We start from the raw sequence: 72,089 nt of genomic DNA, 5'->3' as shown, positions 1-72,089 counted from the left end.
TAGATTTTTTTATTATATTTATTTTATATTTGACTCAATATTTAGTCACTTCTTTCTTTACTTATTAGGAGTGTTGACTCTATTATTTTTCGAGTAATAATTAATAAACACCACTGCACCACACATATATCAAAATTGTAGTGAAACCACTTATTTTAAAAATTTAAACAGATAGGAGAAGATAATTTTTATAGATATCAAACTCTGGTATCATCTCATGAAATCATTCGTCTAAAAAACTTAAGCCAATAAAAAAGATAACATTTATTATATACTGTGAGAGCACATAAAGAAAAGAGAAGAGATAAACCTGCTACATTGCTGACAGAAGCGTTGTCTAATGCCAGAAACAAGAACCACCTGAGCCTTGGCATGGTACTCACACACCTTGTGCCTCCTATGGTACTGCCTTGCCTCCTCAAGATCCGCCTTGCACTTCTCAGCTTGACAACACCGCATGCCGCCACCGGAACCTTTCTTCCCGCTAACACATGTCACCGGCACTTCTTTCTTCTTCTTCTTCTTCTTATTATTATTATGATCTTCATCCGGCTTAGGCTCCCTCTTCGCCTCTAGCGGCGCGTCTTCACCACCACCCCGGTCCATCAACAAAGGGTTGTGATTGTGATGAGTGAGCTTGAAGCTAGGTGGTGAATGAAGTACTTAAATGGATGACTTCAGTAATGATGAGTGAGGACCACAAAAACTAGTTCATTTTTTCTCGGCCTTTGTTTTTGTATTTTTGTGTTGTGTTGTGTAATGATTTATGGTACTACTTGAAACTGAATTGCAAGGACGCTCTGTCCATCCAAATTCAATCAACCAACTGATCATGTCCTTTGTTACTATTACGATCCTCATAAATTCTACATATATGGTTAAGAGTCAAGACTCACTCATGTATAATTATTTTTATGTGAAATTAATAATACTTTATATAAAACTTAGAGTAAATATCATTTTTGTCTCTAACGTTTGGGGTAAGTTTTATTTTTGTCCTTAACATTTAAATCATCCTATTTGTATCCTTAACGTTTATAAAAGTGATTCAATGTTATCCTACTATCAATTATACTAACAAATCAGATTATATTTTTCAATTATTCTCACTTGGATGTGTTCGATTTAAATATTATACCCACTATTTGTGTTTAGATTCAATTATATACCTAGAAAAGTAAATTATGTAAATATTGTAAGAATTAGTTTCAACATTTGATGAGCTATTTTTTGGAGTAGATTATCGATTATATCCCAAACATTTGTATTCTAACTTCAAGAAGAGATTTTTAAAACTCAAACTAAAGCGCTCATGATGTGTAATTGACGGCAGGATAACATTGAATCACTTTTACAAACGTTAGTGATACAAATAGGACGATTTAAACGTTAGGAACACAAATAGGATTTACCCCAAACGTTGGGGACAAAAATGATACTTTACTCTAAAACTTAAACTTAATAGTTAAAAATTATTTAATTTCACATAAAAATATTAGAACATGAGTTATCATCTTAGCTAATGTTTTAATTTTTGTAAGTCTATAATTTTCGGTTGAATAGTAACCGTTGGATGAAATCTTTGGATGGAATAATGGGGGAATTTGGAGTTGTGAGATGCTGGAAAAGTGGTAGGACCTTGGAAAGGAAAAGGTGAATTGGGAGAGTTGGGAAGGGGGGGACAGGGAAAGAAGTGAAGGAAAGCAAATGAATGCTATTCTATGAATTATTTATTTTGTTTTATTAAGCAATGTAGTTTGAAGTTAATTTTTGTTTTGTTAATTTTTTTTATTAATAAAAGTGAACGGATTAGTGTGTATTGTTTAAAAAATGATAAAATTTTGTTCTAAGTAGTTTGAACATGCCATGAGAAGACTGACACAATATTCAATTAGAAAAATAAATTACATGAAAGATAGGCCTTTTGATTAAAGATAAAAGAAGATTTAAAAAGACCCTATACAAAGTGGTGAAAAAAAATTTATATGTGCAAAATGTCTTATTATATGCAAGAAACATGATAAAACAAGATTTATATATGTGTAAAATATGTCACTATAGACATAATACTTTATAGAATTTAATAAGTTACTTTGATCCATATAATTAATTTTATTTAATATAATATTTGGAAATAATAATTTTAAATATCTTATTTAACTTAATATTTATAATTTTATGCATGTAATATTAATAATTTATAATTATTACGTCTAATATTATTTAATTATTTTAACAATAATTAACTAATACAAAATAAAAAAATTAAATTATTTTAAGTTAATTTTTATCATCATCTCTTAAATATTTTTGTTATTTAATGGGACAAAGTATTGTTATTATTGTTGTTGTTGCTTTTTAGTAATAAGCAAAACAAAAATGTTATTTGTACACTAAAATCAGCCACTAATATATGTATATAAATACATATATAATTTAATTTATTTTTAATATATATTTATATTTTAATATATATTTTATATTGGTAACTAATTTTGATATACACTTAACATAGCCATAAACAAAAATAAATAAATAACCACTCAAAATATATTTAGAGAACAATTTGAATTGAATCCCACTAGAGAGCCAATGGAGTAAGTATACAATGTGTATAATGGGCTAATTCTTTGGCCCAATATAAATAAAAAATCAAAATTAACCATCCGTTATCGTACAGAACTACAGATTCGAACATATAAAATAAAATATTACTAATTTATCAAATACAATACACGTATACTATCCAGAATAATCATTCGAATATTAAGGATAATAAACATCTGATATTCTATTGAATCGAACATTCAATTTAAAATACTTGAAACTGATTACACAAATATACCTTTATTATTCTAAAATAAGTATATGCGAATAACTTTAAATAATCATTCAATACTTTAATTTTAATTTAAAATTAACACCATTATATACATTATACGACGCATGTACTTACTCCTCATTTGAATTTTACCCTTTATATACACTAAAGGTCCTCCCGTGTATACTCAAGCATTGCAGATAGTATTTGTCGTGTACAGAAATGTTTGAAAAATAAGATAGTTTGTAACCATATGATACGATATAATGCATTCATAAAGTTTTGGCGTTACTTGGAGCTAGGCTACTTGGGTGCACGTACTAGGGACCCTCCCTACTCCTGAACCAACAGTTTACTTTCTTTGGGATCTTTCTTACCCTTAGATTGTGTATAATAACATCATCTAAGGGTGGCCTTTTATTGTGGAAGGACATATTAAAACTCTTGCTCCAATAGCATGTTGCAACGTCTGGGATAGTAGATTGATTTTGTCATTTCATTTGGTCCCAACAACAACGACCTGCCTTTGTCCTATCACCACGTCGCGTAACTACTATTATAATGGAGTATTATATTTTTTGTGTTAATTAAACTTTCTATAAATAAAATTTAAATGAAAGACTAGTTCGATCATATCAACTGGAAAAGAAAAAATATTGGTTGTTGATATAATAAATTGTTTATTGTATTCTAGAGTGAATCCTTCTGAGATATATCGGGAGTAAGAGCATCCTTGTAAAAGTGCCAACGGATCACAGAAGGAAATTGACTAAATTTTCGTAATGGTCTCTTAAATTCAGTCTGTGGATCAATTTAGCTTCTGAAATTTCAATTGCACTATTTATGTTCTTCAGATTACACTCCAAACAACATAATAGTCCTTTGGTAAATTTTCGGCGCGACTTAACGACGGCGTTGTTTATGTGACATAGCCACTGCCACATTGAACGTTAGAGTATACAGATGACGTGAATTGTATTGTAAAATTTTTCAATGTAGTCCCAATCTTTATTTTTAAACCTTCAAACTTCGTTGGCCTCTCCTCAATCTGGTTTTCTCCATCAACGTCTCCTTTTGCATCAACGTCTTCATTGAATTGATTTTTTTATTCTAAAAATCATTTCAAACATGAATTATTATCATAAAAACAGGAATGAGTAGTCAAAAAGAAGTATTAGCTCTAATCAAAACCAGTGAGCTGGTTCATAGCAAAAACATACATAGTTATTCCCAATCTCAGAGAAAAAATGAACATGCATAATTGAGAAATGAGTCTTACTGTTAGGTGCAAGTGTTAAATGTTGATGGAATTTTAATCCTGCAACTGAGGGTTACAGCTTCTTACTCATTCATTAATGCATTTGTGATGTGGAAGAAGAGGGTCATGGGGATTTTTGTGTTTTCTTTCAAATAATCTCTTGTAAAAGTGTAGTTAGATTCTTAGTAATAAAATTCAAATATCAATGCTTGGATTGGAATTAGGGATGAAAAAATTATTTAAATTAGTGATTTTGAATCCCTCGTTTATTATAAGGGCCAAGGAGATAATTCTTGAAGGAAAGCTTAACCCAACTTTAAGATTACAAGATATATCTGCGGTTTTATTTTATTTAAATAATATATAAAATTATTTTAGAAAATACCTTTCAAATTAACTAAGAAAAAGAAAAAAGAAAAGCACCTTTATCTTGTATCTTTTTATCTACTCTAGCCTCTAGGTTTTATGCCTAAAATAAAAAACTCAGCCCAATACAAACAAAAGTGTAGTTGAACTTGAAAGTTGAAACCATAAGAAACTGATGGCAAGATTTAGCTAACAAAAAAAATCTACCTCCATGATCCATTACCATAGCTAAAGGTACAAGAAGACTAGTTTGCATGGCAAAGATATAAAATCTAATCCTTAATCTCTAACTATTAGAACCATTTCTACTGTTCTTGAATAAGGGATAATAGAATGACTATGTCCTAAATTAAACTCTAAACTCAACACAAACTAAAGGGTAATTGGTGCAGTTCCTAAATTCTATGCTAATGTTCATGTTGTTGCTGTGGTGGTTGTGGCTGCTGAAACTGCTGCAGATGCTGAGGTTGATGGTTCTGGAATAGCTGCTGTTGATGCTGTTGCTTCCGTGAGCGAATTTGGAGTTGTTGTAACTGCTGGGCAGCTAAAATGGTGTGCATCGACTGATTTTTGGATTGGAATTGTTGTTCTCCTCCAACTGATGAAGCAAAGTTCATAGGTGCTCCTCCATTTGGCAAAGCTTGTCCGGTAAGGACTCTCAAATGCTGAATTTCCTCTTTTAATGCATCGTTAAGCGCTACACACGAAAATATAAATGACCTGATTCTTATAGCAACTGAGATATAAGATCAGATTCAAGATCAACTACCTTGGCACATTCAAAATTCAAATTTGACTTTCATGGAATGGTTTCTAAAGTGAAGGCAATAGTATAACAAGTGTATCAACTTCAACAAAATTTCAATTTCCAAGTAGTAATACACAATACATCAAAATGTGCCATAATAAGTTAAGAAACATTATAAGGTTGTTTTCAGCATGAGCTTACCATCTTGCAAGTGAACTTGTTGCTCCATCGATTGCACCCGCACTTTTAGCTCATTGTTTTCGGCATTCAATCCATCTGTATCCCTCTGCTCATAAGATACCAAAATGAATTGATTATTTTTCCTCCAAAAGAGCTTTTCAAACAGAAAGCGACATAGTAAATAATGACAATACACACCATTGAGAAGATAGAAGTTTAAACATATATAAATCACAGTCGCGAGTTGATACAAGTGGAGTAAAGTAGAAAATACTGTAAAATCAGATACAGATGATTAGCTAATACACACCTGCAAGATAATTAATTGTGCAGATAAGGATGTTGCTTCTGTTTGCAATGTTTGTACCCTTTTTTCAAGCTCAGCGATGTAGCACATCTTCCTTTCTTTTGACCTAGCAGCAGACTGTCTATTTGCCCATAACTTCTTTCTGACTACTCATTCCTATTTTTATGATAATGATTCATGTTTGAAAAGATTTTAGAATAAAAAACATCAATTCAATGAAGACGTTGATGCAGAAGGAGACGTTGATGGAGAAAACCAGATTGAGGGGAGGCCAACGGAGTTTTAGGGTTTAAAAATGAAGACAGGGACTACATTAGAAAATTTTACAATACAATCCACGTCATCTGTACACTCTGACGTCCAACGTGGCAGTGGCTATGCCACATAAGCAACGCCGTCGCTGAGTCACGCCGAAAATTCACTAAAAGACCATTATGTTGCCCGGAGCGCAATCTGGAGGACATAAATAGTGCAATTAGAATCTCAGGGGCTAAATTGGTGCACAGACTGAATCTGGGGGACCATTATGGAAATTTAGTCGAAGGAAATTGCTAATCTTGGAACAGCAGGCCGTGGAAGGAAATGGGCTAAAATTGCCAATAATAACAACATATATAACAAAATATGTAAAGAGGGATGGTAGATGTGTGTTAGTGATAGAAAAAATACGAGATTTTAAAGGGATAAATGATTAGAAGGACTGACATTCGAAAAGAAGTTTCTAAAGTAGTTTAAAGTATCAAATTAGAAGGATAAACTAATAAAGAGAAATATTATTAATCAAAGGGATGGAGCTTGTTGTCACGGTTTTGGACACACTCCAACGCTACCGTGCCGGCACTTGGATTTACTCAAACTCTTGAGTTAAGACCAAGTCAGTCTAACCCTCAATACTTAGCAAGAAAGTTAAGAATACAAGAGAACACAAGAGAAAGGAAGTTTTGGTGGAAGAACAATTTATTATTCAAGTATTTATTATAAGTGACTCACCCATAACTCACACTAACTCTCACCTCCTATTTATAGCCATCCATCTCTTTAATGGATGGTTAGGATTAAATCTAATCAACGGTCCAGATTAATTATCTAGAACCTTCATTACAAATATCTATCCTATTACAACTTTCTAAATACTTCTATATTCTTTCATACTACTCTTCATACTCCTATATACATCCACACTCTTCTAGAATACTCTATGACCTTCCAGAGTCTTTTAGAACCTTTTAGGGTATTCCGGGACCTTCTAGAATATTCTAGAACATTCCGGAACCATCTAGAGTATTCTCAAATACTCCAGAAAACTATACAAACACTGTTAAATCTAACCTTCTAAAATTTACTGTGACATTCTTCCCCACCTAATGCGCAGACGTCCTCATCGCGTTTTGTTCATGATAGCGCTCTATGTGTTCTTGGAATTGCCACAGATCTTCACGAGCTTCCCAGCTAGCTTCGATTATCGGGATTCATTTCCACTTGATCAAGTATTGGATACTTGGTGGTACTCCTCTTCGTCGCACGATGCAATTAGCTAAGATCTCTTCGATTTCTTTATCAAAGGATCTAATCACCACAGGTGGAGCACAACTCGAGTCACCTCTACTCGGTTCATCTTGATCTTCATGATATGGTTTAAGCATACTCACATGGAAGACTGGGTGGATCTTCATAGAGGGAGGGAGTTGTACTTTGTAAGCAACCTCCCCAACACGTCCAATGATCTCAAATGGCCCTTCGTATTTGCGGATTAAGCCCTTATGAACCTTGCAAAAGGCTTTGAATTGTTGTGGAAGAAGTTTAATCATTACCTTGCCTCCCACTTTATAGCTTGCATGCATCCTCTTCTTATCTGCCCATTTCTTCATCCTCTTTGCAGCTTTGTCGAGGTAAGAATGAGCGACATTTGCTTGTTCTTCCCATAACCTGATCATATGATAAGCTCCAGGGCTCTTCCCTGAGTAAGAGGAAGAAAGAGGGTGAGGTGTAAGTGGTTGTTGTCCAGTCACAATCTTGAACGGACTCTTCCCTGTAGACTCACTCCTTTGCAGATTGTATGAGAATTGAGCAATGTCTAGGAGTTTTATCCAATCCTTCTGATTAGCGCTTACGAAATGCCTCAAGTAACACTCGAGTAAGGCATTCACTCTCTCAGTCTGCCCATCGGTTTGAGGATGGAAGCTTGTTGAAAAATGAAGCTCCGATCGAAGGAGTTTGAACAGCTCTATCCATAGTCGTCCTATGAAGCGTGGATCTCGATCACTAATGATGCTCTTAGGCAATCTTCAGTACTTCACCACATTCTTGAAGAATAGTCGTGCTGCTTCCTCTGCAGTGCAGTTAGTAGGGGCAGGTATAAAGGTAGCGTACTTCGAAAATCGATCCACCACCACAAGAATAGATCCAAACCCTCAGACTTCGGTAAGGCAGAGATGAAATCTAGAGAGACACTTTTCCACGATGGCTCTGATGGAGGCAGAGGTTCCAACAACCCACTTGGTGTCTTGTTTTCAATCTTATCTTATTGGCACATAAGACAAGTCTTCACATAGCTCTCCACTTCATCTCTCATTTGAGGCCAATAATAAGAAGATTCAATGAGTTCCAAGGTCCTTCGCTGACCTTGGTGACCAGCCCGCTTGGTGTCGTGGCATTCTCTCACTAATTTTCTTCTTAGATTTTCTCATTTAGGGACGTATAGTCTTTGTGTAGAGAAGGTCGTTTTCTAGCCAAAATCTTTTGGTCTTACCTTCTCTAGCTAACTCTACCAACTTCTTGGCTAATGGATCGTGATGCAACCCTTCCTTGATGGTATGCACAATATCTCCTTCAACCATAGAAATGGCTGCCAACTCAGCCTTGCGACTCAGCGCATCTGCTACTACATTAGTCTTGCCTGACTTGTATTCAAATTCGAAATCAAAATCAGCTAAGAAATTTTGCCACCTAGCTTGTTTGGGGCTTAACTTCTTCTGAGTTTGGAAGTAACTTGTAGCTACATTGTCTGTCTTGACAATGAAGTGTTAACCAAGCAAGTAGTGACGCTAAATTCTCAGACAATGAACCACTGCGGTCATCTCTTTTTCTTGGACAATGTATCGCCTCTCTGTATCATTCAACTTACGACTCTCAAAGGTAATCGGATGTCCTTCTTGCATCAGAACCCCTCCAATAGTGTAGTTAGAAGCATCAATGTGGACTTCAAACACCTTTGAGTAGTTGGGTAGTGCTAGTACTGATCTTTCTATGATAGCAGCCTTCAACTCATCAAAGGCCTTTTGACACTCGTTTGACCATTCCCAAGAGTGATTTTTCTTGAGAAGATCAGTTAATGGTGTAACTTTGGTGGAGTATCCCTTGATAAACCTCCGATAGTAATTAGCCAACCCAAGGAATGACCTCAATTCAGATACCTTATTTGGCTGCTCCCATTCTTTGATAGCCTTCACCTTTCCTTGATCCATACAGAGAGTTCCATCTTTAATGATGTGTCCCAAGAAGTGAACTTCGTCCCTTGCAAAGGAACACTTTTCCTTCTTCACATATAGGTTATTCTCTCGCAAGATCTTAAACACGGTTCGTAAGTGTTCTATATGTTCCTCCAAGGTATTGCTATAGACAACAATGTCATCCAAGTAGACCACTACAAACCGATCAAGGTAAGGTCGAAAGATCTCGTTCATCAAGGTACAGAAGGTCGCAGGAGCATTGGTCAAGCCAAAAGGCATCACCAACTACTCATACGATCCATACCTCGTGACACACGTGGTCTTAGGCTCATCACCATCAGTAATTCTCACTTGGTGATATCCTGATCTCAAATCCAGTTTTGAGAACCACTTGGCTCTACCAAGTTGATAAAAAAAATCGGCTATCAAAGAAATAAGGTATTTGTTCTTAATGGTTACCTTGTTAAGTGCTCGATAGTCGAAGCATAGTCTTAACAAACCATCATGCTTCTTTTGGAACAAGACTGATGCGCCATAAGGTACCTTCGATAGACGGATGAATCCAGCATCTAGCAAATCCTTGAGTTGCTTCTTTAACTCCTCAAGTTCTAGTGGTGCCATCCTATAAGGTGTTGAAGCAGGCGGCTTTACTCTGACTCCAATTCAATCTTGTGGTCCACCTTCCTCCTAGGTGGAGTTGTTTTGGCAACTCGGGAGGCATCACATCCTTATTTTCTTCAAGGACTTCCTTGATTTCGGGAGGAATGTCTTCTCTTTTAGGTGTTGACTCCTCTTGTAATAGAGCCAAATATGTAATCTCTCCCTTCTTGAATCCTTTCTTGAGTTGCATAGCAGAGAGCATCGGTGATCTTCTAACTTTAGAGACTGTAGGGACCATACATGGAGACCCTTTCTCCATGACGCATACTATGACATAGGTATTATATTTGTGTTCCTTTGCAAATCAAGCCCGATGACTATTTTAAAATCATCCATGGGTGCTACTGAGAAATCCACAAGGCCCTTCCAAGAACCAAGCGTCATCTCAACCCCTTTTGCTACTCCCTTAAGGGGTTCACCCTTGGTATTCACGGGTTTAAACCAACCATTCTTTTCGGTGATCTTCAACCCAAGCCTCTTTACTTCATCAGGCGTGATGAAGTTGTGTGTAGCACCAGTGTCGATCATAGCCATGACAGGTTTTTCATTGATAAAGGCTTTGACATACATCAAGCCTTTCTTTTCTGCAGTGCTTGCCTCTTTGCACTTCACAGCATTTATGTGTTGGATAGATCCAACACATTCAGTTACTTGAGTTTGAGCTTCTCGTTCCTCGACAATAGATTCCAGAGTCCCTAGCTTGGGACAATCCTTCATTTGGTGTGGTCTCTTACACACGAAGCATCCTCCTTTGGGCACGAAAGCCTTCTTCTTTTCTTCGTACTCTTTCTTTGAAGAGTATTTTCCTTTCTTCTTGGTTGAGAAACTCTTCCCCTTGTCTCTCTCACCTTTGGTAGAACTAGGCTTGGAGGAAGACTTGGGTTTAAAGTCTCCCCTATGATACTCAGTAAGTGATTCGACCACCACGATGGCCTTGTAAAATCTGCGTAATTAATGACTAATTAACCCATAAATTAAAATATATTCTAGAAAATAAGAAATGAGTTTTTTATGGTTTAATATGATAGAGAAAATTAAAACGAGAATTTTGACACCAATTTTAAAGTAATCGGCTCAAGATCGGGTCGAACGGGCCAAACCGGGCCAACCGGACCCATATTGGGCCAAGGCCCAGCCAAGCCCCACTAAACTAGAGAGCTCAGCATTCTCTCTCCCCTCTCAAACACACACACGCTGAAACACAGCAAGGGGAAAGGGGGAAAGATTGAAACCCTTCTTCCAAATTTACTTCCAACTTCCTTTGATCATAACTTTTGATCCAGAGCTCCGATTGACGCACCATTTGCGGTCACGCGACCGTGGTGTCGAGCTCTACAAAACTCATACAATTGTTTTTGAGGTAAGATACGATTTCAATTCGGTTTCCTCAGCCCTTAATTTCGGAAATTTAGTGGGTAAAGTGTTGAGATTTTCAATTTTGATGTTATAGGATCCAATTAGCTTGAAGAAAAAGCGTCTTCTTGCCTCTTTTGATCATTGGGCTTGGTAAGTATCTCAACCCTAAGTCAAATGCTTGGGTTGTTGTGATTAGATAGTGAGTTTGTATAGATGGATGTATATTATGTGTGTTAGGCAAGGTATATATGTGAATGGATTGAAGTTTGATGGAGATTTTGAGAACTTGAGGTGATATACAAGCTGGAAATCTGATCTTGGAAGCTTTGAAACTTTGAAAGTTGAATTTTAGAGTGTTTCGGGTTGAACGGGAATTGGCCAAGGTATGGTTTCGGTTTCTTGTATCTAAAATGTAATGTATTTGTGAAAACTTAGGCTAGTGACCCTAGGATAGGATTTTGAAATGTTGATGTAGTTGTTGGATGATATGAATTGAGTTGAATATATGTATAATGGTAGGATGATTGTGAATGGTAATAATTATTGGTAAAGAATGTAAAGTTGTATGTGATATGGATTGATATGCTCAAGTGTTGGTAAGATCGATGCTCTTGTTGGTAAGCATGCTTTGGTGTGTGATATTGATATGTATATTCTTAGTGATTGATGAAATTGAATAATTGTTTGAAAAATTGAGATGTGGAATGTTGATTATGAATTGAATTTATTGAATTGAGATTAGTTAAAAGTGGAGAATTGGTGGGTTGAGGATTGAATGAGAGGTTGGAAATGCTTGATGTGGAATGGTTGAGTTTTGGTTAGTTTAAATGGAATTTGAAAGTGTATGTTTGGAAATTGGAAGTTTATGGACTTTGGTAAAAACAAAATTTTGATGAACTTCAACGGATCATATCTTGAGATACTGTTTTTGAAATTTAATGCTTTTTATATCAAATGAAAGATAATTTTATAAGCTTTAAAACGGTTTAAGTTTAATGGAAATCTAATTTTGTGGAAATAGATATGATCGTTGAAAGTTGGGGCTTGAAATATGAATTCTGTAAATTCTGCAGAATTAGTGATCTCTAATTTGTGTGCGCACGCACACCCCCGTGACTTTTTAACCTGTGCGTACACACAGCCTTGTGTGTACGCACACAAAGGGGTGTGGTTACTGCTGGGAGTGTTAGCACGCTCTATGCGCACATACAACCAACAAAGTTTGGCAAGCTGTGCGCGCGAACAGCCTTGTGCGCACGCACACGTTGGGAAGGGCATTCTGTTGATGGCGTTCACACGTCCTGTGCGTGCACTCAACAATTGGAAATTTGGCTTTCTGTGCGTATGCACACCCCTGTGTGTACGCACACTGCCTTGTCTTCTATAAAAACCTTGTTTTTACATGTTTCACCTTTCCAACAAGCTTGTAACCTTTCGAGACGTTGTTTCAAGCTTATAAACCCCCATTTTCATCCTTTAAATCTTAAATCAATATAAAATGCCTAGTGATTGAGAGGAAGCTAGGGAAGGGGGGTAACTTGAGGATGAAGAAAGGGGGTATAATGAGAAATTATGACTAGTGATGATGTTATGAGTTGTTGAGGAGGATGGTGGAGTGCTGTGTATGATATGAGCCGAATTGCTGTGTGTGAAGATGGTTTATGGCTGATTATGAATTATGAATTTAAGCCAGATGGTTGAGATGAATGTTGATTTATGGTTGAGAATAAATGCATATATGCTGAGATATTGATATTGTGATTGTAGCACTCCACCTATCTGAGATACGAGTTTCCCTGGGTGAAAGCAGTGGCTAGCCACCACGTGCTCTAGGTGGAGACTTGATACTCTGCTGACCCTATGTCGTAAGTGTGGCCGAACACTGTGAAAGTTCCGGATGAGCTCGCTCCCGTGAATATACACCAATGAGGGTGTTGGATGTGAATTATGATTATGTTGTGGATAACTCGAGTTGAGGATGCGCGACAGAGGAACAATCCAATGGTTAGCTACCAGGACTTGTCGGGTTGGCTTTATAACTGACAGATGAGACTCATCAGCCACTAGGACAGGCATACATCATATGAATTATATGTGATTTGTTTGGAATACCTAATTGACTGCATATTTACTTGCTAATTGTCTAACTACCGTATCTGCCTCCTACTTGTGCATTTCTTTGTTTGATATAATTGTGTTTGCATATCAAATTACTAGTGGCGGTTGGGAGGTTCGAAGGATTTGGAAATGGGATATTTAGTTAGACTGAAGAACCATAGTTAGTCGCCTATTTTCATTTCTCATGGTTTAGTATAATTATATGCTTTGATTATGAATTGGGAGTTCTAGGATTGCCTTCGGCTTTCCTAGGACATTACATGTTAGATATTTGGGCACTGTTACCTTGCTGAGAATGCCCGGTTCTCACCCATGCGGATTTTGTGGTTTTCAGATGTAGGACGTGAGGCTCCTCGCTAAGGCATGCTGGAGACTTCTGCTTTAGCGGAAATTTTTAGCTCTCGGAACTTTATTTTGGTTTTATAGACTTGCTTAGATACTTATTATCTCCACTGTATATATATATATATATATATATATATATATATATATATATATATATATATATATATATATATATATATTGTATTAACTCCTTTTAGAGGTTATTTTGGAGACTCAGGCTTTGTAACTCTGTATTTTGGGCTTTATTTTGGGTAGTTCCTCTATATATGTATGTATACTTCTATGCTCGGACCAGTTATCTTCGCAAACCGAGTCTTGAGCTTTGTTATCTATATTTTGGCACTCTTATATATATATATATATATATACTCGTGTTAGCTTATCCTTTGTCTGCTTCGTTACGTTATCGATCGAAGTGTTGCGCTTTTCAATTTAACGGTTTTGATTTACCCCTTTTCTTCAAAGGCTCCTGGTTATAAACATTTTTCACACTACTATATATACTAAAATTTATTTTTAGAGGTCGTAATACCTCGCCACCTCTGTTTTATGACATAAGCATAAGACTCTGTATGGTAGGGTGTTACATTATGGTATCAGAGCAGTTCGTTCCTGTAGAGCCTGAGGGACGGACTGACTATGCTTCTGTGCATTCTCTGTGTATGTGTTTATGTGCTATTAGGATATCTAATTGATATAACTGGCATAAATGTTCATGAGCATACATTTGGGACTTTGAGAACTAGACTTCCGATATTGAGACTAATCAACTTGATATCGATTGTTTGGTGTATATAGGAACCAGATGGCACCTCGTGGACGCGGTCAAGGCTTTGGGAGAGATCGTACCGGTACTCAAGGGCCGGAAACCAACCCGGATGACCCAGTAAACTTTATGGAGGCATTGCAAAACATGGCTGTTGCTATGTAGGCCACTGTTGAGGCACTCGGGCAGCAGATGAACAATAATAATAATGGGAGAAATGGCGGGAATGGACCTCAGGGCCCGATGATGCTGGCAACCTTTTTAAAGGTTAATCCACCAAAGTTTAAGGGAACCATCAATCTGATTGAAGCCGATACCTGGTTTCAGGCTATGGAGCGAGCACTGCAAATGCAGTTGGTATCTGAAGAGCAGTGTGTTAAATTTGCTACCTATCTGCTCACTGGGGAAGCATTGCATTGGTGGCAGGGAGCCCGACGTCTCCTGCAGCAGGGTGATGACCCTATCACCTGGGATGCCTTCCAGGTGGAATTCTATAAGAAGTACTTTCCAAATTCCGCCCGGACGGCAAAGGAACTTGAGTTACTGCAGCTGAAGCAGGGTGCTATGTCCGTATCTGAGTATACAGACAAGTTTGAGGAGCTATTCAGGTTTTTCCACATGTGTCAGGGAGCTCCGGGAGACTTTGAAGAGTGGAAGCGCATCAAGTATGAAGGAGGGCTCCGAAGCGACATCTTCAGTCCAATAGGGCCTATGGAGATCAGGACTTTCTCATAGTTGGTAAATAAGAGCAGGGTTGCTGAAGAGTGTGTGAAAAAGGCAACTGCAAAGAGAGGAAGCCATAGGGGACCATTCCCACAGAACCGAGGGAAGATCTTTTCTCCTATAGGTTTGCCTTTCAAGCGGGGAGGCTTTGTACCACAGCGGAATCAGGGTCAGAATAACTTCAGAAGGCCCAACAACAATAATGCCCCAGGAAGAAAATTTGGGAAGCAGCCTCTGAATGAGCAAGCTTGTGCTAGATGTGGGAGTCACCATCCCGATGTTTTGGGACCTTCTAGGATATTCTAGAACGTTCTAGAACCATCTAAAGCATTCTCAAATACTCCAGAAAACTATACAAATACTATTAAATCTAACCTTCTAAAATTTACCATGACATTGTGTATTGGGCAATGAGACACCGAAAAGTAAACCATTTGTTATTAGATTGTAATTTTAATTTTACATTTAAGTTATGGTGGTCAGTCTTATGTTATGATAATGTATGTTGGATTAGATAAAGGGATGTTAGAATTTGGTTTGAAACTTGGAGAAACAGGACGCTTATAATATGCTAAGGAAAAAATGGATAATCCTTTTCTTTGCCATAGTTTGATCTATTTAGAGATGTAGGAGTGTTAGAATTTTTAAAAACAAGGTTATCGCATGGGAAAGAGTGTGGGAACAAGTGAAAGTTCAAGCTAATCAATTGTATAAGGATAAGAAAAAAACAGAATACAGGATGCAATAGAGTAATTTATGGTGTAGAAGTTAGTAAATAAAGGTGGTGACTATATACCTTATATAGGGCTGACTAACTAACTTAAGTATGTATATAGTGGGAGAATACTTGGTAAGAACAGGAGGAGAAGCGTGGTGCTACAAGGGTGAAGTGATTAGAAAAGGTTCAAACGGTGAGACATTATTGAGTGGAATGCAAATTGTCATTCAATGGATGCTTGAGGAGGCAAGCATTAAGGTGGAAGATATTGTGGTAATAGTGGATAACAAGAACATAGTAGATTGACTAAAAGGGAAGGAGGTGGTGTGTTGGGAACAAAATTTTGTTTTGAAAAATAAAATCATGAACTTAAAGCTCATCATACAAAATTTGAGTATGAAATTGCAAGCCTAAAAGAGTTCATATATAGAAAAGAGTGGAAAGAAAAGACAAATATTAAAGGTAGAAGTTGGACAAAGTGAATTCACAATTGAGACAGATTAGTTGAAGAAAAGTTTATGAAACCAAATGCATAAGGAAGATATCAATAAGCTGATTTTGATATTAGCATACTTACTACGTTTACTGGAAGACATGGTGTTAGGAGAAAATGTTAAGAGATGGTAGATAATAATGTATATCATGAAAATAGAGTGACATGGATGTTGGAAGACCAATCCAAAAAGAAGCAGCATGAAAATTGGTGGTGCATCATCTAGAGAAAATATAAGAAATACATTAATAAAAGAAAGGATCATAGATTTTAATTGTTATTCATGTTTGTTATTTTGCTTTGTTTTAGTTGTTGAAACATTTACATTCTTTTGTTGTATTTCTGTAATTTGATTTGTGCTCAATTTTAATGACAATACCAAAATAATTGATTCGTAAATAAAAAAATACTTCTCCTTAATTTTAGATCGAGTAAATAACATCGATGTAAAAAAAACACAGCATTATGTTCAAACAACTTCTTGTCTTTTTTCTCGTTAGATATTTCTCTTGATCAAATAGTCATAAAGCAAAATGCTATAGTTCTTTTTTTGGTCGATTGCTACAGATCATAAATTCATATTTTATACACACTAGGTTGATAAAAAAATAAAACGAAAAGAGAAATAAAGATAGGTGCAAATGGACGATAAACCCAATATGCCTACAGAGTAGTTTTATCTTTTTTGGGTTTCATTATTTTGGGTTATCAGCCTCTCCTTAGAATAAGAAAAAAAACTATAGTTCTAGAAGCTTTTTCTCATCGTTCCAGGATGTAGATTTGTAATTTCTCTCAAGATGGAGAGTGTTTTCTTTCGTTAGGAGAGTATCTCAGGACACTGGGTTCTGTTTTCTGAATCGTTGCTCTCTTTAAATTTATATAACCCAAACTGTCTCAACGATTACCATCTATATAACCAATTCAAATCACCTTTTCAGATATTCACCTCCACCAAAAACTCACCTCCAACCCAAAACTTGTATTTGTCAATAACCATCTTACTTATCATGGCTACCTGACCTTCAAACATCACAAGACTTTTCTCATGTTGATTTTACTTGTCGTATATAAACAATGGTCCAGCATTATATTATTGTCTGAAACAGATGTCAATCTAACAACATTAAACACATAATATCTCAACCCCAAACACCAAGAATAACCGTCACTCTTAGCAAAATTCTCTTCTAATCTACATAACCTTTCATCATGGCCAGACCAAACATGGGTACTGAACCCATAGAAGGCACCACCATTACCCTGAACACACAACCAAGTCCCGGTTTTAAGCAAAATTGTTTCAATCTGATTGGCAGAATTATCACAGACAGAGACCTCAAGTTTAGAGCCATCAAAAACTCTATTTTGGGTATGTGGGGTAGCCCCAGAGATGTCTCAATCTCCGAAGTGGGGAGAAACAAAGTTCTTATAAGCTTTAAGAACAACAGACTCGAAAAAAGATTTCTCAACAACGGTCCGTGGAACGTAAGAAGTAATCTAATGAATCTTTAACAATGGTTGTATAGAGAATCTATTCTTAATGTGAGCCATGACCACATGGAGTTCTGGATTCAAGCCCATGGCTTTCCGATTAAGCATCTAAATAAAGAAACTGCAAAGACAATCAGAAATCTCATAGGAATAGTGGGAGAGGTGGAGGATCCCATGAAGAATAGAACCCTAAAAAGATATTTTCTATGCTTCAGAGATGCCATCAACATAACACAGCCACTCCAGGCAGGATTTTGGCTCAACAAGGACAACAAAGCCAAGATATGGATCAATTTCAAATACGAGAGGCTCCAAGATTGCTTTTGCCTCAAATGCGGAATCATCGGACATGAAAAGAAAAGTTACAGCAAGCCAACAACCATGGCATGCTGGGATTCAACAAAACCCAGATACAACAATGAGTTAGCAACTGAAAGGATGAGATTGCTAAATACAGAAGAAGATAAAGAAAAATGAGAACAGAAGCTCAAGGAACAAGAAGAGGCGCGTGAACACCACAGGAGAGATGAAAAAGGTGGAGAAAGTCAAAGCTCAGAAGACAAACCTAAGGACCAACAGATATTATACATCCCAGACATAGAGGTTTCATCGTGAAAAGAAAGAATACGAGAAGGGCAAAAGATTGGCGGTGAAAAGATGAAAGAAGACAAGGAAGTAAATCCACTGGTACAAGGAAGTGGCTCAGAAGTTCGAGAAATGTTCCTTCTCAATGTCCTCGGAGAAACTCTATAAAACCTAAAAGAGGCAAAATGAAAGAATGTAGAAAGGACAAAAGAAGTCACACAAAAAGAGAAAATGGGTGGTGCTGAAGAAGAAAATATAAAAGGAGCTAATTCTAATATTGGGCGATCTAATTGGGTTAAGCCCAAAGACGATCTAACTAAAGGAGAGAATACAATAAAAAAGAAAGCTCAACAAGAATTTATCAACCTTTAGGAGGCAAATGAAATGGGCTCAATTAAAATACCCCCAAGTGGACTACAAGCAAAACCAACCAACTTAGGGGGCCGCAACACACGGTTTCTTCCTCAAGAAAACGGTAACCAAGATGAACTGTTCAAAAATCAACAACAAGACTCATGGAGACAATATTCAAAAGATGAAGAAAAGAAAATTGAATTTGGCCTAAAATGGGCCATGAGAGAAGAAGCGGAGAAATGGATCGAAGCTGAAAAATGCAAAGAGAAACAATCTTACAAGAATGAAAAAGGGTAGATTTATTATGTTGAACTGGCTTCAGATGAAGAAGAAGGAGAAGAAGAAGAATCAAAAGAAAGCAATCAACTCAATAATAACTTGAAGATATGGGAAGAAGTCTTGAGCATAGGGATGCAGTATAATCTGAAAATCAAAAGGAAGCGAGATGAAAGTGGAGGAAGGAACATGACAGAGTTCAGCTGGGAAGAAGATCAGGAATCAAGAATCAGCAAAAGAAGCAAGAACCATGTTGTTCAGGAAGGAAGCAGCAGACCCAAGGTAGAGCAAGGAATAGCAACTACGGCTGAGGATGCAGGCCTAATCATGCCCCCTCCTCAGCCATGATTATTCTAAGTTGAAACTGTCACGGTGTGGCAATGGCCGCGACAGGTTCCGAATTGAAAAACCTGTGCAATAAGCACAAGCCCACCATAGTATACCTTATGGAAACTAAAGCTAAGGAGGAAAAATTAAGAAAAATAGCAAGAAAGTTTCAATTTAAAAATGTCTTTTGTGTAGAATCTCAGGGCATGTCTGAAGGTCTATGTTTGTTATGGAATGAAAAAGTTAATATTTCAGTCTACTCATGGTGTTAAAATTTCATCTTTGCAGATATAAAGAGTAATAATTATCCTGATTGGAAGTGTTGTTTTGTTTACAACAATCCAATTTTCAAGCATAGAAGAAGAACTTGGCAAGTATTAGGTAAATCAAAATTCATGGTAGATGAGCCAAGTTGTTTCATTGGGAACTTCAATGACATTCTCAATCAAGATGAAAAAGTTGGAAAACACCCGAAGCCGTCAATCCAAATAGAGAAATTCAGAGACTTGGTGAACAAAAAGAATCTCATGCATTTGGAGCTAAAAGGGAGCAAATTCACTTGGTTCAGTAACCCAAGAGACGATGTCATAACAAGAGAAAGGATAGACAGGGTATTGGTTAATTAGAAGTAGAGACAAATGTTTAATTATGTCAGACTCACAGATCTACCGGCCATTTCATCGGATCACTGCCCCCTTATTCTTGACATGAGGCCGAACCAAAAAATTCCAAGACTGCTCAGATATGAAGCCTATTAGGATAACAAAGAAGATTGCAAGGAAGTAATCAAGAAATGATGGATTGGAGGAAACAGAAATTGAGATGATTGGAAAATTTTGATAAAAAAAAATAAAGAATTGCATCAAGGTCCTTAAGGAGTGGAATAGGACTAGTTTCAGAAGGGCAGATAAGGAGATCGCATGGTGGCAATCTAAGATTCAGTCACTTCAAAATTCTCCTCACAATCCACATCAGCAAATTTTCATCAAGGAGGCAAAGAAAAAAATCAAGAAGCTATAGAGTCAAGAAGAAAAATATTGGGCTCAAAGGGCTAGAATCAAATGGCTCAACGGGGTGATCAGAATACGACATTGTTTTATGCTTCTATCTTACAAAGAAGGGATAGGAATCGAATTGATAGGCTGCGAAACAATGAAGGAAATTGGGTTCACAAACAAGAAGATATTTTGAGGTTAATAGAAGAGTATTACATGAGGTTATTCACATCAAAAGGAAGTACCAATCTGCAGGATTGTATCAAGAATATTTCCAAGAGAGTGACTGAGTCTATGAACAATGATCTCTTGAAGGAAGTAACAGAAGAGGAAATAAAACAAGCAGTCTTTGGTATGGATGGTACAAGAGCTCCTGGACCTGATGGTCTTAATGGCCAGTTCTACCAGAAGCACTGGAGTACTATTCAAAAAGATATTTATGCAGTGGTTAAAATTTTCTTTGAAAAGGATCACATTTCCAAGGAGGTAAATGAGACGCAAGTTGTACTTATCCCAAAAATTAAGCAAGAGGAAACACTTAATCATTTGAGACCCATGAGCTATTGCAACTATATCTACAAAATTATCTCTAAAGTTATGGTGGCAAGGCTCCGAGACATCATGGACAAAGTCGTTTCTCCCATTCAGAGCGCTTTTGTTAGTGGAAGAATGATTCAAGATAACATTATCATCGTTCAAGAAGCTTACCACAGGATCACAAGTACAGGAAAAGAATCCTCACAAGATTTAGCCATCTAGTTGGATATGAACAAAGCTTATGATAAGATGGAATGGACGTTTATTGAAGAAGTGCTCAAGACATTAGGATTCCACCAAAAATGGGTTAAGCTTACCATGGAGTGCATCAAAAGTGTGACGTACAGGTTCAAAATTAATGAAATTCTAACTAGACAGATAATCCTGCAGAGAGGTCTTAGACAGGGAGATCCCCCTTTCACCTTATCTCTTTATCATTGCTGTAGAAGTTTTTACTATTCTTATAGATAAAGTGCTTAATAGTAACCTGATATCTGGGGTCAAATTAGCCTCTAATGCTCCTATCATTACACATTTATTATTTGCTGATGATTGCCTCATTTTTTCAAGAGCTAAAGAGGAGGAAGTGTATTAGCTAGTCCAAATACTCAATGTGTACACCTCAGCTTCTGGTTAGGTGATTGAAGAGAGAACTTTTGCGTGGTCTAGAATTCAGAATAAATTTCCGTTGCAAGTATAGCTTCTAAACCAACAAAAGTCCTTTCTTACAAATATTTTGGTTGTCACAAGTAACAAACCCCTTTTAAAATTGATAACCGAAGTATTTAAACCTCGGGTCGTCTTCTCAAGAAACTGCAGGGAGGTATGTTCTTATTATTGGTTATGAGTTTTGTAAATTGGGTTTTTGAAAGTAAGGAACAAGTAATTTAAATGACAAATAAAATAAATAAATAATTGTAAAATAAACTCTTGGCAAGGTATGGGAATTTGAAAGTTCTATCCTAGTTATCCTTATCAATGGTGATGAGAATTGAGTTTTAATCCCACTTAGTTAGCCTTTACTAAAGCAAAGGAAGGTCAAGTGGACCAATTAGTTTGATCCTCAGGTCCTGGTCAATTCCTAAGAAAGGACTGGAGTTATTGAAGTTCATTCAATTAGCAAAGACAACAATTATCAATCACGTTGAGTTTGATAACTCATGAGTTACCAATTACTTAACCAAGGCCAAAAGGGGAAAAGTAAACTTACTCGAATAAAAATGTCTTCAGATTGGAAGCAACAGTAACATAAATAAAAGAAAGCAATCATAAACTGAAATACCTCAAATTATATTAAATAGAAATTTGAATCTAAACATGAATGGTTCATAAGCCAAATTGGCAACAAAAGTAATTAAAAGAAAGCTTTAAAAGATATGAAAGCAAAAGAGAAATATAAAGCAAAAGGAATATTGAACCTGATAAAGAGTCAGAATACTAAATTGAAATAACAAGAAATCCTAATCCTAAAACCTAAGAGAGAGGAGAGAACCTCTCTCTCTAAAAACTACATCTAAACTATGAAAAGTGAATAATTGGAGATCTCTCATGAATGGATGCATTCTCCCACTTCATAACCTCTAATCTGTGCCTTCTGGACTTGGATCTGGGCCAAAAAGGGTTTCAGAAATCGCTGGGAGCATTTTCTGTAATTTCTGGTGGGTGGCGCCTGTCACGCATTCGCGTGAGTCACGCGGTCGCGTCATCTGGAGTTTTCCTTGTCACGCGTTCGCTTCGGTCATGCGTACGCTTCATCTGTGTTCTGCTCATGGCGCACGTCCACGTCAGTCACGCGTTTGCGTCGCTGCCTTTTCGCACTGGCCATGCGGCCGCGTCGTCCATGCGTTCGCGTCGCTGCCAATTTCTTCAAAAACTCCATTTTGTGCTTTCCTTCCATTTTTGTATGTTTCCTTTCCATCCTTTAAGTCATTCCTGCCTTAGAAGATCTGAAACTTCTCAACACACAAATCACGGCATCGAATGGTAATAAAGGGTAATTAGAAATAAATAATTTCAAAGCATAAGAAACATGTATTTCACATATATCACATAATAAGGAAGGGAAAGTAAAACCATGCAATTTACATGAATAAGTGGGTGAAGGATTGAATAAATCTCTTGGATTGAGCACAATATATATCATAAAATATGGGTTTATCAACCTCCCCACACTTAAACAATAGCATGTCCTCATGCTAAGTCCAAGATAAAGAATAAAGTGGTGGAATCTCATGCAATGCAATCTATTCTAAATGCAACTACCTAAATGAATCATGCAATTCTAATTGTTATACACTTGTATATAAAACTTACATGTAGTTAAATTAATTCACATTCTCAAGGAATCATATATGCGTAGCCAAACCCTAGATAATGTTAAAGCACTTTTACAATTGAGATGGGTAAAAATATTTTTCAAACTTGCAAGACAATTAACAATTCAAGCAGAGATATATGGTGTGAGCTATTGAACCCTCACTGGATTTTGTGTTTACTCTCTAGTCACTCAGTGTTTATTGGGTTAATCACTCTATTCTTCTTTTTATCCTTACTTTCTATAACTTTGTTCTTCACCTAACCAATCAACAATTATAGAATACAGACATACAAAAATCATGAGGTCTTTTTCAAGGTTGTAATGGGGCTAAGGTAAGGGTAAGAGTATATGTATAAGGCTAAGTGAGCTAATAAGTGAATCCTTGATTAGTCTAAGATCTCACCTAACATACATATTTTGTAATTCAAAGTTTCTTAACCTATTTGCCCAACTTTTCTCACTTTGTACTGCAAACTCATGCATTAACTTAAATTTTATCCCATGTACATTGATTCTTTTTATTTTGCAATTGGGGAATTTTTTGTATCCCTTTAATTAAATACCGAAATTTTTTTTAATGCACATGGTAATTCAATTGTTTTGATTTCACATGAGCATGCTTCCCAAATTTTTATTTTGAAACAGCTTTATTCTTTTTTAACTTTCCACCTTTGTTTCTATCATCCATGTTCCCATAAAGTTCCTCACACTTAAACAATACATAATTTCTATCTTAAGCTAACCAAGGATTCAACTTGGGATTTTTATTTTGTTTTTCTGCTTAAGGCTAGTAATGTGGTTTATAGAACAAGAAGGGATTAAAAAGCTCAAGGGGGCTAACAAGGGTGATGTAAAAGGTAGGCTAATTTGGGATAAGTGAGCAAATATTTCAAGCAATGGCCTCAATCATCTCTTAGTATGTATCTATATTCTATATTGGACATATAGATTAAAACAAAGCAAAGAACATCAGAATAAAAAAGAAGGGCAAAACACAGGAATAAAATTATGGTTTGAATGTAACCATACAATTAAGCTCAAAACTCACAGGCTGTGTGTTCTCTAGCTCAAACATCATAGTTATACATGTCATGCAAGTAGAAATTAAGAGTTCCCATTATTCTCAATGTAAATTTTTTTTTGGGTGGCTTTAAAGTTTTAGTGTTCCTCCTTGATGAAATGTTGTTAACTAACTAACATGTTATGCTGTATATACAAGGTGTGGATTATTTTTTATTATGTTAAAGTCTCTAGTTTACTTCCTTTTTATTTTCAATTTAAACTAAACTATCATATGCTAAAAGGGTAAACTATACTAATTAATCCACATATTCTATAACTAATAAGTTAGAATTGCAACTAAACTAAATGGCTAAAATATGAACTAAAGTGCAAAATGCAGAAAATAGAGTAAAAACACATGAAAAGAACAATGTATAAGTACTGAAAGATAAAAATAAAAATAAAGATAAAAATACAGAAAAATAACCAAAATAAAATAAAAGAGTTTGTAGTAGTTCACCAAAAAGATATGCCAGAGATGGCGACCTCCCCACACTTAAAATAAAGCATCGTCCTCGATGGTCACTCAAGTCGGGTATGAAGGAGTGTCATCACTGGAAGGATGGGCTGCTGGAGTCTCGGTGGTGGCCTGAGGATCTACAGACTGGATGAGGGTAGGAGGATCTGTCTGCTGTAGTGGAGGCTCTGACTGGATAGGAATCTCTGCCTCTGTGGTCTGTATCTGGTGTGGCTCCTCCTGCTGTGGCGCAGCCTGCTCCGGTCCTGCCTATGCAGCCTGGGTGGGTGTCTCCTCCTCGTGATCGTCCTCTGCCACCTCAGATGTATCGGAAGGGGTGTCAGGCTCGGAGGAGATGTCGCCACCGGATCGGATCATCAACTTGAGGTGCTCATAGCGTCGCTTGTTGCGACGCTCCATACGGTCCAAGCAGGCGAAGAGTCGATGCACCAAATGATAAATAGGCTCAGGGGCAGGTGGAGGTGCAGTGGGTGGGGCTGGTGCAGCAGTGGAAGAAGAGGGGGCAGCTGAAGGCGTGGCTGTCTCAGCAGAAGCGGTGAGGAATGGAGGTATATAGCCTAAATCCCGAAACTTCCTGCTGTGAGGGATAATCTTCTTGCAGTCCACAGTAGGTGGCTTCTCATCAGCATCCTCCCAAGGCACGTCAGCTCGACAGCCTAGCTGGATGACCAGGTAAGGGAAAGGAAGGGTGCCTCTGACATGGACCCTGGCCATAAAGTGCCGGATGAATCGTGGTAAATACAGATCCTTACCCTCCAGCACACACCATAGAAGGGTGATCATAGTAGCAGGTAGCTCCGTCTCGTGAGTACTCGGCATAACAAAGTTGCTCAGGATCTGGTGCCAGAGCCGAGCCTCATCATTCAGATACATAAGCTTGATTCCTTTAGGCATTGTGGTATTCTTACCCATGACCCATGGGACAGTAGGATCAAGGGCTATCCTCTCCTTGACAGCATTCCAGTCGAATCGCAGAAACCTCATATCCTCTTCAACCTTTTGGTAACCATCAGGCTGATCTGACTTAGGCTGAAGCTTCAGAATATCCTCAACGGCCTCTTCGGTGACCAGTATCTGTTTCCCTCTGAGGTGCACTGCATCCAGGGAAGTCTTGAAATAATTGCAGTAAAACTCTCTTACCCAGGAAGCATTGACCTCTGTCAAATTTCTCTCCAAGAAGAACCAGCCTCTTTGTTTGATCTGATCAGAGGTGTACTGCTGTAGTTCTTCTGGAATCTTCAGAGTCCTCTCCAGGTATAGATTTCTGGAGGTAGCAAACACTGGATACTTCAGCTCACAGTATCAGTTTGCAAACTTGATTGGATCATTGGCAGGGAGGAGCTGGTCAGCCTTTTTCTGCGGGGTAAAGTGCTTTTCCCGCCAGGAGTCATCATGCATAATCTCCAGGATAGACATAGAGGGTTCACCTCTTTTTCTTTTGCCAGTGGTAGCCTTGCCTTTTCCTTTTCTTTGAGGGTCAGACATCCTGAACAAACAGAAATCGAGGATATAATAAAAATAGGAAAACAAGTAGGCAGATAACAAGATAAGCACAAAGTGGCAAAGGAGCAGTATAATTATGAAATGAGTTAAAGAAATGTATATTTTGGATTATTTCGGAGGTAAAAATCTGAGATGAGAAATCACAAGCCAAAATATTTTATGAGTGGAATACTTGTTAAGTAGGAGCAACAATAATCATGCCATGAGTTAAAAAGTTGAAAGAGTCAGTCAGGAAGCAGAGGGGGAAGTTAGGAAAGTAAAAGTGGGTAAAATTGAAAAAGAGGTTAGAAAGCGAAAATCAGTGAGTTAGTAAAAAGAAAGTCAGAGTAAGTGGCATGATGATTGGTTTCTAAGTAACAAGAATTTCACAATTTTAAGCAACAGACAACTCATATTCAAGCAAGAAAATCAAGTTGTTGATGATTCATATAGATATAGAAATAGCGAAAAAGTGAAATCTAATCAACAATAATGTGATTTATTAACCGGAAAAACAGAGGAATAAGAATGCTGGCCCGTGCATTCATGAATTGGTTTGGAAAGAGCTAAGGAATGCAAAATTGAAAATGCCAAAACCATTATATGAATGAGAATCAAAATGATTTACAGAAAATTGGGCAGTATTCCGGCTAAAATTGGATGTTCTCGGGTAATAAACAGCAAGCAAAATAGTTCATAAAAATTAAAACAAATCTGTAAATAGACATAAATAATATGAACATGAAAGAGCAGTCGCAATAGTAGCATGAACAGTGAGAACATCATATGAACAATACTAACATCACAGCAACAGCAAAATTGCGAAAATTATAAAACAAGTAGCAAGAACAGTGTAATTAATCAGGCCTAAATCCACTAACCACATCCTAGCTACCTAACCACCTAGAATCCACTACAACATACATCTCTAACTATCCTAAATTTAAACATAAACTGAGAAATATGCAACTAATGACGTATGAAAGAAAAGCGGCGTTCGGTGGAACCTGGTGGTTAGAGGCACAAGTATGGAACGAAGAGAGGTGGTGGGAGTGGGGTGGTGTTGGCGGCAGTGCAGCGGCGGCGTAGGGTGGCACGGCGGCGAACCTTGGTGGCGGCAGGGATGGTTTTGTGGTGTTGGGTGAGGGCTGGGGTGCAGGGAGGGGAGGTTAAGGGGGAAGGAAGGGAGGGGGGTGGGCGTTGGTGGTGGGAGGCGCGGCGGTGAGGGCGCGGTGGGGGGTGGCTGGCCGCAGTGGGGGCAGCGGTGGTGGAGGGAGGAAGAGAAAGAGAAGAAAGAGAGGGAAGGAAGAAGGGGGGGTGGCGTCGCGGTCGTGGCTGGGTGGTCGAGGGTGGTGCGGCGGTTGGAGGTGGTTAGGGTGGTTGTGGTGGTTGTGGGTAGTGGGAAACAGAGAGGGAGCAGTGGGGGGTTTGGGGGGAAGAATGGGGCGCGATGGGGTAGGGTTTCGCGTCACTGGGGGTTAGTGAAATTGTATCCACGCAAACGCGTGGGGCACGCGGTCGCGTGGCTAGGGTGGAAAGGGGTTGACGCGATCGCATGGAATGGGTAAAAGGATGAATGACGCGGTCGCGTGAGGCATGCGATTGTGTCGCTGGAAATTGTGCTAAACGCACAATTCCAGCGTCGTTTCAGCGCAACTCTCTGTCTCCTTTGGGGTGTTGTGCAATCCACACGACGCGAATGCGTCGCTCACGCTTTCGCCTGGGATGGGTGTTTTGCAAGTGTCGCGTTCGCGTCAGGGACGCGAATGCGTGGGCCGTTTTGTGCTAAACGCACAACAGCCGTACGATTCCAGCCCAGATTTCTGGGCGTTGGATTTTTACGCCGATTTCCAGATCACGCGTTTGCGTGATTGATGCGGACGCGTGGGAGGAGTTTTTCGCAACTGACGCGAACGCTTTAGCGATGCGATCGCGTCGCACGCCTTCCTCTTTTTTTTTATATATGCAAGTATGCAATTATGCAGTATGCAATGCTAATGCAAATGCTATGAATAACATCCAGGTTCAATAAAAATAATATAACATAAAATCAAATAGTATGAAATAAAAAATTGAAAAAGAAACGACCATACCATGGTGGGTTGTCTCCCACCTAGCACTTTTAGTTAAAGTCCTTAAGTTGGACATTGGATGAGCTTTCTGTTATGGTGGCTTATGCTTAAATTCATCCAGAAATCTCCACCAATGTTTGGAATGCCAACAGCCTCTGGGGTCCCAAACTAGGCATGTAAAGCTTCTGAGCAGCTTCAAACAGATGTTCAGGCTTCCGGGGTGACGAATATCAGAATATTTTCCAGGATCCCAAACTTTGCTTTTAAATCCACCTTCGTCTTGATCTATATTTTTCCATCCGGGCGGTTTAGAAATTAGATTCTCACCAAGATGACCAAACATTTTCCGAGATCCGTTCGATTGAACATGATACCAATCCGTGCACTTCGAATTGAGGCGTGGAACCTTATTGAACCTTGTGCACCAGCTCTGAGTACGAGCCATTTCCCTCTTACTCTTAAAGCCGCAGAGAGCTCTAAGCTGGCCATCTGTTTCAAGCAAACCATATTCAAGTGGAAAAATAAAGTTAAAGGTTAAGGATTGTACCCACTTGAAGCTTGTATTGGGTGGTAATGGCCTTGGGATAGGTGTTTCCAGTGGTTCTGTAAGTTCTACTCCCTTGTAATCTTCTGCGAATTCCTCCACTTCCTTGCAAACTTCTTCAAATGCAACCACGTCTTGATCAAAGTCTTCGACATCTTCTGCATCACTCAAGTCATAAATTGGAGGTTGAGAAAAATCTACTTCCACATCATCTTCGTATTCACTTGGATAAGGTTCTTCAATCTCAGAGAATTCACTTGCGGATGCAAGTTCATTACTAGGAGAACTTGACTTGAGACTATCATCAAGGAAACGTGCGTCTTGGGTTATTCCATCTAGTTCTTCATGAAATACCTGCTTTGGGGGTTGTGCACTACCCTCCTTAGCATTAATTGTAACGTCCTTGACGGAATTTTTCACAACTCTGGATTCCCATGGAGGTTCAGCATCTCCTAAATCTTCAATCAGTACTTCTTCTTCTTGGATAATTTGAGCTTCCTCCAATTGTTCCAGAACAAAGTTATGCTCATTACTGCCCACTGGGGTTTCTAGTGTCTCCTTCATGCTACGTTCGTCATTAGATTCTCCACATAAAGCTATTGGAGTTCCTTGAGGGTCTAAACATCTGGAAGATAATTGATGTATTGCTTGCTCCAGCTGATGAAGGGTTGTATGAAGTTGGTCTACTGTTTCCTTGAGGCGAGCCTGTGATTCTCAAGGTGATGGATTTGGACATGGTACATAGGGAAGTGGTGGTGTTTGGGAGTAATTGGATTGGAATTGGGGTAAATAAGGATCGTATGGTGGTGAATGGTGAAAAGGAGCTTGTGAGTGTGGTGGTTCAAAGTTATGTTGAGAGGATGGTCTATAGGCACAGGGTGGGGCTTGTTGGTAGTTACAAGGTTGTCCACCGTATCTATCAACTTGGTGTGCATTGTAGAATGGTCTTTGTCCATGATATCTTGGAGGGTGTTGTTGCCTAAAGGGTTGATCAAATCCTCTTGGCTCCATCCATCTTTGATTTCTCTGACCTTGATGCATGTTCCTGCTATAACTTCCGTTCCCTTCAACAATATTATAACCAAACTCAAAGCGAGAGGGGTGAGAATTCATAGTAGCTAATAAAAAAAATAAAAAAAGGTAAAAACAAAAACAAATAAACAAATAAAAGAAAAAATATTTACAATAACCAATAATAAGGCACACGTTTGCAGTTTCCCGGCAACGGCGCCATTTTGAAGAGAGAACTTTTGCGTGGTCTAGAATTCAGAATAAATTCCCGTTGCAAGTATAGCTTCTAAACCAACAAAAGTCCTTTCTTACAAACGTTTTGGTTGTCACAAGTAACAAACCCCTTTTAAAATTGATAACCGAAGTATTTAAACATCGGGTCGTCTTCTCAAGGAACTGCAGGGAGGTATGTTCTTATTATTGGTTATGAGTTTTGTAAATTGGGATTTTGAAAGTAAGGAACAAGTAATTTAAATGACAAATAAAATAAATAAATAACTGTAAAATAAACTCTTGGCAAGGTATGGGAATTTGGAAGTCCTATCCTAGTTATCCTTATCAATGGTGATGAGAATTGAGTTTTAATCCCACTTAGTTAGCCTTTACTAAAGCAAAGGAAGGTCAAGTAGACCAATTAGTTTGATCCTCAGGTCCTGGTCAATTCCTAAGAAAGGACTGGAGTTATTAAAGTTCAATTCAATTAGCAAAGACAACAATTATCAATCACGTTGAGTTTGATAACTCATGAGTTACCAATTACTTAACCAAGGCCAAAAGGGGAAAAGTAAACTTACTCGAATAAAAATGTCTTCAGATTGGAAGCAACAGTAACATAAATAAAAGAAAGCAATCATAAACTGAAATACCTCAAATTATATTAAATAGAAATTCGAATCTAAACATGAATGGTTCATAAGCCAAATTGGCAACAAAAGTAATTAAGAGAAAGCTTTAAAAGATCTGAAAGCAAAAGAGAAATATAAAGCAAAAGGAATATTGAACCTGATAAAGAGTCGGAATACTAAATTGAAATAACAAGAAATCCTAATCCTAAAACCTAAGAGAGAGGAGAGAACCTCTCTCTCTAAAAACTACATATAAACTATGAAAAGTGAATAATTAGAGATCTCTCATGAATGGATGCATTCTCCCACTTCATAACTTCTAATCTGTGCCTTCTAGACTTGGATCTGGGCCAAAAAGGGTTTCAGAAATCGCTGGGAGCGTTTTCTGTAATTTCTGGTGCGTGGCGTCTGTCATGCGTCCGCGTGATTCACACGGTCGCGTCATCTGGAGTTTTCCTTGTCACGCGTTCGCTTCGGTCATGCGTACGCGTCATCTGTGTTCTGCTCATGGCACGCATCCGCGTCAGTCACGCGTTCGCGTCGCTGCCTTTTCGCACTGGGCATGCGGCCGCGTCGTCCATGCGTTCGTGTCGCTGCCAGTTTCTTCAAAAACTCCATTTTGTGCTTTCTTTCCTTTTTTGTATGTTTCCTTTCCATCCTTTAAGTCATTCCTGCCTTAGAAGATCTGAAACTTCTCAACACACAAATTACGGCATCGAATGGTAATAAAGGGTAATTAGAAATAAATAATTTCAAAGCATAAGAAACATGTATTTCACATATATCACATAATAAGGAAGGAAAAGTAAAACCATGAAATTTACATGAATAAGTGGGTGAAGAATTGAATAAATCTCTTGGATTGAGCACAATATATATCATAAAATATGGGTTTATCAGTGATCAACTTAGAGAAATCTGGAATTACCTTCGATAATCAGATCCCATTCCAAACCAAAGTCAACATAGAGGAGATCCTCAATATCCCAACTTGGGACAAACCTGGAAAATACTTAGGGTTACCAGCACAATGGAAAAGATCAAAAAGCAAGTCCTTGGATTGGATGATGGAGAAGGTGGACGAAAAAATTGAAGGGTGGAAAGAGAATCTTTTGAATTAGGCCGAGAAGGAAGTGCTCATCAAGGCTGTTATTGAAGCGACACCAACGTAAGCCATGAGCATATTAAAGTTTCCTAAGTCATTCTGTAGTAAATTAAGTGCTAAAGTGGCTAAACTCTGGTGAAAAGGTCAAGGAAAGGAAAAAGAAATACACTGGAGTGCTTGGACAAAGCTTTGCACAAGTAAAAAAGAGGGAGGATTAGGGTTCAAGGACTTTCATCACCAAAACACAGCACAACTGACTACGCAAGTATGGAGAATTATAAAAAATTCAGAAGCTATCTGGATGAGAATTCTGAAAGCCTTATACTTTCCTAACTGTGAGTTCTGGGAAGCTCAAAGTCACTAAAGAGGGTCTTGAATATGGAATAGCATTCTACAGGGGAGAGATTTGTTAAAGAGCAAAGCTAAATGGAACATAGGCCAAGGAAAAAAGTCAAAGTGTGGAGGGACAATTGGATATATGGCTTGAATCAACCACTTGACAAAGAAAACAATGAAGACTTAAGAGTGGAGGATTTAATCTCAAGTTCAAAAGAGTGAGACCAAGCAAAAATTAAAAATTCCTTTCCCCCAGTCATAGCCGAAAAAATCATCAAAACTCCTATCAGCAGAATAGCAAGACAAGACAATTTAATTTGGCCGTATCGATAAGATGGCAACTACATTGTTAAAGATGGATATCATATAGTAAAAAAAGAAGAACAGGAAAAATACTCCAAAGACAGGCCCTCAACAAGTACACCTTTGGAAGATCTTTGGCTAGGAATTTGGAATATGAGAATTCTCCAAAAGATAAAGATGTTCCTATGGCGGACAACCCACAATATCCTTCCGGTAAAAGTCAATTTGATTTAAAAAAAAGATAACTAACTGTAATCTATGTCCTATTTGTCTGCAGGAGGAAGAGACTACCGAACATGATCTACTTCTATATGAATGGACAAAAGCGGTATGGTTTGGCTCGCAAGCTCAATGCACACCAACAAAAAAAAGCGTAAGCTCAGTCGGGATGTGGTTACAAGAAATGTTCAGAAAATGCAACCAAGGAAGCAAAACATGAGCAAATCAAACGTGGAGTCGAATTGGTTTCACAATGTGGGCAATTTGAAAAATAAGAAATGAAAAATTTTTTCAAAACACAGAGCCTAATCCAGAGTCTACTATCAACTATGCAAAAAATCTTGAACTGGAATATTTCAAGGTAACAGAGAAGGAAAATAATAGCACCAAAGAACCAAATAGGAGAAGGACGGTACCTATAATCTGGAGAGCCCCTCCACAAAATTGGCTCAAATTGAACACGGATGCAGCCTTCTCCAATGACACCAAATTAGAAAGTGTAGTAGTAGCGATAAGAGATTGCAATGGAGCCCTCATGAGAGGGACAGCTTCAAAAATCCAAATGAACTCCAGCATCCTTGCAGAAGCAACTGCCATGAGAGAAGCAATCATTTTAATAGAAAATCTCAAAATTGAGAATGCAACCATTAAATATGTCTGCTTACGACTAATTCAAGTAATCAAAGAAGAAAATACCTTCTGGTAAGTAGAACCAATAATTCAAGACATTAAAGCTATCCAGCAGAGACTCCCAAACTATGATTTTTCTTGGATTCCTCTAGAAGGGAACATGTTAGCTCACACCTTGGTATCTCTGAAATTGCAAAATCAACTAACCAAACACTGGCCATCTAACCCACCCAAACAGATTGCAGAGATAATTAGAAATGAGAAGCTGGGTTTACCTTTCCATCATCAGTGGTGCCATGTCTGAGACAGTTCAGTGATGGATTTCACAGTCGTCTCTAATGTCGCTTTCTGTTTTCTACTCAAACTCAGATCAGAGTAGTTGCAGCTCCCCCGATTTTTCCGCTCTGGATCGTCCCCGCTCTGGATTGTTGCGCACCTTGTACCGTGCTTTTACTCCTCGAAGCAGATCCATATTTATTGATTTGGTCACATAATTTAGCGTCAAATGTGTTTTCTTATGGTAGTGTGGTTACAGGGGACGAAAAGTAATTCAATTGGGTAGTTAAGGAGCTAGAATTAGGAGTTATGTTTGTTATTCTATACTTGGGTCTTGGTTTGGTTTGGTTTTTCAACCCAACCCCGTCCAAAAAAAAAGGATGTAGATTTGTAGACTGACCAGTGTTAGATTAATTGACAGAAATTAATTGTTATTTCTATTCCCTGGTCTACATACACAAAGTAAGCAACCACTAGGGCTGCACATGGATCGGATAATATCCGCATATCCGTGGTAATTATTCGTATCCGATCCAAATTTTGCGGATATATATTATCCGATCCGTAGAGCCATCAGATCGGATAAGATCCGATTTATACTAGGATCGGATTGCGGATTTGGCAGTGATATCCGCAGATCCGATCTGCATATCCGCATGTCTCATATAAATAGCATAGTTTCTTGTTTTTAATTTTTTATTTTGTACTTTAACTTTGAATAATTAAACTTAGATCTTGTGTTATTATTATTATTTTTTTGTTATTCAAGAGAACTTTTATTGATAATATTTTATGAGTAAATAGGTTTAAACAGATGAAAAAATGAATTTTCTGGACATTTTTTTGTAAAAACAGCTAAACAGGGCTTTAAAATAGTATTTTTTTTTTAATTATGCGGATATACTCGATATCCGATCCGATCGGATCCAACCTGAAAAATTGCAGATATCGTATCCGATGAGTACAGTACGGATCAGATAGAATTATAGGCTATATCCAATCCGATCCGTATGCAGCCTTAGCAACCACAAATTAATTAACGGAGCCACTCAGATAAAGAGGTCTAAAACGTCTTTTTTTAAAAATATCTTTTAGTAATTAAAATTTAATACATATAATCGATTAAACCGTGTTATTTTTATCAAAATTAGGCTGGACAAATTAATTTGACCGAAAAATAATAAATCAAATTTTGAACTAATCTAAAGTAATATTAATTTTTATAAAAAATACTACAATACCTTTATTATAGAAAATGACTAAAATACTTATTTATATATATATATATATATATATATATTTTTTTTGAAAAATCTAAATCCTAATCCTATGACCACAGAGAAATAAAGGGCTAGAATTTAAGATTCTCAAAATTAATATATATATATATATAAAAGTCATTTTCTATATATAAAAGTCATTTTCTATAATAAGGATATTATAGTTATTTTCTATAAAAAAATAATATTAATTTAGACCGTTCAAGATTTAATTCATTATTTTTTTAGTCAAATTAATTTGTCTAGTCTAATTTTAACAAAAGAACACAGTTTTTGGTGACTGAAATAAATTAAACAAAGAAAAACAAAAGAAACAAAACAAGGAACTGCTTAAATAGAGGGACAGTCCCGTTTAAGACTACTCTTAAACTCCTCCCAAGGTGAAAGAAGCTCCACATGCGAAAGTTGTAACTTCATCGCCATCTTTGCCATAGTATCTGCCACCGTGTTTGCATCTCTCATAATCAAACGAAAGTCAACACGCCAATTCCAATGCATGATATCTCTTATTTTGAGCACCAGTGGATCAATAAACCCAAAACCATCTTGAGTAACAAGATTAAATGCTTCCACACAATCTGTCTCACAAATAACATCTCGTTGACCCACATCCCAAGCTAAGAGATATCCTCTCCAAATAGCAAACAATTCTCCTTGAAGAATACTATTACTCTCAATCATTCCCAAACACCCCCTTTGCCAGCTCCCATTACAATCTCTAATAACACAAGCAAAACCAACACTATCACCCGAACCAAAATAACTAGCATCACAATTAATCTTAAAAGTACCAATGGATGGGGGATTCCAAAAACCATTTAGAGTAGAGGGAAGGGACATACGTTGTAATTCAAAAATATTTCTAAGCTCCTTTTCTGAAGTTAATGCCAGACAAATGACTTTTTCCGGAGGCCAAGTTTCGTGGGGATTAAAGATGTCGTTATTCCTTGCTCGCCATATCCACCAAAGTCCCGAAAAGAACTTGAACGGGTGCTCTCTGCTATGATACAAGAACCAGTTCTTCAAATCCAAAGGATGACAAGGAATATCCAACCTTTGCCAGACAAGCTGAGCTTTTGGACAATCCCGAATACAATGTATAACCGATTCCTGGCTAGAAAGACATCTTGGACACCTATCCGATGACGACATCCCTCTTCTAAAGCGAAAACTTGCAGTAGGAAGAGCCTCCTTAAGACACAACCAAGCCAAAAACTTATGCTTTTCCGGAACAAGCTGACGCCAAAGCCAAAGCCAATTCTCCCTCTCCTCCCAACCAAACAGCTGCTTACACAACCACAAGTAACCATTGCGTGAGTCATAGACTTTGGCAGCAGACCCACTCCAATACCAACCCACTTCCAGACCTGCTTGTTCATCTGGATTGTAAGAGAGAATATTATCTTTCAGATTTTGAGATAAAGGAGAATAAAGAGTATCCAAATGCCACCTACCAACCGACCAAATATCCTGTATCCGGAGATTCGAATCAGAAATGTGGACATAATCCATCTCATTAGATAACCGTCCTTCTCTCCTCCAGCTAGAAAACCAAAAATTCTGGTTCAAATCTCCAATACACCAAGCAAACCCATCCTTCAACACTTTCCAAGCCTTGCAAAGACACCTCCAAATGGGAGAGTCCTTGTTCTTAGGATAACTAAAACAGTCATATAGAGATGATCGGTATTTGGCATCCAATAATTGGACCCATAGCTTGTTTGGCTGCTGGAAAAAAGTCCAAACTAGCTTCCCAAGAAGAGCAATATTTACACAATAAGGATCTCTAATCCCCAAACCTCCATATTTTTTTGGAGTAACCAGTACCTTCCAACTAACAAGATTCAATCCTCTTCCATCAACTTGTCCTTTCCAAAGAAAATTCCTCATCATAGACTCCAATTTACTAATGATTCCTTTGGGAAAAATAGAGACCTGCATCTGGTACGTGGGAATAGCAGCGGCAACAGAATTAACCAAGCAGAGTCTACCAGCCCGATTGAGTAAACTCCCTTTCCAGCTTGCTAGCCTACTCCGAATCTTATCAAGGACATCATTGAAAGCTGAACGAGTCACCCTAGAATGGCTAAGGGTAACTCAAGATACTTGCCCAAATCCTGGACAAATCTGATAGAGGATACCCCAGTGAAAACCTCTTTCCTTGTTGCAGAGACATTCTTGGAGCAAAGCGCTTTAGACTTCTCCACATTAATCTTCATCCCAGATGCTTTGCAAAAAGTCTCTAAAACCAACATCACATTTTGCACTTGTCTCTTTGTAGCTTTACAGAATAGAAGCAAGTCATCCGCAAACATTAAATGGGATATTCTTGGTCCCCCTCTAGAAATAGCAACCGGCTCCCACAAGCCCAAATCAACCTGATGACTAATAAAGCATGCCAGTCGCTCCATACACAACACAAAAAGATAGGGTGACATAGGGTCTCCTTGTCTAAGACCTCGGCTAGGAGTAAAGCCATTCAGACGACTCCCATTCCAAAGAATAGATAAGGAAGAAGCAGTGACACAATTCATAATCAAATTAAGTGTAGGAATAGGAAAACCAAAGCTCTTAAGGGTATGAGCTAAAAACCTCCAGTCAACTCTGTCATAAGCTTTCTCCAGATCAATCTTAAAGGCCAGTGTGCCTTTCTTTGATTTAGTCTTCTTCATAAAGTGGAGGACTTCTTGAGCAATAATGATGTTGTCAGGAGTTCCTCGTCCCGGAATAAATCCTCCTTGAAGCGAGCCAATAATCTCCGCAAGATGAGGACGAAGCCTATTAACAAGGACCTTCGTGATGATCTTGTAAACTACATTGCAGAGATTAATCGGCCTGAAATCTTTCATAGATACCGGTGATTCAACCTTTGGAATGAGAACCAGTAAAGTCTCCAACATTCTCGGATCAAGAGTAACACCGGAGAATGCCTGCTTAACCATCTTCCAAACATCAAGACCAATGATCTCCCAATATTCTTTGAAGAAGAAAGCTTGAAACCCATCCGGACCTGGAGCTTTAAAAGAGTTCATGTGAAAAACAGCTGTTTTGACTTCCTCCATAGTAACTGGTGCCGTAAGATTATTGCAAGCTTCCTCATTCAGAGAAGGAAGAGGCACATCACCAAGGCAACCCAAATCAACATCATCCAAATGACAGAATAAGCTTTTATAGAAAGACTCTGCTTCTTGACTCAGAACCTCTGGATCAGTTTTCCACACTCCATCCTTGAGAAAAAGGCCATGAATCTTATTATGCTTCCTTCGCGCAAGAGTTTGAATATGAAAGAATCTTGTATTCCTATCCCCAAACCTTACCCACTGCTCTCTGGACTTTTGGAACCATAGGAGCTCTTCTTGCACTAGAGTATTATTATAATCATCAAGACAAAAGAACACAGTTTGATTATCAAAAAATATTTTTAAAAAAGATATTTTAGATGTCTTTCTTTAAATGACTCTCGTTAATTAAACTTTTCTTTTTAAAAAAAAAAAAAAAAAAAAAAAGCCTTATGTTATAGGTGTCAGCTGAAGATTAAATTAAAGTGCACTTTGGCTTTGGTCTCCAAAGTCCGAAGTTTCGTGAACGGCCTGAACTTTTCGTCTGTTAGGTGATAGGTGGGGACATGTCGGAGAAAAGGAATAAAGAAATGGGCAAAATTGTCATTAAATAACAGCCTTACGTGGCTCGTTCCGGTGCTGTGTTGGTTCTCCCAAGTCCCACGTTTACAGACACTTAAGTGAGTTGTCTCAGCTAGTTCGAGTCCCTTCCAAGTTCGGAACCGTTTTCGTGTAACAACACTTCCTCCATTTTCCTTGTATTGTAAATCAAGTACCAGATTCTGTTACTCAACCTTACTATATATTTCTAATAATATTTTTCGTTGTTTCTTTTCTTTTCACGATTTTCCCGCGTTAATTAGTTACTACTTAGTTCGTTACATAGATAACTAGCTAGCTGGTGGTTTGATTAATTGATTTACATAATAGGATCCTACCTTTGATTTGTACTAAAAATTCATCATGCTAGATCAACTTAATCTAAATTTATGTATATGATATATGGCATAAGCATTACGAGACTAGAAAAAGAGTATAGTTTAAACACTATTATTATTTGAACAGAGCCGTTATCATTATTTGAATTTGTTATATGATTTGTGATTTGAATTGTTGATAGGTCACAGTGTAAACAGAAATCATGGAGGGTGGACCTTATATGATGCAGCATCCATCAATATCACAGAAGCTAGGTGGAGGATCTTTTCTTGTGTCCAAGCTTGCCACTGGATTTCACTCAAGAAACTCTTCCAGCAGTGGCATTTACCTCAATGGCTTTGTGGCCGTGACCCCGATGGTATCGCCGGTCACAGCTTACTCTCCGGCGGAGAAAGGAGGAGCTACTACTTCTTTCATAGTGGATTTTCTGATGGGAGGAGTGTCTGCTGCTGTGTCTAAGACTGCGGCCGCGCCGATCGAGAGAGTTAAGCTGCTAATTCAGAACCAGGATGAGATGCTCAAGACTGGTCGGTTGTCTCATCCGTACAAGGGAATTGGTGATTGTTTTGCTAGAACTATTAAGGATGAAGGGATGCTTTCACTTTGGAGAGGAAACACTGCTAATGTTATCAGATACTTCCCTACTCAGGTTCTTTATTCCCTCCTCTTTATTTTAAAATGTAAAATTTGTATGTGATATGTCACATGTGCCCGTGACCTCTAGGTGAGTATGGGGAGATTATGCCATTTGAGTTATATCTCGAGTTTGTTATTATCATCATTAGCATAAATAAAAGAATTCACATTTATGTTTTGAATTATAGATGTGAATTTTATGGGCAGAGATGAGATGAAACAAATTTTACTCTTGTTTGAAAAAATTCTGTCGGGTTATGCTAGCTAACCAATGACTTTTTTGAACAATATGAAGAACCACCAATCAAATAAAAACACACTACACTTTTAAATTACCCACCTAAATCTTAATATTAAAATAATCATCCACACACATAATAAAATGAACATCCAATATATCCATTGTTCACATTGTTTAGTATTTTCATTATTTGCCTATACTTTTCCAATTCTGTATTATGTTTTCATTTCTCTGCAGGCGCTGAACTTTGCTTTCAAGGATTATTTTAAGAAGCTCTTCAACTTCAAGAAAGACAGAGATGGCTATTGGAAATGGTTTGCTGGGAACTTGGCATCTGGTGGGGCTGCCGGAGCTTCTTCCCTCTTGTTTGTTTATTCTTTGGACTTTGCCAGAACTCGTTTGGCCAATGATGCCAAGGTTGCTGCTAAGCAGGGTGGTCAAAGGCAGTTCAATGGCTTGATTGATGTTTACACCAAAACCATTAAATCCGATGGTATCACTGGCCTTTATCGCGGATTCACCATCTCTTGTGTTGGGATTGTTGTGTATCGTGGTCTCTATTTCGGAATGTATGATTCTTTGAAACCAGTGGTTCTGGTCGATGGCTTGCAGGTTCGTGCAAAATCTGAATTTCAAATCTAGTATGTTGTAACTTGTAGAAAAAGGTAACTAATCTCATGAAATTGTCTTTTATGTGAAGATTATGGTTGAGAATTATTAAATAACAATTTAATCAAACGTGTCATTTAACGATTTTCACCTATCATCTTTACGGGAAGACAATTTCATGTGAGTAGCTACAGTGAAAAAAATGAATTGACATAGTATCCTAGACTACTCATACAATGCTTTTTACTTACTATAACTTTGTACTTGTTAACAGGATAGTTTCTTTGCAAGTTTCTTTTTGGGTTGGGGGATCACAATAGGTGCTGGCTTGGCCTCTTACCCAATTGATACTGTTCGTAGAAGAATGATGATGACATCCGGAGAAGCCGTGAAATACAGCGGCTCTGTGGATGCATTCAAGCAGATCATCGCCAAAGAGGGTGCTAAGTCACTCTTCAAAGGTGCCGGTGCAAACATATTGCGTGCTGTTGCAGGTGCCGGTGTGCTTGCCGGCTATGACAAGCTACAGCTCCTCTTGTTTGGAAAGAAATATGGTTCTGGTGGTGGAGGCTAAGATATACAGATAATGATGAAAGAAACTATATGGGACAGTATGTTGAATCTCATTCATGCTGAAAATAAATAATAACTATTTGAGCTTTCTCAGAGTTTATAGACTCGGATATTTAGAAACCATAGTTTTTTTTAAATTGTTTGTGGGTACATGTCTGGAGCTTGTAGCTTGAGTGGTTATGATGACCATTTTGGTTGAAATAATTGAAGACTCCTGTTCACTTGTGTTCCATTGAAGGTAAGTTCTCTGTTCTTTGTTATTTATCACTATCAATTTTTCATATATTTTTTGGATCAATGTATCTTAATATAGTACGAAAGTGTTGGTGCCACATGAAAAAGATAAAGAAAGAGAAACTAACAAATATTTTCACTAATGTGCAACGGTGCAATCTATTTTAGGAAGTTAGAATGGGAATCACAAATGACAAAAAGAATAAAGATTACATTTCGTGTTAAAAGGTAAAATTACAATTTTGTCTTTTCTTTTGCACCTTAAAGAAAAACGTTAGAAGATTAATACCTTTTTTGGATTTATTTTGCATTTGATCTAATAAAATGTTGGTAGCTTAACATTTTTCTTTACATAAACCATACTCACAGCATCTGGAATATGGTGGAAAAATCAAGTTACAAAATTTCTATAAGAAAAAGAAAGGGTTAACATAAAACCCATGTGAGGCAATCGTAGTTAGCTCACATGGGGTGTTGGTGTAACAAAAATAAAACTTAATAAACCTTCACTTCTGCCACCTAATATTGAAAGCAAAACAATGTAAAGAAGTTGGATGTAACTACGGCCTAAGCATGTTACCAGAACTCCAGAAGTATCTATCAAGTTGAACAGGGTCAGTTGTTGGTCCTATTGAAATAAGCCACGAAAAATCACTTTATGCAGGCGGTAGCGAGCGCCGGCAAGTTGGGCACTCCATCTTTATGTCCATCCATCTTTGCAGACAACCAGAGTGAAAGAAATGATCACAAGGTGTCACCTGTGTAATAGTCTGCACATTAGGCTTAAATCCAGATTGTAGTTCTTAATTCGAGTTTAACAAAGGTTTAAGTTTATATTGACATACCATGCAATCATTAGACCGTTGATTAAGATCAATGGATGTCATGCAAATAACACAATCCATAGCGTGTCTTGGATCTTGATTAAACCTCCTATAATAGCTGTACTTCTCAGGTAGTATCTGCGAATCATGAAAGAAACAAAGATAGAGAAAAGATTCATGCAAGTGTTCCACAGATCACAATAGTGAGAGTTTGGATATTGCCATCTTCGCCGCAGAGTCGTGCTCATGATCAGAAGAATTTGATGAAATCATCTGAATGTGTAAGTGGTCATAAAGCAACAAGAAGACAGTTGGCCTAACCTGGCGAGGGATGAACCACCGTGAGCCGAGATAATGCTGAAGAAGAAGAACTGAAGCTTGAAGGCCAATAAATGCAGCCAACGAAACACACCAGCTCTTGTCCGGCTGTATGCGCATGAAGTTGTTTGGGCAACCAAAAACATATAGCGGGATTGCTAAGCGAGTAACAGATATCCCAAGGATATAATGAGGATGCAGCGGCTTGCGCGAGTCACGGATAACGTTGGTGATTATCTGAGGTATCCAAAAGGAGTATATAAGAAGAAGAATAGGTCTCAAATGGTGATGGAACTCGTACATGAGGAGAATGCCTCCTAACAGGATTCCATCTGCAGAGAAAGTGAAACCATTAAAATCCGGCCACATCATACAATGAATTCTTTATCATGCAGGCACTATTTCTTCACGAGCAATGCTAGAAGGCTATCATAATTTATTGTTTTTGGCCATCAGTTAGTCATCAATATTTAAAAGTATGAAATAAAATATGTTGTTGGATTACTAGACTAAAAGAATTGAGTTGATGGCTAAGTGATGACCAAAAACAATAAATTCTGATGATCTCCTAGCAGTTCTCAAACGTTTCATTCTAAATGAATACTTACAGAAACGGCTATATAAGACGGAAAGTTCGCGCCTCATTGCCTCCCAACCTTCTCCGCTACTCAAAGGCCTATTTGCCTTCCAGATGGTGAGGAGATATCTCATCTCAAATATTGAAAAGACGACGAACTTGAAAAATGCAGCAGTTGCAAAAGCATTAAACAAGGATTCTGCATTTCAGGCAGCAGCTATAATTATTAAAATGAGAATCTGATAAATACTACAAAATAAGATAATCAATGACTCAAGTCCGCTCTATTGCAACAATGGTAATAGCATATAAAAATCAATAAAAACATAACACTGCATTTTGTGGGTCATTCTCATTCATCAGTTTCAAGTTGTGAAATCTCAATTTTACCAACTAGTATTCCTGCAGTCAGATGTAAAAGGCAAAGATAAGCATCCATTATCGCCTGCTGGCCAATTAACAATATTGAAACCTTAGCAGCTCCCTGCGGAAATATCAAAATCATATTCACAGATTACTATGAAATCACGAAATAAATAGTATCTGATACATACATCCAAATTGAAGATTTACATATTAATTCCATTTTATAAATCCATGGCATATGAAATCTCAAATAAAAGTAAATTCTTACAGATTGAGTGCTGCTATGCTCCATTTGACGAATCAGTAGAAGAACTTGCAAGAAAGAAACCTGATATATGTACGTTAAGGAACTAACAGGGTTATGAACAACAACAAATAATAATGCTGTAAGAATATCCATGATTGAAGGATACAAAAGTAACCATCAAGGTATAGTTCACTGCTTTGTTATAGTACACCTCAATGTTGACAGAAGTTGTATTTAACAGTAAAGGTGAGAAACAGTCCCCATCATCATCCGTGGAGGGACTCTCCATCAAACCTTCGAGGTGAAAACGATCATGTTCTCCTTCTATAGGAAATAATATAAGCACATGGTAAATCATCCGGTAAAAAATATACAAAAATATAATCATTATCAATAAAAAGAATGATCTCAATGGATAAAAACAAAATGAGGAAAACTCATTGTGCAATGTACAAACAATTCTTTTCCTACTGAACATGTAATATCCGGAATTGGTTATATTAGAATGGAAGAGCACCAAAAGGAAGATATTAATGTTAAATATTTTTATTGTGAGGAAGTCAATAAGTATTGAAATGCCGGGGAAAGTACCATTTTTGGTTGATGGTAAGCGTGAAAGCTGTGCAGCAATTTCAATATTACAATGTTTCTCCATGTCATGCATTGGAGCTGCAGCAGAGAAAAAGAATAGCAAGTCAATAATACCACAAAATTATGGGAAATTCCTTCAGTGTATTAGTATGGGAGATAAATTACAATGTTTCTTTCTCCACATCTTATCTCGGGAAGAATCTTGCAGTACCTGAGATGAGAAAACTCCAAGCTGTGTATAATACATGTAGCAGATAATTACTTTGGATGCTCACTTTTTTAAAAATAAATAAATAAAAGAGAAAATTTGTTAAGATGAAGAGAAGGAAAGTACAAGGAACTTGGAGTGTAAGAAATTCTCCATAGTGATCTACTAGTTAATAAGAGAAAATATTTAAAGCTACAAGGGGGGGGGGAGGAGGTATTCTACAAAAAATATACAAAATGTAAACATCAAGGATACATAAAAAAATGATGGTTACCAGATGGTATGGATTGGATAAAATATAATCTCCATCCTGATTCAATTCTCCCTCTTTTCCACTGCAATAGTAGGAAAGAAACTCTTGAGCATATTCAAAAGAGTAAGGACATTTTAGGCATTTCTTTGCAAATACAACAGAGCATTAAAGAACATATTCAAGGTGAAATTCTAAATATAAACAAGCATGATAACATTCGCCAACTTGCACGATTAATATGTAAACTTGAGTAGACATTTATATTATGAAAATCACCTGTTGGCTACCATTCGAAGCTGTCTAAAAGGCCATATATATACACCTTCCACTCTGATCTGGGCACCACCAACATTATATTCATTGTCAAACACATCATGGAATATAATAACCCCCTGAGGAAAAAGCATGAATATGTTTGTTAATTAGCTATTCGGTATATGGCACATGATAGAACAATTAAGAAGCTATATGAGTTACGATAGCTGAATTTCTGTGAAATGTATATTTCAATTCTCACCTGAACGTAATGTACTCCAGTTATCTTCGTTGGTGTACTAACTAATTCAATTACAGAATTACCAGTTGTTTTTCTGATGTCTGGAAATCTGGAAGAGCCATTTGCGGCATCTGAAAACTTCCAACTCCCTGCATTAACGAGGTCAATATACAAAAACAGTCTCAGACTTTACAAACAAACACACCGTTGTAAATGAACCAAGTATTATAACTCACACTATTCGAAGTGAAGAACAAAACCTTTTTAAATTACATGATCTGTCCAAATGCCATAAGTTCATTTTGATAATTCATGGAAACATCTTAGCCTATACCTAGGTGCTGCCCCCCTTTCCCATATATTATCTGCCCGAGAATAGTTAGTAAAAAATGTATTTAAAGTAACTTAAGCCAAAAGATAAGAAGCTTATGATTAGCATTTAGACCGTTTTGTCTTCAAAGAAAACATTCTACTCCATGAAAGTGTCAACTCGTTAAAAAAGGTCAAACTGTCTCCTAAAAGCAGTACTTCAACTATACAAATGGACATATTAAACTTTAGAACAGCAGACCAAACCGCAACCTCAAGACAACAGCAAGCTACGAACACGAAAAAAAAAAAAATTGACTCAAGCTTCTTAAAGAATACAAACCTCTATAAGTTCCAGTTATGTTCCATTGTGAAAATGGACCACTATCAGTCTCATCTTTTCTTGTAAGCCACTGGGAGAAGCAATAAGAAAATGAAATTTGTTGAGTTCTTCTCCATTAAGATTTTGCCTCAATCACATAAATCACAATTTATCAAGTAAAATAATTTCTAATGATAATCCAGTGTTTAGGGAAGTTAAATATCAATAAAGTCAAAAAGCTATGGTCTGTGATCATGTCCTTGGATGTTACTAATTACTACTAACAAATCAGTAAAAACCACATGACAAAGTCATGTACATTTTTCTATAAACTTATTTGCAAATGATCTAGTTTGTTTTCAATTAGACGGCACAATGTTTTTCAGCTACTTCTACCACAGGTTCTAAAAATGTTTGAAACTGCAACACTTCGGAAGCAAAGAAATGTTTGGACAAAAAGAAATAACCCTGCAAATGCCCGTTGACAGTTATGATTGCTGATTGTTAAAAGAGCATTCTACAATAATCCATGGAAATTGAGCATAAAACTAGCCATGTATTATAGCAATGCCCTCCAATTATAAGTAAAGTGTGGAATGTATAAGTTTGTTGAATTCTCTCACTAAATAAATTATGCACTACTTTAGCACTACTTACAATATGTTCAAATACCTTTATCATCTTCCTTAAACCACATGGTTCCATATTTACAGCATCATTATTGCAAGAACACTACACTATGAATTTATTTCTAGTTTCTACTTTCAAACAGCAGAATAGCAGCTATAGCAACCCCTCACAGCTTGACAGTAAATGATCAACACTAAAAACTAAAAGACAACTTTTTTGGGTAAAATTTACAATATACATCCTCAAATTTTCCAGACATTCAAGAATCAAGATAGAAGCAAACCTCATCGCCCCAAGAACGAGTTCTTTCCCGTAAGGGTCTGAGACCAGTCACAGAGGGAAGAAACAGTAGAAAAATCCACCACCCAAATGCAATTCTTATACAAAGCTTGAATCTTTCACTGGGAACCATGTCAAATCTCATTCCCGAGATGTCGAAAAGAGAAGCTTTTCAACTCAAATTCAACGACCCAGTTCTGAGCTGAAGCTGATTAGAGCGAATCAAAGGGAATAACCCAGTACTCAACATAGTAATTAACTTAAGGAACAAAAAAATCAATAGAAAGGGGGTTGCTTGAAGAGGAGTCAAAAGGGGTAGAACCCAACGTTGATCAGATAGAAGAAAATGAAAGATTAACTACTCAATTGGTGACCAAAGAATGCAAAATTTGGAAGCAAACAACAAACAAGGGTGCTTTAGACAAGCTTAGTTTTTGAAAGAGAATGCGAAGCTTACGTTGTACAAATCAATAATCAAATTAGAAGTGAAAGCGAAAGATTACGGGAATTTTGTTGTAATGTTTGTTGCGGCATAGGTTGTTGACGAGTTCGATGTGTTGTGGTTTTTGGTAAACGGAGGTTCACTCCACGCTATTATTAATTTAATTTAATTTAATATTATTATTACTTGTTTCTTTGCACAGTTTATTACTCCTACTAATCAAATTCATTTTTGTGTTACATAATTACATTTTTACTGATACTATTGCAAATTTTATAATCATGGCCTTAATATATTGAGAAAGTTTTTTTTTAGGTAGTTTTATTACCTGAATATATGTATATCTGAAATTCTGAATGCTCCCTGCGATTTTTTGTCAGAAAAATCTTTTTTTTTTTGTTTGTCAGGAGTTTTTGTCAGTATCTGATTGCACAGTTATTTTCACCGTTTTTGGTCTGAACAAGTTTTCACATCTAAAGACTTTCGTAAGTAACTAGTAAACTGTTTTTCGTAAGAAACGCTAGCAAAAAAGTCAAAAAAAAAAAATGTTAGCAAAAGTAATTCCTAAGTCAAATTTTCATAAAAAGGCCCACATATTGAAGCCCACCATTGTAACGGTGTGTACTCATCTTGGTCCAAAAAAAAATATAAAATAAAGATATAGTAATAATAACCTTGTCAAAAAAGCAGCTGAAATTGGTCCAAGATGTTTGTACCAATTAAGAAATAGAGTTAATAGTCAAAATCATCTTTGAAAGATACCTCGATCTCCATCTGAAAGATAAAGTTAATCAAAATAGTCCCCCAAAGATATGCGAGTTATTCACGTTCGTCCTTCCGTCATCTCCTTCGCTGAGTTAACTAACGTTCGCTGACGTGTGACGTTAACTGCCACCGTGGCAGACAAGGAAAACGATGCAGTTTTGATTGAATGCCCTCCTAGCCCTGATGCGTCGTCGTTTTGTGTGCAGAAGAGATTCAAAATGTTGCAAAGTCTCACCACATCTCATAACAACTATCTCTCTATGTTTGGCTCCAAAATGTTTTGTCTCCCTCAAGCTATGCCCTAAGCGTTTCACCTTGCATTTGAACCACGCCATCAACCTTTGTTAGTGTTGGTTGACGATTAAAGCAGACTAGGTATCGCTACTGAAAACAGAGTTCATCGTCTCTTGGAGCAACATTGATTGCAGAAGAAGCAATCACGACGGTTAGAGGTAAGGCTGAAAGCTTTTTCATGTTTTTTGAGTCATTTTGTGGCATGATGTCTTCCTAGTGGTGTGCTGTATGTTTTCCTCTGATTTAAGGCAGGAGTTTGGGGTGGCTAAGGGTTTGTGTGACTGTTCTTGAAGATTTTGAGTGTGTCAGAATACTTTACTTTGACTGCCATTATGATAATTTTTGGTTATGGGTGTTTCATTTTAATGATGGTTCTTTTTCGTTGTTGCATGTTCATTTTGGGGTTAGGATTTGTTTTCTTATGATTGAGAATAGCTAGTGACAATCTGTGGGCTAAGGGTATTTTCGTTTTTGTTATTGTAGATGGAAGGTCCTCCGATGACTTTTATGTTTCACCATAGTGGATTGTTTAAAGGAATGTGGAAGGAGACATGATATATGAACCTGATAATACAGAGGTGTTGATGGATGTACACGCTTGATGTGTTCTTTGTAAGGGGTTACTATAAGGAGTTAGGTTACATTGAAGCTGGAAACTGTTGGTGAAAAGATCCTGGAGTTCCTCTTTCATCCGGGTTAAGAAGGTTAGTCACAGATGCAGACTTACTTGCAATGTGCAAGGATTGTAGGAGAAACCAATATGTAATCAATCTCTACCTTGAGAATTGTATTTCACAGCCTTGTATAGTAGACAACATGGAGGAGGATCTAGTGAATGTCGAAGCAAAAAGCTTGAAACAGAAGAAATCTTCCCAAGCTAAGAAGTGTAGTTCTCAACCTGCCAAGATGCCCACAACAATGGTTCCTCAGTCCAAGAAGCAAACCTCTCAGCCCAATAGACCAACCTTACAGCCTAACAAACCAACAATGAAGCCCTTTTTTCTGTGTGGGGGTACTTTATGTTTTTTGCACAAGGCAATTGAAGTTCCATTATAAACATTGTGGTTATCTGTGTAATTGAAAGTTGTATTCTGCCTTTTTATTTTGGTCTAGCCTTCTTTTCATCTTTGTATCCTCATGTAAAACCTTATGAATTTGCTATGGTATTTATCCTTAAGACAATGTGACATTTAGCCTTCTGTGGCAACACAAGGCTTAAGAGTACTTCGATTACTGATTCTATTCATGGCTTAATATATCTTACTGTAACAGTGATTCTAATTAGTTTGGAACATTTGATGGATAGTTTGGTCTTAATCTTAAAAAACCAAATGGAAACATCTATTCTCATTCAAGCCATTCAATTTATTACACCATGACATATCAACAGAATTTAGTTTACTTGGAACTACATAACAAACAACAAAGGATCACATTAATGACAACTACCACAAACATGAAAATTATTAGCAGTTTCAATGCTTTAACTTCAGCTTCCAAGCTGCCCAGTCTCCATGCCACCTTCAACCTCCATTCATCATAGTCACTTTCAACCTGCAAATCAGTCTGATAATCTTTCTTTGTTCCACCTTCAGTCACCCCTTGATAGTCATCATCATCGACCCACTTAAAGTAATTGCAGTGACTGCCCTTCTGCAAATTCAAAAATCAGAAAACAAAAAATTGAAAAATACCCAACAACAGAAAACAAGATGGAAAACCTTTAGCTTTTTCCACAACACTCACCCGGTACCTTGGACATTCATGGAATAGTCTATCTGAGTTCTCTGTTGTCCCAGATTTTTTTATCACATCCTTCAACCCACAGAAACATGATTCCCCATGAGTTTTTCTCCTGGTTCGCATTGAAGCGCTGGAACCATTACTGCCGTTCGACGGAAATGACACACCACCACTACGACCTCCATTTCCTGCCTCCATCCTCACTGCAAACCAACAATTTCAAGGTCTACCCAGGCATATGGTCCTCTGGTTGTTGAACGCGACTTATTTATCGTCGAATTTAGGATTAAGGTTCAAACACTAAGGGATTGATTTGAACTGTTTTAACATAGTTACCTTGTCAGCAATAGCAGGGCACACGTAGGCATCTGCCACGGTGGCAGTTAACATCACACGTCAGCGAACGTTAGCCAAATCATCGAAGGAGATGACGGAAGGACGAACTTGAATAACTCGCATATCTTTCGGGGATTGTTTTGGTTAACTTTTTCTTTTGGAGACTGAAATGGAGATCGAGGTATCTTTCAGGGACGATTTTGAATATTAACTCTTAAGGAATCAAAACATTTGGAAGAAACCTTGCCAACCTAAAATTAGCATTTTAGGTTGAAGTTCATGGTCTAAGAGAAAATTTTCAATAAGAGAAAATTCTCTCTCAATAGGAGAGTTCTTATTGAATATCAGGTTCTTCTCTAATATGGAGTTATCACCAATCCTCATTTATACCAATAATCTAACTACTTTAACAATCACTTATCTTTAGTATTACTAACAACCTAACTAGTCTTATAATCCGAACTGATCTCATAACCCGAACTAAGCTCATACTCTTACATAGACTTCCATACCAATAGCAAGACACAGACATAGAACATGCAAGAGATAAGCAATAGCAAGTGAAGGTAAAGTTAGACATAGACTCTATAGAAGGAAAAGTTATCAGTCTCAACAAACTAGGGGAGCTAGAATTCAAAGTCGATTGTCTCAACATAGTGGAAAAAGTTATCTCTAATAAAGTGATAAGTTATAAGGCATGCAGGAATGCTTTATTGGGAATGTGGGGCAATCCACCAGGTGTAGCTGTCACTGAGATAGGATTAAAGAAGATACTTTTCAGCTTCAAAGACAGGAAAAAAAGGGCTGCAAATACTTCAGAATGGATCGTGGAATGTGAGAGACAATCTGATTAATCTTTAGCTTTGGACAGAAGGTGAATCTGTGTTTGAAGTTAATCATGATTTTACGAAATTTTGGGTTCAAGTTCATGGTATTCTTGTTGACTACATGAGCAAGGAAACGACCATTTATATTGGGAACATGTTCGGAGTTGTTGCTGAAGTAGAAAACCCAAAGGTGGATGGAGTTCTTAGGAGATTTTTCTTGAGAATCAGAATAGGCATCAATATAACGAAGGCTCTTCCAACAGGATTTTGGTTAGCAAGAGACAAATCGTTAAACCTATAGGTATATTTTCAATATGACTGTGGCATCATTGGACATGAAAAAAAAAAAGCTACAAAAACCTAACAGCAATGGTGGTTTGGGATCTGACAAAGCTTAGATACTCAGCAGATTTAGAAGTTAGCAAGGTTCAATCTACTACATCCATGGGTGCTGGTAGCTCAAGACAAGGAGGATGAAAAGAGCAAGATGTAGAAGAAATAGCATGTGAACAACAAAGCATGAGAAGAGGGAGTGAGGACAAACAAGATACTGAAAAAAGTATGATCAAAGATGAGCAGAATTTGCAGTATGAATTAAAGGAAGAAGATTTCTTGAAAAATCAATTTGTGGAAGAGAATGAGAGAGAAAGAGCAGAGGGGCAAGTAAAGAAAACACAGAATATCCCAAATTTTCAGAGAATGAATACTAACCTAGAGGAATTAAGGGCAGTCTATATAATAGATAGTTCAGCAAGGGAGACCAGGGAAAATAATAAGGGAATAGAAAGACCAGCCCAACAAGAAGCTGAAGGAGAGTTCCAATAGAGGGTAAGATTTGGGTTAAATATTGACAAAAGGCCCAATAGAGAAACAACTCATGTTCAACTAAGCAAGCAGGCTGAAAAAGAGCCCAACATTGAAGATCCAACTAATTAGATCAGGAAAGAGTTAACTCAAAGAGAAAGAAAGAATCTAGATCAAAAGGAACATCACATATTTGAATCAAGCTATGAAGTCCACATCCCAAGGATAACAGAATATGAAGTAGTGATTCACAACAACTAGACAAATGGCAGCAATAGAGAAGTGCATGCTTAAAAAATAACTCCAGCATTATATAATGATTATGAGCTGATACACACACGTTGGAATTATAGGAACAACAAGGAGAAGTTGAGTGAGAACAATGAAAGAAGAAAGAAAGAGAAATACAAGCAAGACTATAAAGCAGAAAGTGGAGATATATATTATGTTAAATTAGCAAACGACGGCGAAGAAGAAGGAGGGAAGATGGTGGAGAATAACAGAGGGTCATCAGGGTGGAAAATTGAGCTAGCTAATTGTATGCAACAAAGTTTGAAACTTAAAAAGAAGAGAGAGGATAGACGCATATTGCAGATAGTTGGAGCAGCTTGGAAGGATGGCAATGAGAAAGATCCAGTGCAAAGTAGATAAAAAGATAGCTAATAAAAAAGAATAAATTACCATTTGTATCCATGAAAGATACAAACGCTGACAAATGTATCCATATAAGAATAAAACGACAATTGTACCCACGGAAGATAGCTTCCGTGTGCCAAGAATACCCCAATAGACCAATTGTGTAACCAACGTCCGGGTACTCTTGGCACACGGAAGCCATCTTTCGTGGTTATAATTGTTGTTTTATTCTTATATGGGTACATTTGTCATCATCTGTATCCTTTATGGGTACAAATGGTAATTTATTCAATAAAAAATAAAAAGTTAAAGCTTTCTCAAGGATACATGTGACTGTATAAAAATGATATAACCTAGCTAAACATTGATTATCTGAGAATTTATTGAGTGGCTAGAATAACTCCACATCACAAACCAATGAATGCTAGTAATAGGAATGATCATAAAAACAGCCAAAAAAGGTATTTGCAGGGATTACTGGTATTTTGGGGCTAGATTGGGACTCATGAAATTCTCACGACCTGCCACCCGAAAATGGATGGGAACTTGGGGTGCAAATGGGCCAAAATCCGTCGAAGTGACTCGTATAACCCGACATAAAGGAGGGTTGGACTAAAAATTTGAGACTGCCAAACTGGTATGCGAAATTGTTACTCTGAGGTTGTAAAATTTGTTGTTCGTTCTCTCCCTGGCAATGGCTCCAAAAACTGGTGCACAATACCATGGTCCAGACATAACTTCACAACTTCGCACAACTAACCAGCAAGTGCACTGGGTCGTCCAAGTAATAAAACCTTACGTGAGTAAGGGTCGATCCCACGGAGATTGTCGGCTTGAAGCAAGCTATGGTCACCTTGTAAATCTCAGTCAGGCGGATATCAAGTAGTTATGGAGTTTTCGACTATTAATAATAAATAAACAGGAAATAAAGATAGAAATACTTATGTATATCATTGGTGAGAATTTCAGATAAGCGTATAGAGATGCTTTCGTTCCTCTGACTCTCTGCTTTTCCGCTGTCTTCATCCAATCAGTCTTACTCCTTTCCATGGCAAGCTTTCTGTAAGGGCATCACCGTTGTCAATGGCTACATCCCATCCTCTTGTGAAAAAGGTCCAAATGCTCTGTCATGGCACGGCTAATCATCTGAGGTTCTCGATCATACTGGAATAGGATTCACCCTCCTTTTGCGTCTGTCATTACGCCCAGCACTCGCGAGTTTGAAGATCGTCACAACCATCCCTTCCCAGATCCTACTCGGAATATCACAGACAAGATTTAGACTTTCCAGATCTTAGGAATGGCCATCCATGGGTTCTAACTTATACCACGAAGATACTAATAACTCGGACTCGGTCCCCTGTATTAGATATCTAAGAGATACTCATTCTAGCTTGGTTGCATGTAGAACGGAAGTGTTTGTCAGGCACGCGTTCATAAGTGAGAATGATGATGAGCGTCACATAATCATCACATTCATCATGTTCTTGGGTGCGAATGGATATCTTAGAAGCGGAATAAGTTGAATTGAATAGAAAATAGTAGTACTTTGCATTAATTCATGAGGAACAGCAGACCTCCACACCTTAATCTATGGAGTGCAGAAACTCTACCGTTTGAAAATACATAAGTGATAATGGTCCAGGAATGGCCGAATGGCCAGCCCCATGAGAGTCTAAGATAGCATAAAACTAATCAAAGATGTCTAATACAATAGTAAAAAGTCCTATTTATACTAAACTAGCTACTAGGGTTTACAGAAGTAAGTAATTGATGCATAAATCCACTTCTGGGGCCCACTTGGTGTGTGCTTGGGCTGAGCTTGAATGTTACACGTGCAGAGGCTCTTTCTGGAGTTGAACGCCAGGTTGTAACGTGTTTCTGGCGTTCAACTCTGGTTCGTGACGTGTTTCTGGCGTTTAACTCCAGACTGCAGCATAGAACTGGCGTTCAACGCCCTTTTGCGTCTTCTAAACTCGGCCAAAGTATGGACTATTATATATTGCTGGAAAGCTCTGGATGTCTACTTTCTAACGCAATTGAAAGCGCGCCATTTTGAGTTCTGTAGCTCCAGAAAATCCACTTTGAGTGCAGGGAGGTCAGAATCCAACAGCATCAGCAGTCCTTCTTCAACCTCTGAATCTGATTTTTGCTCAAGTCCCTCAATTTCAGCCAGAAAATACCTGAAATCACAAAAAAATACACAAACTCATAGTAAAGTCTATAAATGTGAATTTAACATAAAAACTAATAAAAACATCCCTAAAAGTAACTAGATCCTACTAAAAACATACTAAAAACAATGCCAAAAAGCGTATAAATTATCCGCTCATCACAACACCAAACTTAAGTTGTTGCTTGTCCCCAAGTAACTGAAAATCAAATAGGATAAAAAGAAGAGAATATACTATAAATTCCAAACTATCAATGAAACATAGCTCCAATAAGATGAGCGGGACTTGTAGCTTTTTGCCTCTTGAATAGTTTTGGCATCTCACTTTATCCATTGAGGTTCAGAATGATTGACATCTATAGGAACTCAGAGTTCAGATAGTGTTATTGATTCTCCTAGTTCAGTATGTTGATTCTTGAACACAGCTACTTTATGAGTCTTGGCCGTGGCCCTAAGCACTTTGTTTTCCAGTATTACCACCGGATACATAAATGCCACAGACACATAATTGGGTGAACCTTTTCAGATTGTGACTCAGCTTTGCTAAAGTCCCCAATTAGAGGTGTCCAGGGTTCTTAAGCACACTCTTCTTTTGCTTTGGACATTGACTTTAACCGCTCAGTCTCAAGTTTTCACTTGACACCTTCACGCCACAAGCACATGGTTAGGGACAGCTTGGTTTAGCCGCTTAGGCCAGGATTTTATTCCTTTAGGCCCTCCTATCCACTGATGCTCAAAGTCTTGGGATCCTTTTTATTTACCCTTGCCTTTTGGTTTTAAGGGCTATTGGCTTTTTTCTCTTGCCTTTTGGTTTTAAGAGCTTTTGGCTTTTTCTGCTTGCTTTTTCTTTTTCTATTTTTTTCTCGCTAAATTTTTTTTCTCTTTTTTTTTCTGCAAGCTTTGTATTCACTGCTTTTTCTTGCTTCAAGAATCATTTTTATGATTTTTTAGATTATCAAATAACATGTCTCCTTGTCATCATTCTTTCAAGAGCCAACATATTTAACATTCTTAAACAACAACTTCAAAAGACATATGCACTGTTCAGGCATTCATTCAGAAAACAAGAAGCATTGTCACCACATCAATATAATTAAACTAAGTTCAAGGATAAATTCGAAACTCATGTACTTCTTGTTCTTTTGAATTAAAACATTTTTCATTTAAGAGAGGTGATGGATTCATAGGACATTCATAACTTTAAGACATAGTTACTAAATACTAATGATCATGTAATAAGACACAAACATGGATAAGCACTTAACATAAAGAAAACGAAAAACAGAGAATTTAAGAATAAGGAATGAATCCACCTTAGTGATGGTGGCGTTTCCTTCTTGAGGAACCAATGATGTCCTTGAGCTCTTCTATGTCTCTTCCTTGTCTTTGTTGCTCCTCCCTCATTGCTTTTTGATCTTCTCAAATTTCATGAAGGATGATGGAGTGCTCTTGATGTTCCACCCTTAATTGTCCCATGTTGGAACTTAATTCTCCTAGGGAGGTGTTGATTTGCTCCCAAAAATTCTGTGGAGGAAAGTGCATCCCTTGAGGTATCTCAGGGATTTCTTGATGATGAGCTTCCTCATGTGTTTCTTGAGCTCCATGAGTGGGCTCTCTTGTTTGCTCCATTCTTTTCTTAGTGATGGGCTTCTCTTCCTCAATGGGAATGTCTCCTTCTATGAAAGCTCCAGCTGAGTAACATAGATGGCAAATAAGATGAGGAAAAGCTAGCCTTGCCAAGGGAGAGGACTTTTCGGCTATTTTGTAGAGTTCAAGGGAGATGACTTCATGAACTTCTACCTCCTCACCAATCATGATGCTATGAATCATGATGGCCCGATCCACAGTAACTTCAGATCGGTTGCTAGTGGGGATGATGGAGCGTTGGATGAACTCCAACCATCCTCTAGCCACAGGCTTGAGGTCCAGTCTTCTAAGTTGAACCGGTTTGCCTTTTGAGTTAATCTTCCATTGAGCTCCTTCCACACATATGTCCATGAGAACTTGGTTCAACCTTTGATCAAAGTTGACCCTTCTAGTGTAGGGGCGTGCATCTCCTTGCATCATAGGCAAGTTAAACGCCAACCTCATATTTTCCGGACTAAAATCTAAGTATTTCCCCCGAACCATGGTGAGATAATTCTTTGGGTTCGGGTTCTTACTTTGATCATGGTTCCTAGTGATCCATACATTGGCATAGAACTCTTGAACCATTAGGATGCCGACTTGTTGGATGGGGTTTGTTAGAACTTCCCAACCTCTTCTTTGGATTTCATGTCGGATCTCCGGATACTCATTTCTCTTGAGCTTGAAAGGGACCTCGGAGATCACCTTCTTCTTGGCCATAACATCATAGAAGTGGTCTTGATGAGCTTTGGAGATGAATCTTTCCATCTCCCATGACTCGGAGGTGGAAGCTTTTATCTTCCCTTTCCCTTTTCTAGAGGATTCTCCGGCCTTAGGTGCCATCAATGGTAATGGAAAAGAGTGGTGAAGTGGTGATAGGTGGGGATCCTGTGGGGTCCACAAATGCTGAGTTGATCTTGTGGGGGTCCACAGATCCTGAGGTGTCAAGGATTTGCATCCCTGCACCCATTAGGCATGTAAAATGCCTTTGCATGTAATTCTGGCGTTTAAACGCCGAATTGATGCTTGTTCTGGGCGTTCAGCGCCCAGATGCAGCATATTTCTGGCGTTGAACGCCAGCCAGATGCTTGTTTCTGGCATTCAGCGCCAGCTCTTCTTCACTGTGCATTTCTGGCGTCTGAACGCCAGGATGCTGCTTGTTTCTGGCGTTCAACGCCAGATGCTCCTTACTGGCGTTTAAACGCTAGTAAGATCCTCCTCCAGGGTGTGATTTTTCTTTTGCTGTTTTTGATTTTTCTTCAATTTTTTCAGTTGTTTTTGTGACTCCACATGATCATGAACCTAATAAAACATGAAATAACTAATAAAAATATAATTAAATAAAAATTGGGTTGCCTCCCAACAAGCGCTTCTTTAATGTCAATAGCTTGACAGTGGGCTCTCATGGAGCCTCACATATGTTCAGAGCATTGTTGAGACTCCCCAACACCAAACTTAGAGTTTGGTTGTGGCCTCCCAACACCAAACTTAGAGTTTGACTGTGGGGGCTCTGGTTGACTCTGTTTTGAGAGAAGCTTACTGTGCCTCTTTTCCATGTTTACAGAAGGATGTCCGTGAGTTTTAAACACAAGGGAGTCCTCATTCAATTGAAGAACTAGTTCACCTCTGTCAACATCAATCACAGCTCTTGCTGTGGCTAGGAAGGGTCTTCCAAGGATGATGGATTCATCCTCATCCTTCCCAGTATCTAGGATTATGAAATCAGCAGGGATGTAAAGGCCTTCAACCTTTACTAACACGTCCTCTACTTGTCCATAAGCCTGTTTTCTTGAGTTGTCTGCCATCTCTAATGAGATTTTAGCAGCTTGCACCTCAAAGATTCCAAGTTTCTCCATTACAAAGAGTGGCATGAGGTTTATTCCTGACCCAAGGTCACATAGAGCCTTCTCAAAGGTCATGGTGCCTATGGTACAAGGTATTAGGAACTTTCCAGGATCCTATTTCTTCTGAGGCAATCTCAGTTGATCCAATGCATTTAGTTCATTGGTGAACAAGGGAGGTTCATCTCCCCAAGTCTCTTTACTAAATAAATTGGCATTCAGCTTCATGATTGCATCAAGGAACTTGGCAACTTGCTCTTCAATAACATCCTCATTCTCTTCAGAAGAAGAATACTCATCAGAGCTCATGAAGGGCGTAAGGAGGTTCAATGGAATCTCTATGGTCTCTAGATGAGCCTCAGAGTCCTTTAGTTCCTCAAAGGGAAACTCCTTATTGATCACTGGACGTCCCAGGAGGTCTTCCTCCTTGGGATTCACGTCCTTCTCTCCTCTTGTGGGTTCGGCCATGATGGTCAATTCAATGGCCTTGCACTCTCCTTTTGGATTTTCTTCTGTATTGCTTGGGAGAGTACTAGGAGGGATTTCAGTGACCCTTTTACTCAGCTGGCCCACTTGTGCCTCCAAATTTCTAATGGAGGACCTTGTTTCATTCATGAAACTTACAGTGGCCTTAGATAGATCAGAGACTAAGTTTGCTAAATTAGAGGTATTTTGTTCAGAGTTCTCTGTCTGTTGCTGAGTGGATGATGGAAAAGGCTTGCTATTGCTAAACCTGTTTCTTCCACTATTATTAAAGCCTTGTTGACGCTTTTGTTGATCCTTCCATGAGAGATTTGGGTGATTTCTCTATGAGGGATTATAGGTGTTTCCATATGGTTCACCTATATAATTCACCTCTGCTATTGCAGGGTTCTCAGGATCATAAGCTTCTTCTTCAGAAGATGCCTCTTGAGTACTGTTGGATGCAGCTTGCATTTCATTTAGACTCTGAGAAATCATATTGACTTGCTGAGTCAATATTTTATTCTGAGCCAATATGGCATTCAGAGTATCAATTTCAAGAACTCCCTTCTTCTGAGGCGTCCCATTACTCACAAGATTCCTCTCAGAGGTGTACATAAACTGGTTATTAGCAACCATGTCAATGAGTTCTTGAGCTTCTGCAGGCATTTTCTTTAGGTGAATGGATCCACCTGCAGAAGTATCCAATGACATCTTAGCTAATTCAGACAGACCATCATAGAATATATTCAAGATGGTCCATTCTGAAAGCATGTCAGAAGGACACTTTTTGGTCAGTTCCTTGTATCTCTCCCAAGCTTCATAGAGGGATTCACCTTCTTTCTGTCTGAAGGTTTGAACATCCACTCTAAGCTTACTCAGCTTTTGAGGAGGAAAGAACTTGGCTAAGAAAGCCTTGACCAGCTTATCCCAAGAAGTCAGGCTATCCTTAGATTGAGAGTCCAACCATATTCTAGCTCTGTCTCTCACAGCAAAAGGGAAAAGCATGAGCCTGTAGACTTCAGGATCTACTCCATTAGTCTTAACAGTATCACAGATCTGCAAGAATTCAGTTAAGAACTGAAAAGGATCTTCAGATGGAAGTCCATAAAACTTGCAATTTTGTTGCATTAGAGAAACTAATTGAGGTTTAAGCTCAAAATTGTTTGCTCCAATGGTAGGGATGGAGATGCTTCTTCCATGTAAATTGGAATTAGGTGCAGTAAAGTCACCAAGCATCCTCCTTGCATTATTATTATTTTCGGCTGCCATCTCCTCTTCCTGTTCGAAAATTTCTGAAAGGTGCTTGCTGGATTGTTGTAATTTAGCTTCTCTTAGTTTCCTCTTCAAAGTCCTTTTAGGTTCTGGATCTGCTTCAACAAGAATGTTCTTGTCCTTGCTCCTACTCATATGAAAAAGGAGGGAACAGAAAAATAATAATAATAGGGATCCTTTTTGCCCATGTGTAGAGGTTCCCTTAGGTGAGTGGAAGAAAAGAAGAGTAGAAGAAAACAAGAAGAGAAAATCTGAACTCAGAGAGAGAGAAGGGGTTCGGATTTTTGGTGAGTGAGGAAGAGATGTTAGTAGATAAATAAATAAATAGAAGGATATGAGAGAGAGGGAGAATTTTCGAAAATTATTTTTGAAAAAATGGTTAGTGATTTTCGAAAATTAAAAGAAGAAATAAATTAAAATTGAATTTTGAAATAATTAGTTAATTAAAAAAAATTTTTGAAAAAGAGGGAGATATTTTCGAAAATTAGAGAGAGAGAGTTAGTTAGGTAGTTTTGAAAAAGATAAGAAACAAACAAAAAGTCAGTTAGTTAGTTGAAAAAGATTTTGAAAATCAATTTTGAAAAGATAAGAAGATAAGAAGTTAGAAAAGATATTTAAAAATCAAATTTTTGAAAAAGATAAGATTTTTTTTAAAAAAAAAGATATGATAGGAAGATATGATTAGAATTAGTTTTGAAAAAAATTTGATTTTTAAAATCATAATTAATGACTTGACTCACAAGAAATCACAAGATATGATTCTAGAATTTAAAGTTTGAATCTTTCTTAACAAGTAAGTAACAAACTCGAAATTTTTGAATCAAAACATTAATTGATGATGTGATTTTCGAAAATTATGAGATAAAATAAGAAAAATATTTTGAAAAATATTTTTAAAATTTTCGAAAATAAATAAGAAAAATGAAAAAGATTTGATTTTTGAAAAAGATTTTGAAAAATATAAGATTTTTAAATTGAAAATTTGATTTGACTCATAAGAAACAATTGAATTTTAAAAATTTTTGAAAAAGTCAATCCAAATTTTCGAAATTTATGAGAGAAAAAAGGAAAGATATTTTTTTATTTTTGAATTTTTAAAGATGAGAGAGAAAAACATGAAAAATGATGCAATGCATGAAAATTATGGATCAAAACAATGAATGCAAGCAAATGCTATGAATGTCAAGATGAACACCAAGAACACTTTGAAGATCATGATGAACATCAAGAACATATTTTCGAAAAATTTTCAGGAAAAGAAAACATGCAAGACACCAAACTTAGAAATTTTTCATGTATAGACACTACGAATGCAAGAATGCATATGAAAAATAAGAAAAGACACAAAACAAGAAAATATGAGGATCAAACAAGAAGACTGGCCAAGAACAACTTGAAGATCATGATGAATGCATGAATTTTTGAAAAATGTAAAGAATTTTTAGAAAAAATGCAATTGACACCAAACTTGAAAGTGACTCAAGACTCAAACAAGAAACACAAAATATTTTTTATTTTTATAATTTTATAATTTTTTTTTTTTGTATTTTTCGAAAATTATTTGTGAAAAAGAAAAGTAAGGATTCCAAAATTTTTAATATGAATTCCAGGAATCTTGCACTCTTAGTCTAAAGCTCCAATCTGAGGGTTAGACATGGCTTAATAGCCAGTCAAGCTTTAGCATGTAAATCAGGTGGATCAGGAACAGCAGCAGGTGGATTAGCAACAACTAGCTTGCTCTTGATAATGTTGGGTTGGAAGCCCCAGTCCAAATGAATTTAGACATGGCTTTACATGCTTCATGAAACACTAGAATTCATTCTTAAAAAAATTTTAGAATAATTTTTGAAAACAGGTGAGAAATTTTTGAAAGATTTTTTTTTTGAAAAATTTTTGAAAATAAAACAGAAAGAAAATTACCTAATCTGAGCAACAAGATGAACCGTCAGTTGTCCAAACTCGAACAATCCCTGGCAACGGCGCCAAAAACTTGGTATGCGAAATTGTTACTCTGAGGTTGTAAAATTTGTTGTTTGTTCTCTCCCTGGCAATGGCTCCAAAAACTGGTGCACAATACCATGGTCCAGACATAACTTCACAACTTCGCACAACTAACCAGCAAGTGCATTGGGTCGTCCAAGTAATAAAACCTTACGTGAGTAAGGGTCGATCCCACGGAGATTGTCGGCTTGAAGCAAGCTATGGTCACCTTGTAAATCTCAGTCAGGCGGATATCAAGTAGTTATGGAGTTTTTGAATATTAATAATAAATAAACAGGAAATAAAGATAGAAATACTTATGTATATCATTGGTGAGAATTTCAGATAAGCGTATAGAGATGCTTTCGTTCCTCTGACTCTCTGCTTTTCCGCTGTCTTCATCCAATCAGTCTTACTCCTTTCCATGGCAAGCTTTCTGTAAGGGCATCACCGTTGTCAATGGCTACATCCCATCCTTTTGTGAAAAAGGTCCAAATGCTCTGTCACAGCACGGCTAATCATTTGAGGTTCTCGATCATACTGGAATAGGATTCACCCTCCTTTTGCGTCTGTCACTACGCCCAGCACTCGCGAGTTTGAAGATCGTCACAACCATCCCTTCCCAGATCCTACTCGGAATACCACAGACAAGGTTTAGACTTTTCGGATCTCAGGAATGGCTATCCATGGGTTCTAACTTATACCACGAAGATACTAATAACTTGGACTCGGTCCCCTGTATTAGATATCTAAGAGATACTCATTCTAGCTTGGTTGCATGTAGAACGGAAGTGTTTGTCAGGCACGCGTTCATAAGTGAGAATGATGATGAGCGTCACATAATAATCACATTCATCATGTTCTTGGGTGCGAATGGATATCTTAGAAGCGGAATAAGTTGAATTGAATAGAAAACAGTAGTACTTTGCATTAATTCATGAGGAACAGCAGACCTCCACACCTTAATCTATGGAGTGCAGAAACTCTACCGTTTGAAAATACATAAGTGATAATGGTCCAGGCATGGCCGAATGGCCAGCCCCATGAGAGTCTAAGATAGCATAAAACTGATCAAAGATGTCTAATACAATAGTAAAAAGTCCTATTTATACTAAACTAGCTACTAGGGTTTACAGAAGTAAGTAATTGATGCATAAATCCACTTCTGGGGCCCACTTGGTGTGTGCTTGGGCTGAGCTTGAATGTTACACGTGCAGAGGCTCTTTCTGGAGTTGAACGCCAGGTTGTAACGTGTTTCTGGCGTTCAACTCTGGTTCGTGACGTGTTTCTGGCGTTTAACTCCAGACTGCAGCATAGAACTGGCGTTCAACGCCCTTTTGCGTCTTCTAAACTCGGCCAAAGTATGGACTATTATATATTTCTGGAAAGCTCTGGATGTCTACTTTCCAACGCAATTGAAAGCGCGCCATTTTGAGTTCTGTAGCTCCAGAAAATCCACTTTGAGTGCAGGGAGGTCAGAATCCAATAGCATCAGCAGTCCTTCTTCAACCTCTGAATCTGATTTTTGCTCAAGTCCCTCAATTTCAGCCAGAAAATACCTGAAATCACAGAAAAACACACAAACTCATAGTAAAGTCCATAAATATGAATTTAACATAAAAACTAATAAAAACATCCCTAAAAGTAACTAGATCCTACTAAAAACATACTAAAAACAATGCCAAAAAGCGTATAAATTATCCGCTCATCACAAACTTAAAAAGCTCGCCTACTCCGCACCGCCTAATCCATGAGCTTTGGCGGGTTTCGGTGGGACGGTGCAGGTTTTCCCGTTGGGCCAACTTTTTATTTTGTCAAGACCATTTTTTTACAAATTTCTATGAGTGTTATTAATCTACAAGAGGATGAAGATGATAATTGAAGATGTTCTAAGTTTTATTTTAGATTATGTTTTTATGTTTGATTGATTATAAACTTAAAGATGTTTAATTATATATTTTGGACAATATTTGTTTTGCTTTGGACAATATTGAGTATTTTGTTTCAAAAAATTTAGTTTATAATTATGTTTATTACATATTTATAACTATAATTTTTTATATTTTTAGAAATTATAAATTTATTAAAATTATTGTGAAATTATATATATTTTTTAATATTTAATAATTTATAAAAAAAAGAGAGCCCACCAACCCGCCAGCCTACCATAAGACAGGGCGGGGGAGAAATTTAAGACCGCCTTACTAGGCGGGGCGGGGAAGGCTAGCCCACCAGATCGCAGACTTTTGGCAAGACAGGGCATGCTTTTCTGTTTGCCACCCTTAATGGGACACAGACATGAGTACCCCGCCCCATGGAATAAAATTATTAATTTATCCTAATTTAGTAATCCTAATTTCTACCTCCAATTCGAATTCTTCCTTTTTCTTTCAGACTCATTCTCAGCCTCGATCCTCTTTCTCTAATTCACTTTCTCTGCCTCTCAAGTCCGTCACTATGTCGCTCAGTATCGTCCCAAAAAATTATGTTATGTTATTATATTGGAATATGTTTTTATGTTTTCTCCTTTTGAAATGTTATTTTTCATAACGAATATGTTATAAATTGTGTTGAATTATATTGAACTGATTATTTTATGATTATTATATTATATCTTTTTGTGTTATTTTTTTTCAAAAATTTACCGAGGAGATCTGCATTTCTTAAGGGGTAATTAAACAAGAACTTGCAATGACGGAGAAGGAACGGGGGCATTTTTTTAGAGTAAAGGACAAATACGTCCTTGACCTTTTTTACCGCAGACATTTTCGTCCCTGAAGATTGGAAAATACTTTAATGTCCCTGATCCCCCAGAAAAACAGACATTTTTACCCCTCCGTTAGAGTGTCTCTGTTTGCCCTGACGGAAAACCATGACGTGGGTTCCGTGGCGCTGACCTGGCCGTTACGGGTAGGGGTGTTCGCGGTGCAGTTTGGTTCGGTTTTAAGGGAAAAAGTCATCCGATCCGAACGCTTAATTTATGTGCGGTGCGGTTTGGATTGGATGAATTTTTTTTGGAAATCCGATCCGATTACAAGAGGTTTGGATCGGTTTGGATTTGTGGCTTTTTAAATAAAAAAATTAAATACATATAACAAGTCTCAATATCAAATTTTAAATAATCAATAATGACATAACAAGTCTTAACAATATCTTAAAAAGCTAACGATAACATAACAATAGAAATAAAATTATAGGTTAGTTAAAATAAATAAATAAATAACATTTTGAATATAAAATATTTATTAAATAATAATAATACAGGAATAATAGAAAAATGTATAACAAATTGAACATGTTATAAGTATAATTGTAAATATAATAATAAAATAATAATTTTATAACACATTGTGCGGTTTGGATTGGATTGGATCGGTTATGAAAAGTATATCCGAAATCTGATCCAATCCAGCGGTTTGCAAAAAATAAAATCTAATCAAATCCAAATTAGTGCGGTTTTAATCGGTTTTCGGTTTGGATCGGATTCAATAAGCGGTTTAATTTGGATCGGTTTGGATTTGAACACCCCTAGTTACGGGCTGCCACATCGGATGGGCTTTCCAAAAGAGGACAAATTAAACCCCATAGTCGAAAACGCTGCCGTTTCTCCCCCATCCCCAATCTATGAAATCCTTGAGCCCTAATCCTTCGAATGCAGTCTGAGGGTGAAGCGGGTGAAGGAAGAAAGGGAGCATTCCGACCATGGCATCCGAAGGAGTGTCGTCAAGCTCGAGAAGAGGCCCAGTTCCGAACGGCAATGATGGAAAAGAGGGCATGTCACCAAAGTGCTTCTGTGGAGAGAATGCAATCATGTTCATGTCGAGGACGACCAGCAATCCGAACAGATTATTTTTGGGATGTCCCTTTTATAAGGTATGCAAAGAAAATCTGTCTAACTTCGTTAGTGTTAGGGTTTATCCTCAATTCCTAATTTTCTGAGCTTTGAGGATTGATTTTGTGTAGGTAAGACAACCATGTTGCAAGTTTTTTTGTGGCTGGACGAGCACATAGCTGGTCTTGGTGTTGGTGTTACAAGGTACCTGGGGCAGGAGAAAATTTTGCATGGTGAAGAGCGTCACTGGAACAAAGACATGGAAAATAGGATAATGTTGTTGGAGAAGAGGATAGAAGCGTTAGAGGTTAAAAAAATCCAATTGGGTAGAGCATATGTGTAATGTTTATTGTCCTGATATTTACTTTATTTAGTTGTAAGAAATGATGTAAGACATGTAAATTGTTAAAAATGAAATTTATAACTCATTTGTGTATCTGGTATCACTTTGAGTCATGTTTGTGATTATGTATGTATGAAACGAAAGTTGGCAAAATCACATGAAATCAAAGTTTCAACCATTGATAGTGTAAAACTATACATTCATCATCTAAACTAACATCAAAATATAAGGAAACTAGTATGGCATGCTACCATTAACATCTCCTTACTTCACAAGTAATGTTTGAACCAAAATAAAGACCCAAACCAAAAAAAAAATTGTATCTAGAATTTGTGGTTATCAGTTACATTGGGTCACATCTAAACAAAAAAAAAAGTATAATATCGTCAGCTTTCACTCATGTTGATTCCCTAGATGTTGGGTCAGTTGGTGTTATTGTTTAGGAGACTTCCTCAGCTGGTGCTACCTGCAGTGTGCTAGATTGTCCTTGAACCAGTGGTGTGCGGGTGGCCTGAAGATCTTCTGCTTTGGTATGAATTTTGATGGTTTCGGACGAGAAGTGTGGTTAACTATCGATGGAGCCTTGCCTGGATCTTTACATGGAGGGGTTGTAGTTGGGGCTGGTGGCCTGAATGGAGTGACTGTTGCTCCCGGAGGTGCTATCACAAGTGTGGATCTAGTAACCCTGGTTGGAGCTGGTACAACATTTGCAGGATTTGGTGCGGCTGCACTCATAACCTGCACGCAGGAGAAGACCAATCCATGGAAAAAAATAAAGCACATCAACTAGGGTTCAAACAACTCATATATCAAATTGATCACATATACAACAAATTAAATAGTTACAGTAGTTGCTTGTTGTAGGGATGTTGTGTTGCTTGGTTGGCTACTTGAAGAATCCTGGAGAGTTAATGAACATGATCTATCAGTATGATAATAAGACAGATTAGTCCCCTAACTTTTGTACACTAAGACATACTGAGCCTTGAAGAATATGTTACTAATACTCATTAACCCCTAAACTATATGGCATTAAGACAGATCAGTCCCTGTCAAACTTAATCCTAAATCAAACTCTCTATAAGAGTGTATAATCCAAACTCAAAATACACAATGCAAACTTACCCCTGGGGGTAGAGCTGACTGGGACAAAGGAAGCACAACCAGTTGTTGAGAGCTGCTTCCTCCTTTCTTCTTAGGCTTCTTTGTTTTCGGCTTCCAGTTGGGGTTTGATGGAGCTCCCTTGCAGGTTTTGTAGTCGTGGCCCTTTTCACCACACTTACTGTAAACCACCGAGAATGACTTCTTCAATTTTCTACCCTGCATCAATGGACAATGGCTAAGTAGGATCTTTCTGTCTGTTGTGAACTTTTGGCCGTCAATAGGTCTCTTGATGATGGGTGGTTCTGGTTGTGAGTACTCAGTTCGGGGCCAGAATTCTGCACTAGGGACTGGTTTGATGCAGTGTGAATATGTCCTTTTGATTGATTCCATACACAACCATGGGTGCACATAATCTTCTGCCTTGTCACGCCTCTTCACAATAGCAGCAAGTACATGTGTGCATGGCATCCCTAACCAAATCATGTATTAAATTTGATCGCAGAGCAAAGAGTAGTTAAAATACAGGTGAAGAAACAATTAACAATGTAGTCAGGGTGTTATAAGTAGATTTCTTGCTTACCATTAAGTTGCCATCGATTGCAGGAGCATGTGTATTTAATGAGGTCCACATCAACCTTGCTTTCTTTGCGGCTCACCTCAAACCTTTTTCTTTCATTATCTCCAACCCACTCTGCCGTCCACTTTGTGCTAAGAGTAACTAATCTTTCCATCCATTTTTGCTGTACTGGTGCTAGTTTACCCGGGTGATTTTCCAATACTCGCTTGTGATTTACCATTTTCCTCATCAAGTAACACCTGATTTCTTCACACATAGTGAGGATTGGCTTGCAGCGGTAGTTAACTATTTTGGCGTTGAACACCTCACACATGTTGTTAGTGAGGTTATCAACCTTCGGCCCATGCGAGAAATATGCCTTAACCCATGTCTCTGGCTCAAACTTGGAGAGGTACTCCCAAGCCCCCTGATTCACTGTTTTCAACCTTTCCATACAGTCCTTGAATTATGTGACTGTGGTGCATCTGGCACACTCCCAGACAACCTCTCTTATGTATAAATCCTTGAACCTATTTCTGAAGTTCTTCCACATGTGCATGACGCAGTTCCTGTGCCTGGCTTGTGGCATTACCTCCTTTAAGGCAGGGAGTAAACCCTGCATTGAATGGGAGCAACAAGCATTTACAATTCAGCAAGTATATGAAAGCAGCACAATAATGAACTAGTAATGCATCATACCTTCTGTTGGTCCGAAATGAAGTTCCAGCCGTGGTTTGCATCGTCTCCGATGTCTGTCTGAAGGTTAGTTAGGAACCACTTCCAGGCATCCTTTGTCTCAGCCCTGACAACCCCGTATGCAACAACATAAAATTGGTTGTTTGCGTCTTGGGATGGGGAGCTTACAAATATTCCTCCCTTAGGAATTCAGTTGCCTCCCTAGTGGTCATGTGTGGTTGGGTAGCCATCCGCTTCACTATTTTCCTGCTGATCCAATGTTGGTCAGCTGCGTTGCTCCCTAAATCACTTGCACAACTATGCTCTGGCTGGTACGCCTTAACTTGGTAACATTGCAGGGTTTTGTTGTAAGACAGATGAACCAAGAAATTGCACTCTTCATCCTTGCAGCCCACTCTCACTCTCTCCCAATCATTCTTGATCCACTTAACCTCCCTCCCCTCAGCAATGAATGAGTCCTTCACCACATCTTTAAACCGTTCAACAGTTGCAAACCTCATCCCTAACTCAAATCTGCCCTGACCATGAGCATAGTCATCGTCAAACTCTGGAAATTTGTGGCCTTCACCTTCATCCTCTGATCCCATAGGTGTGTGCAATTCCTCTGACTCGTACTCAAACATGATTTCCTCAGACTCTGTCGGGACTTCACTTACATGGTATCTCCCTACATTATCTGGCACCACTTCAGGCCTATTGCCACCAGCTCCTCCATCATTCGGCCCAGCATCTGAGTCCATTCCACCATCACCAGTTGCCCCTGTTTTAGCCTGACAGCTGTCTTTTCCACTTGCATTCTCTCTCGCACCATATTGCACCTTCTTCTTACCCTTCTTATAATTATCCTTCATCCCTTGTCTCTTTGTGACTTTCTTCTTGGGGGTTGCCACCTTCTTTCTAGGCTCCGTTACTCTTTTTCTCTTGCCACCAGCAGCCCTGCTATTACTGTCAGAATCACTTCCATCACTCTCAAACCTAGCTGGTGGAGGTTTATACAATACATCTTCGGTGCTCTCGTACCCATCATCCGATGAAGAGGATGTCTTCAATTCCTCTAAAATTTCATCCACATCCACTTCATCATCACCATGCTTTCTAGCATCATCTACTACCTCTGGAGCATCAATGGGGTGGTCAAAGTAAATGTGGAACTCAAGAGACTATTGGTCCTTCAGTAAGTTCTCTCGCATTGCATTGATCCCGGCGTCCCCGATTAACTCGTTCAGCCCAGACTCAAGAAAGCCACTTCTTTGATCATACCAGTATACTGTCTTGTATGACTGGTATCCCAAACCCTTAAATAACGTTACAAGGTCCCCGAAGTTCACAAAATCTAGGTCCATCTCCGGGAACTTATCTTCCTTACCATTTTGATAAACAAGGACACCATCACTACCTCTCACGAAGTTGTCTCCATAGTGAAAAACTGGCACCACAAAAACATCCACCATCTCAAATTCACCAAGACACAACTATGTGTTAATACTAGGATACATTCAAAATTTATTACAGAAGCCCCGTTGCCCTAACACAATACCTCCTACTACTACTACTACTACTACTACTACACACCATACTCTAAAAACCATTTTTAGCCCTCATTAAACCACTGTTACACACACTGTCAACATGCACACATGATCACTTCACCCTTAGTACAAACATGAACTACAGAAACTTCAGGGGTAAGGAAGGCGATCTTACCTTGACAGGAAGACGGCAGTGCTGACCTCCACAGTAACCTTCTTTCCTGCCTCCGATAGCAACTTCACCGCACGTCGATTGCTCTTTCACGTAGTGCAATTTTTGGAGGGAGAAACAGGGGAGGGATTTTGATCGTTTTGGTGTTATGGATATTGCGTATGTGAGTTAAGGTTAGTTTCGAAAGGTGGGGGAGAAACGGCAGCGTTTTCGACTCTGGGGACTAATTTGTCCTCTTTTGGAAAGCCCATCCGACGTGGCAGCCCGTAACGGCCATGTCAGCGCCACGGGAGCCATGTCACCATTTTTCGTTAGGGCAAACGGAGACACTCTAACGGAGGGATAAAAATGTCCAGTTTTCTGGGGGTCAGGGACATTAAAGTATTTCCCAATCTTTAGGGACGAAAATGTCTGCGGTAAAAAAGGTCAGGGACGGATTTGTCTTTTACTCTTTTTTTAAATAAGAGTGAGGGATGGGAAGGGGGCTTCTCACGCTCCTCTGAGTACTCATTATCATATCTAACTAGCAACGGAGATCCAATTTGATTCGATTTAAGAGGGGATGCGTGGACTTTATCTGCATTGGGCCTTTAAGGTAATGAACCTAAGTCGAATTTGGGACCCTAACAATAAATTTTAGTTGATCTTGCTTGCATTGAGATCTTACTAGGCCCAAATATATCTTGGATTAATATTTTGAGTCATTGTTATAGCAAATACTATACTATTTAATATTATAACACTTAGTATATGTAAAAGTTGAATATATTTACAAGACATTTTTTTAATTCAAATTAAAAAATTAATTATCTCTTTTTTAGTTTTAAATATTATTTTTTAATGTAACGAAAAAGTAAAAATAACAATAATAACTCACATAATTAAAATAGATAATTTTAATATATACATAACACTATATATATCAAGGATTATTATATATGATATATAATTTTTTTCTGTAATGACTATTTATATAATATATTGAATAATTTTTTTATCTTAATATTTAATAAATTAACATACAAAATATTATTTAACATACAAAATAAGTAATTTAAGTCATCATCTAGAACAAAATATAATAGTGCAAATATTTATTTATTTATTTATTTATTAATAGTAAAAAATATGTAAATAGTATAAACTGATTTTTTTTAGTATAAAAGCAATAATAAAGTTATTAATTAAGCTAATTACCTAATTAAAAAATTATAAAAAATTATTTAAATAATAATAACAAATAAGATCACTATTTTTACATATTACAAAGTTTATGAAAAAAATTTTGAATAATAAATCAATCCTCAATAGATTATACATTAATTCTGTCAAAAATATAAATAATTAATACATTGGATATTATTATTTACGTACTAATATAATATATATATTATCGATTATTAAGTTTATAATTAATTTTTAATTCAATTTTTGGTAATTAAAATTTAAATGATTGAAATCATTAAATGCTAAATATTTTACATCTAACCAATTTATCTTTTTATTGAAATTAAAAAAAATGAGTCATTAATCAATTCTAAATTTAAATTTAAATTTGAGTAAGAAAATAAAAAATATTTTAAATTTTATCTCACTAACCAGAATTAATTTCAAGACAAGAAATTATTTTGCACATCATATATATATTGTGGGATAGTATAGTTATTTGCTATTTTTTAATGTTAAATATTGTCAAATAAAATAGTGTAAGAAATTAGAGAAAATGTATTTATAAATTTAGAAAATATTAATTTATTTTTCAATAGAATAAATTATATATTGAATAAAAAAAGTTATTATTGGTTTCTCTTCACACTAACTAATACTCAACGATGGTATTTTGGTATACCATATTATCAAGAAATATTAATCAATCTAATAACTTTTGTAATGACATAAATTTATGAATTTGAAAATTTAAAAATTATTTCATAAAATGTGAAGTTTTAACAAATAATAATGTTGATCATATTGTTTTGACTTTAAGAATGAATATAATACCAACAAATAAAATTGTCCTAAGTAAATTTTAATAAAAATAAAAGTCCATAAGTATTGCTATTAATGAAAAATTAATCTATTTTAAAGACAAATACATTTTTTTTTCTA

The 72,089-nt window shown here is 37.4% G+C and overlaps 3 protein-coding genes, 1 long non-coding RNA gene and 1 other non-coding gene across 7 annotated transcripts in view; 2 read left to right on the top strand and 3 right to left on the bottom strand.

Moving 5' to 3' along the window:
- Positions 1-904, bottom strand: part of LOC112771675 (squamosa promoter-binding protein 1) — a 1,352-nt gene extending 448 nt beyond the window's left edge. Inside the window, exon 1 of the mRNA XM_025816476.3 lies at positions 311-904. Coding sequence (XP_025672261.1) covers positions 311-606 — 296 coding nt within the window. The 5' untranslated portion in view covers positions 607-904. The remainder of the gene's footprint in view (positions 1-310) is intronic.
- Positions 905-4,635: 3,731 nt separating this feature from the next.
- On the bottom strand, positions 4,636-6,651 carry LOC112771897 (uncharacterized). Its single transcript, XR_011876334.1, has 2 exons — positions 5,395-6,651; positions 4,636-5,142 (listed from the first exon to the last, which is right to left on the bottom strand). It is a non-coding gene; the product is annotated as an uncharacterized lncRNA (long non-coding RNA).
- Positions 6,652-38,537: 31,886 nt separating this feature from the next.
- On the top strand, positions 38,538-41,150 carry LOC112772116 (ADP,ATP carrier protein 1, mitochondrial). Of its 3 annotated transcripts, none has more exons than XM_025817001.3 (4): positions 38,538-38,624; positions 39,013-39,480; positions 39,946-40,320; positions 40,592-41,150. In XM_025817001.3, the coding sequence occupies exons 2-4, from the start codon at positions 39,034-39,036 to the stop codon at positions 40,889-40,891; spliced, it is 1,122 nt and encodes a 373-aa protein (XP_025672786.1). In that variant the 5' UTR covers positions 38,538-38,624; positions 39,013-39,033; the 3' UTR covers positions 40,892-41,150. The 3 variants fall into 3 exon arrangements, with proteins under 3 accessions (XP_025672786.1, XP_025672785.1, XP_025672787.1); XM_025817000.3 differs by having other exon boundaries at positions 38,544-38,664; XM_025817002.3 differs by having other exon boundaries at positions 38,594-38,650.
- A 248-nt stretch (positions 41,151-41,398) lies between these two features.
- LOC112772115 (transmembrane E3 ubiquitin-protein ligase FLY2) lies at positions 41,399-47,132 on the bottom strand. The gene is made up of 14 exons (XM_072224718.1): positions 46,549-47,132; positions 45,657-45,726; positions 45,026-45,153; positions 44,785-44,900; positions 44,530-44,590; positions 44,213-44,279; positions 44,048-44,125; positions 43,623-43,780; positions 43,478-43,537; positions 43,234-43,327; positions 42,875-43,042; positions 42,270-42,598; positions 41,970-42,086; positions 41,399-41,882 (listed from the first exon to the last, which is right to left on the bottom strand). The coding sequence occupies exons 1-14, from the start codon at positions 46,687-46,689 to the stop codon at positions 41,781-41,783; spliced, it is 1,689 nt and encodes a 562-aa protein (XP_072080819.1). The 5' UTR covers positions 46,690-47,132; the 3' UTR covers positions 41,399-41,780.
- Positions 47,133-59,261: 12,129 nt separating this feature from the next.
- On the top strand, positions 59,262-59,369 carry LOC112774645 (small nucleolar RNA R71). The gene has a single exon (XR_003189120.1). It is a non-coding gene; the product is annotated as a small nucleolar RNA R71 (small nucleolar RNA).
- The last annotated feature ends 12,720 nt before the right edge of the window (positions 59,370-72,089 follow it).

This window comes from Arachis hypogaea, chromosome 18 (assembly GCF_003086295.3).
Source record: "Arachis hypogaea cultivar Tifrunner chromosome 18, arahy.Tifrunner.gnm2.J5K5, whole genome shotgun sequence".
In the NCBI taxonomy this organism is placed as follows: domain Eukaryota; kingdom Viridiplantae; phylum Streptophyta; class Magnoliopsida; order Fabales; family Fabaceae; genus Arachis; species Arachis hypogaea.
Note: the sequence above shows the minus strand (reverse complement) of the source record. Positions and strands in the feature narration are given on the sequence as shown.

Excerpts from the sequence above, each read along its gene's own strand:
- LOC112772116 (XM_025817001.3), top strand. The coding sequence starts at position 39,034 with ATGGAGGGTGGACCTTATATGATGCAGCATCCATCAATATCACAGAAG. Across the intron at positions 39,481-39,945 it reads TCAGATACTTCCCTACTCAG|GCGCTGAACTTTGCTTTCAA; the intron begins GTTCTTTATTCC and ends ATTTCTCTGCAG. Across the intron at positions 40,321-40,591 it reads TTCTGGTCGATGGCTTGCAG|GATAGTTTCTTTGCAAGTTT; the intron begins GTTCGTGCAAAA and ends ACTTGTTAACAG.
- LOC112772115 (XM_072224718.1), bottom strand. The coding sequence starts at position 46,689 with ATGAGATTTGACATGGTTCCCAGTGAAAGATTCAAGCTTTGTATAAGA. Across the intron at positions 43,043-43,233 it reads GACTGCAGGAATACTAGTTG|AATCCTTGTTTAATGCTTTT; the intron begins GTAAAATTGAGA and ends CCTGAAATGCAG. Across the intron at positions 41,883-41,969 it reads AACGGTCTAATGATTGCATG|GTGACACCTTGTGATCATTT; the intron begins GTATGTCAATAT and ends ACTATTACACAG.